We start from the raw sequence: 72,089 nt of genomic DNA, 5'->3' as shown, positions 1-72,089 counted from the left end.
ATCGTCTGCGGTATTCACCGTTGCCAATGTTTTGAGGACCATAAATCTTGCGCAAAATTTTCCTCTCGAAAACTCCTAGTGTCGTCGAGAGAGGACTCTACTGTTCAATTGCCTACTCAGTCCAAAGTAGCACCTGTTGGCAAGAGTGATTCTGCGCTGGATTTCGCAATTTTGAGAAGTGTCCCTGGACATCGGTTACCAGATTACCACCTTGGTCTCTACATGAGGATGCTCCGGTCTTGAAACCTTCGTTAAGTCGCTTAATTTTTTCATAAAAGCTCTCTCAAGCTCTTCGTACTCACGCATTTCGGCCTCTTTCTTTTTATGTCTGCAGATGCGTCTCGCTTCCCTCTTCAGCTCGCGGTATCTATCCCATCCAGCACGTGTTGTGGTCGTTTGCAACGTTGCGAGGTAGGCAGTTTGTTTTCTCTCCGCTGCGAGACGGCATTCCTCATCATACCAGCTGTTTTTTTTTTACTTTTCCGAAAACCAATGGTTTCGGTTGCAGCGGTACGCAGTGAGTTTGAGATGAGAGGGCGTTCTTTACTGCACAGAGGCGGGTGCGTATCTTTGCTGCAACCAGATATGGTCGGAGTCTATATTTGGTCCTCGGAGCGTACGCACGTCTAAAACACTAGAGACATGTCTTCCGTCTATCACAACTTGATCGATTTGGTTAAGCGTGTTTCGATCAGGAGACAGCCAAGTAGTTTGATGTATTTTCTTATGCTGGAGTCTGGTACAACAGACGACCATATTTCGGGCCCCAGCGAAGTCGATCAGCCTCAGGCCGTTTGGCGATGTTTCGTCATGGAGGCTGAATTTCCTGACTGTTGTGCCAAAGGCACCTTCTTTACCCACCCTGGCGTTAAAATCGCCAAGCACGATTTTGACATCGTGGCGGGGGCAGCGCTCATAGGTACGTTCTAGGAGCTCAAAGAAAGCATCTTTGGTCACATCGTCCATCTCTTCCGTTGGGGCGTGTGCGCAAATAAGCGATATGTTGAAGAACCTCGCTTTTATGCAGATTGTGGCTAGACGTTCATCCACCGGGGTGAATGCCAGGACTCGACGACGGAGTCTCTCTCCCACCACAAATCCAACACCAAATTTGCGCTCCTTTATATGGCCGCTGTAGTAGATGTCACAAGGACCCACCTTCTTCCGTCCTTTTCCCGTCCATCGCACTTCTTGGATGGCGGTGATATCAGCCTTTAGTCGTATGAGGACATTAACCAGCTGGGCAGAGGCACCTTCCCAATTAAAGGTCCGGACATTCCAGGCGCATGCCCTTAAATCATTATCCTTAAAACGTTTGCAGGAGTCGTCATCAAAAGAGGGTTGTCTCATCCGAGGCTTTCTTCGATTTCTCATTGGTACTTCGTTTTTATGTGGTGGTTCCCAAACCCTACGCACAACCGCAGAGGCGGGTTTGCCATCTCACTTTAGCTCGCCTTCAAACGGATGTTTGTTAGCTACCCAGAGGATACTTGGTCTAAAACCGGAAGTCGTGAGTTGCTTGAATCGTACTAACGAAGAGCAATTGGTTTTTTATATATACATATACCTAGATAAACAAAAAACCGAATCCAAATCCGATTTTGTGCAAACTTCACATAAACCATCTACTAAATAGTCCGAATAAAATCTAAAAGTTTGGTTTGGATCGGTGAGACAGTTCTTAAGTTATAAAATTACAACGAAAAATTACCTTTGGTTTTTATATATTAGATAAAAATAAGTACATGTAGTTTTGAATATTAATTGAATTAAAAACACCTCCGTATTTACATATGAACTGATTTTTTAATTATATTGTGATGTTATTTGTTTTAGTTTTTCTTTTTTACTAATTAAAATTGTTCCTGAAAGAATCGGCATCGGCTTCGGCCAAAAATTGGGTATCAGTCGGACACTAGGTATATGTAAATGTATATACACATAATCGGTATATAAAGTGCAAGTGTCGATAGTGCAGTGAATCGTATTATCACAGTGATCCCTAAATAAAAATAAAGATAAGTTTTTTTTTTCAATATACATTTATTTACTGAATCTGCTCTTTAAAGCCTAACAATAAGTTATAAAATCTTAAAACTAATTAAAACTAGACAAGCTCAACCAAGTGATTAAGTTGTTTTGGTGAAACGTTGCTCTTTAGTATGCAGGCATATCTCTTCTTTTTAGACGTGATTGATAACAGGATTGTACTAAAGCATTAGCCATTGGGTTTGGGTGATCACGGAGTTTAGATATATATTTCAATCTGCTGTCCTCTACTTCTTTCTTAACCATAGGGATACCAAGATCTTTATGGATATTATCATTGCGCATGTACCATGGTGAGCACGTGATTGTTCTAAGCATTTTCGATTGGAACCTTTGTATTATACCGATATTAGTTGCACAGGTCGTACCCCACATTTGAATGCCGTACATCCAAATCGGCTTTATGACCACATTGTATAAACGCACTTTGTTGTCTAGGCTAAGTTTAGAGTTTTTATTTATAATATATAATTTAAATTTGCAGCTCTTATCTTCATGCTAGTTATTTTACTAGATATATGTTTTCTCCACGTAAGCCTTCTATCTAGGTGAATACCAAGATAGGTAACTTCATTCGCTTGGGGCACCAAAATATTGTTCATTTTTACTGCCGGACACATTTTTGGTCTTAAAGAAAATGTAACGTGCTTACACTTTTGTTCATTCACATTTATACGCCAGTTGGCTTGCCATTCTTCGACAGATCTTAAGTGCTCCGCTAATATTCTTGATGCTATAATGTGGCATTTGTTACGGCTCACTAAAGCTGTGTCATCCGCGAAAGTTGATGTCAAAACATTATTAGCTGTTGGAAGATCAGCAGTATATATGATGTACAGAGTTGGCCCTAAAACACTTCCTTGTGGTACACCAGCCCTTATTTGTCGTTCATCAGATATGAAGTCTCCTACTTTAACCATAAATTGTCTATTATTTAAATAAGACTCCAATATTTTATACAATTTTAAAGGAAGAATGTTTTTAATCTTATATAAAAGCCCTTCATGCAACACTTTATCAAATGCCTGAGCAACATCTAGAAATATAGCTGAACAGTACTATCTGTGCTCAAATGCTTTTCTTATTTCGTTAGTTATTCTATTTACTTGCTCTATCGTGCTATGTTTTGCACGAAACCCGAATTGATGCGCTGGTATTACATTATTTTCGTGGAGGAAAGGAGACATCTGTGATAGTAACACCTTTTCAAATATTTTAGAAATACAGGGTAGAAGACTGATTGGTCTGTATGAAGATGGCTGTGTCAGGTCTTTCCCAGGTTTATCTATCAGGATAATCTGCGACTTTTTCCATGAAATCGGATAGTATCCAAAACTAAAAATCGCATTAAAGAGCAATGAGAGCACCTCTACAGCAATATTTGGTAACTCTATTAGCATTTTTGGGGTGATATTATCATGTCCTGGCGACTTTTTTTGATTTAGTTCTTTTATAATGCAATTAATTTCAAAAGGTGTAGTCTTAAAAGACTCGAGCGACTCATTTGCTGTGTTAGGTAAGTTTGACAACTTAAAGTTGTTCTTTGGGCAATTAGGTTGAAATACCTTTTCCAGGTGATTTGCAAAACAATTAGCCTTTTCCTCGTCACTTCGAGCCCAATTTCCACCCAAGTCTCGTATAGGCATGTTGGAGTGGACTGGAGGCTTCATGGACTTTTGGGCTTTCCACAGAGAATTTTGCTTTCTTGATATACATTTCATTGTGGAATTCTTCCTCGCGTTTAAGCGCTTTCTTTAATTTTCGTACGACAGATTTCAATTGAAATTGAGTGGAAGGGGAGCGATTTATCTGCCATTCTCGTCTAGCACGCCTTTTTTCATTTACAAGCTTTTCTATTTCTCTATTAGTGGTTTTTCGGAGACCAAGTGGCTTATAGTTTCTGTTTGGTGTTGCTAAGACAGCTGCGTTAGTTATTATATCATTGAGTTCTCTCATGCTTTCGTCAATATCCCTTCCTATATTTATTTTGTACTCACTATTAATGTGGCTACTCACGTATTTCTTATATTTCAACCAGTTCGTTTTGTGAGATGTTAGACCCACCTTTGGCTCAACGAATATGGGTTCTTCACACAACTTTATTAGTACAGGTGAATAAAGATAAGTGATATGCAAAGTTTTTAATACATATCCCTACAAGACGGAGCTAACTCATACAACACTACTCTGCAAGACAGGTATCGGCGAATTCTACGGTGAAATGCCAGGGAGCGGTACCCGCGGTTACAATGAAAGTTTCTATGCCATTCTTATGGACGAATTGACAAAAGTGCACGAAACTCTTGTGTACGTGTGATCGTTCATCCCTTTCTTGCACATTACATTCATCATTTAGCAATCACGGATGAAAGACCCAAAACTGAGAACCAAAACAACATGTGCACTTCCAGTACTGTTCTTGGTACTATCACGGATGAAAGACCCAAAACTGTTCTATCAAAATCCCAAATGAGAATTTAATAACAAAATCATTAATTATATTTCATATTTATTTAAAATATCATGCCATTTAGGTGTTTATTATTATATTTACTTTATAAATGTATTATCGTACTTCACTATATACATATGTAAACGTATTGAATATTTGAACAATTTTTACTATCTAACAAAGGCTGGAGGAAGAGTGGCAAATGTCAAATACCCCGAGCGGCCTGGAAGTGTAAGCTGCGCACATTATGTGAGGACTATTTTGGTTTCTTTAGGAGATTTGGAAGATCTGTTCTTTCATTAATTTCATTAGTACTAGATTCGTCCATTTTCTGGGTGGAGAAAAATTACCTTCAGAATCAAATGACATCAAATTCACCAGAGCAACAAGAGTGTGAAAAATTTTTCGTTAATACAACTCAAGTATTACCATCGGGACAGAATCCTCTTTAAATCTGGCCGTAAGTTACTTGGTCACTCATATGAAACCGCATTTTGGTTGGTAATTTCGGTTTCAGGCCCTGTAGAGAAGGACATTAAAATATCCAGAACTTAGTAGAATGTATCTGGACTTTATGAATGAATATAGAGCACTGGGACACATAAGCCCAATAAACAATAAGGTCCCGAGTGAGCCACACTACTTAATTCCGCATCAAATTCAAATATTTCGACTCAACACTGTAAAATATGGCACTACGCCTGCTCCATTTCTCATAACACGTTGTTTGCAAATCTTCAGTGTCTCCAATACAATTAAACATCCACTCGCTTTATTGGCCATTAAAAGATACTTTTATGTTGATAATTTATTAACAGGATCCGAAAATTTCGAATCTCTAGATCTTTTGAGAAGTGAGGTAATAAAAATATTATACTCGACCGGATTCACGTTAACGAAATGGTTTTCGAACCGCCATTAATTTTTTCCATATTAATTGCACTGAATTGGAGGATGGGATCATGTGTAGAAGTTCACTCAAGTGAGGAAAGTTTTTGATTGTCATTCACCTGGGAGTGGCCAGAAACGATTCTTCTCCACATGGTTTAAGCAGCTCACGACATCCGGTTTTAGACCAAGTATCCTCTGGGTAGCCAACAGACATCCGTTTGAAGGCGAGCTAAAGTGAGAAGGCGAAGCCGCAGAGGAGAGAAAACAGACTGCCTACCTCGCAACGTTGCAAACGACCACAACACGTGCGGGATGGGATAGATATCGAGAGCTGAAGAGGGAAGCGAGACGCATCTGCAGACAGAAAAAGAAAGAGGCCGAAATGCGTGAGTACGAAGAGCTTGAGAAGCTGGCAGACAGAGGGAATGCTCGAAAATTTTATGAAAAAATGAAGCGACTTAACGAAGGTTTCAAGATCGGAGCATCCTCATGTAGAGACCAAGGTGGTAATCTGGTAACCGATGTCCAGGGCATACTGGGATTATGGAGGGAACACTTCTCCGACCTGCTGAATGGCAGTGAGAGTACAACAACAGGAGATGGCGAACCCGATCCCCCAATCGATGACGATGGAACAGATGTTCCATTACCCGACCATGAAGAAATTCGAATAGCAATACTTAGACGTAATTTTTTTGGAGAAGTAGGCGTGGCCCCGCCCCCAAATAGGGTTTTTGTATATATCTCGCAAACCAATTAAGCTACATATATAAACCAAACTTTCTGCAGTCCACGCCCACCTCCCATACAAAGTTTAGGTTGAAAATTACTAAAAGTGGGTTAACTCACTAACGAAAAACGTCAGAAACACTAAATTCCTCCACTCAAATTTTTTTACAAAATGGAAAATGGGCGTGGCGTCGCCCACTTATGGGTCAAAAACCATATCTCAGGAACTACTCGACCGATTTCAATGAAATTTGTTTTGAAATAATTTCCTTACATCCCAATGTTATGGTGTGAAAATAGACCAAATCGCTTCACAACAATATACCTATACTTCCTATATACCAGAACTTTGAAGACGATCTGAATCGTTTACATTACAATATATAAAGTAAGCACTAGTGAAGATATCGGTGCAGAACTTTGCACAAATACTATGTTTATAGTGTGGCAGCCCATTCTACAAATCGCCGAAGTCGGACCATAGGTTTTTAAGGCCCCATATATCGAACATGAGGACCTCGGTGCTTCTGACCTAATATTAGGGTTTCCAACTTTCAATGGACTTTATACAATATATATGACGAATATGTGGGTCAAATTGTGTATTATATAAAATAAATAAAGTTAAATAAATAAATTGCGAGAGTATAAAATGTTCGGTTACACCCGAACTTAGCCCTTCCTTACTTGTTTATTATTTTGATTATCGCTAGGGTTCATTTTGCATTCTACCGCACATAAATCGCCAATTTTTGTTGATGTTGATATCGTCATATCAGCATCACTCGCGTACGGAGCCTTTATATCTAAATGAGGAGTGAGAATATGACATTTGTCATGTTCATTGCGATAAATAGCAACGAAAGCAAAATTTGGTACGGATGCAGGAGGCTCGTTGTCGTTCATAAATGTTTCTGATAACATCAAGATGTTTGACTGTTTAAACACTCTATCTGAGAAATCATCAACATGAGCACGAAGACTTTGACAATTGATTGATATTATTGATAAACATTTTCTTGTGCTAAGAAACTCGAATAATTCTTTTTCTAAGGTGACAATTGGATTTCGACGAAATTTTATCATTTCATCGCGCAAAGCGCGACATGGCCTGTCATTGCTTCCAAAGCCATGATAAAATTTTTTCTGTTTGTTCACTGGGACAATGTAAATTTGGTGGTTGACAAACGTACGTGCACGCATATACAAATATAAGTTTGTGTGTTTGTTCAATGACATATAAACATGTGCATACGTATATTTTGTTGTACATTTCTTGTAAAATCTTCGTTGCCACGGACAACGAACGACCGCAAATAGTAATTTTTTTGTCACAGACTTGTAATCAGTGTCGCGTTTTCGCAGGCAAAGAGGTCCATGTCCCCAACTCATATTATTATGGATTGTTTTATGTCTTGATTCTTACTAAAATCAATTGTAGTACATTAATATTTGGCATCATATATTAGTAGAATATTTAAATACATTTAATTATTTATATTTGCTAATAGTAAGTCAGTACTATCCAATACATATTTTGCGCATTTATAATTACGGAGGGATCACTTGAAACGACTCTGTAAAATTCGATGTGTCGAAAAATTGATGGCCGCCTGCGCGACGCTACATTGCGTTGTTGGTAGAAAATCGGCTTGTCGTAAATATGTATGGATATGTATGACCATGCAAACATAACGACATACATTTTTGGCGCTTGTTGTTTTTGTAGAACATTGCTTTTGATTTTTGGTGGTTGACAAACTTACGTGAACGCATATACAAATGTAAGTTTGTGTGTTCCATGACATATAAACATGTACATATGTATGTTTATGCATAATGTTGCTGTTGCGCAACAATTATCGCAACTGTTCCGAACTCGTATAAGAAGTATAACTTCATTATATTTTTACATATGTACATACAAGTATATATATATTTTTATATATATATTTCCGTTTGATCCCTTGCATAAGATTCTTGTTTGCGGACCTCTTCCTTACAAAGTACCGTTTTTAGTGCCGTATCCGCTAAAATCTCCGGTGCTACGTCACCACCATCGCTGCCGCTACATCAGCATCCACATCTACATCGCCACTAACATACCAACATCAACACTACTTTGCTTCGACAACACTACTACTATCCATATTTATATATAAAAATTACATATCTTTATATACATACATATATAAACACAATGAGCAAGCCAAAGCCAACTCTCGCAAGCCTGTCTCCAGTTGACGGACTTAAAATCGTTAAGACGTCAAAAATTGGTTGCGAAACGTAGTATTTTGCGCATAAAAACGGGCCTACTTGAAAAAACCATTTCGCAAGATCCCGTTGAATCAGAATGTCGGCTCGACATCTTAAATTCACATAGCGAAAAATTTATTAAATGCCAATCCAAGATCGAAGAGATTGATGAAGACATGGCACGAGGGGAGTTAGGGGACATAATCGTTGAAATGAAGTCCATAATTAAAATAATTTTAGCCAGAAATAGAACTTCAATTGCCGAAACAGCTTTCGTAGCTTCTCACAGCTCACAAAAATGGATCTGCCGAAATTCAATTGAGAATATTCTGAGTTTAAAAATGTTATGAATGTCTAGAAGAATTACCTTCAGAATCAAATGGCATCAAATTCACCAGAGCAACAAGAGTGTGAAAAATTTTTCGTTAATACAACTCAAGTATTACCTTCGGGACAGAATCCTCTTTAAATCTGGCCGTAAGTTACTTGGTCACTCATATGAAACCGCATTTTGGCGGTTTCAGGCCCTGTAGAGAAGGACATTAAAATATCCAGAACTTAGTAGAATGTATCTGGACTTTATGAATGAATATAGAGCACTGGGACACATAAGCCCAATAAACAATAAGATCCCGAGTGAGCCACACTACTTAATTCCGCATCAAATTCAAATATTGCGACTCAACACTGTAAAATATGGTACTACGCCTTCTACGTTGGTCGCCTTGTCTTGGTGAAGGGGCTTAAGTAAAAGTAATGCGTGCATCCCAAATGGGAACGCGCACTACTTCTACGAACTAAGAGGGAATCCTAATAATTCTCACAATGGGGATACAGATGAATAAACCTACGGTTTTACGTCTGTATCCTATTGTGGAAGTGTGAGGACACCACCCTAAGCCAAGGTGTTGAGGCACCCGTGCCGATGGCTGAATGGTCAGCGGGCGATAACGAATAGCTGATCGCGAACGGTCCCCTCCGATGCCCGGGCGAGGTCGGAGGTATCTAAATGCCTTCTCTGCGCATACCGGCTCTGCGTACGAGTGACCAACCCCTTCCGGCTTACTCGTGGGACCAACTATGAACCAGACAACAACTACAACAACAACAACTAACCGGAAATGCTACTACATATCGGAGTCCTATAATGGAATCCGATGACGACGAGTTACTCGCCTCCAGTCAGGAGACGAGTAAGAGTACTACCGGGAGTACCAGCCACAGTACACCGGTAATGACAGCAGTGTGTACCAATCAGGGTACTCGTAAGCCAGATGTGGAAGCTTCCACCTCCAGCGCCGCCAAGAACACCAACCAAAGTGTACTGGCAGCTAAAGGAGAAACAACAAAAAAGAAAAGGAAGAAATCGCAAAATCAACTGCGGAAAAACCGGTACCAGAGGGCAGTCTTTGTGCTAAGCAAGATAGCCAAGGATCAGGTAGCCGGTAAATTCGTTGATGAAGTTGAGATTAAGAGGCTACAGGAAACAGTGGAGGAGTATGAAAGCTTCCTGAAAAGGAAGCAATCAGAACCACTGGAACAGAATACGAAGGTGAGCAGTTCCCAGAAAAGGAATCGCTCCCTCAATGAACCGCAAGGAACCCAGCCCAAGAAACCTAGGCAGGGTGAAAGCGAGAAAAAATAGTACAAATGCTGCAAGACACTTCAGCGATGTAGCCAGGGACTGCCTACAGGTAGCCATTATCGACGGAAATTCATCCTCACCAAACACTATACAGGACAGATGGGTGGAGATCGACGTCAGATTGTCGGGTTTAGTGTTAAGCTATGTGCTCGACAATCCTGCGGGTCCTCATCCGGAGTTTGACTCTTCCGAAACCCTGAGGGGTTACAGGGTGATCAAATGTATGAACCAGTCTTCTCTGGATTTCCTGACGAGTAGTGTAACCAAGATTAGCAACGCCTTTGAGAGCCTCCAATTGAGGCTTATACCCGCCAGTGAAATTCCAAAGAGGCCTCGTGCACGCATTTGGTTACCCCCTTTGGAGGAGCCAGGCGAAAAACTCCTGAGGTGTATCAAGCTGCAGAACAAATCTATACCAGGTGTAGACGAGTGGCAGCAGATAAAGGAGGAAAAGCCAAATAAAACCAGCAGGCCAATATTAGTGGCCATATGCGAGGAGTCCTTAGAGGCTCTGGGAAAAGCTGACAATAAAATCAGTTTCGGAATTCGCAAGGCCAGGATGAAAATATTCCAAGGCGACAAAACGGCTGACGAAGACGACACAGAAGAGGTCGACGACGCCAGCCTGTTGCTAAGGAATGTGGACATCGGAGAGAGCAAAAATGACAAACAGTCTTAGATGCGTGCAGATAAACCTGCAGCACTCAAAGAGTGCTACAGCGAATCTGACTACCCTCATAAGCGAGAGGGGCATCGACATCAGCCTTATACAAGAGCCCTGGGTCAAGGAGGACACGATCAAAGGGCTAAACAGCAGCAATTTTAATCTTTTCTATATGCGAAATGAAGGTAAACCAAGGGCATGAATTCTTATCAATAAAAATATAAATACATTCCTTTGTCCAAATTACAGCACAGCAGATACCACAGTTGTAAAGGTGGAGCAAAAAGAAAAACACTTCTTCATGATCTCAACCTACATGGCACATGATGGGGACGTACCACCCGCAGCCTTCAGAAAAGTGATCGAAAACAACAACAAAGAAGATATCCTAATAGGGTGTGATGCCAACGCCAGGCACACCCTATGGGGAAGCTCCAGTACAAATACCAGAGGTGAGTCGCTTTTACAATATATTTTAAACAGCAATTTAAGTATATGTAATAAGGGCAGCAGCCCGACATTTATTTTCCCAAGCTCGGACAGGTTTTCGGGTTGGGAGGAAGTGCTGGATCTCACGCTATCAACAGACTTAGATAGTCTAGTTGTAGATGACTGGACGGTATACGAAGAACCTACCATGTCGGATCACTCATGGATACTCTTCAGCTTCCGTGAGAAACGCAGTACTCCTCAACAATACCGAAATCCTAGAAGAACGAATTGGGAAAAATTTACTAAAATAGCAATAAAGAGCATGGAAAGAACAAGTAATAACATTATTAGCAATTCGCAAGAACTAGATACCGAGGTAGAGAAGATAGAAAAAATTTTATCAACCTCGTTCAATAAATCCACACCGATGACAGTTCTGAAAAAGAAGAAGTCTCCTCCTTGGTGGAACAGTGATCTTAAAAACCTGAGAACACAACTAAGGAAAGCCTTCAACGAAAGTTTCAGAACTAAAGTCTGGCAACCATTCAAAGATTGTATGAAAAAATACAAAAAAGCAGTCAAAAAAGCTAAAACAGACTCACTCATGGAGATCCTTTTGCACCTCGATAGATAGTTGCAAAGAATCTGCCAGGCTGAGTAAAATACTATCAAAAGAACACACTAGCACTGCCTACATAAAGACGGGGGGGATGTTTGGACCTCCTCTGCGGAAGAAGCACTGGAGGTACTCATAAACACACACTTCCCTGGGAGTCAACAAACAGCAGTAGCGGAGGTTCAACCAATAACGCAAACGAACGAACATGATTATTCCAGTCACATAGTAGACAAAAGGAAAATTATATTCGCAATAAACAGTTTCTCGCCATTTAAAGCGGCAGGACGAGATGGTATAATACCTGTAATGCTACAAAAGCTGGAAGAACCAATAGTTTAAAGGCTCAACAATATCTACAAGGCAAGCATTCAACTATCTTATATCCCAAGAAGTTGGAAAAGAATCAAAGTGGTCTTTCTTCCAAAACCAGGAAGAAGAACGCATGATAATGCTAAAGACTTTAGACCTATAAGCCTAACATCCTTCATGTTGAAGGTACTAGAAAGGCTAATAGATATACATATTAGATCAATCATGGCAGATAAATTATCGAAGTCCCAACATGCATACATGAAGGGTCGATCAACCGAAACTGCCCTTCATGATGTAATAAATGTAATTGAAAAATCGTTACATCACAAACAGTACACAATGGCTGCATTTCTTGATATAGAAGGAGCCTTTAATAATATAGAAATAAACACAATCATTAATTCACTGACACATGGCGGCATAAACGATATGGTGTGCAGATGGATACAGTCGATGCTTATTAATAGAAGGATAATAGCTTCAAACGGCGCTGCAACACGAAAGAGTTATGTAAGCAGGGGGACACCTCAAGGAGGAGGTGAGCTCCCCACTCTTATGGGTGGTAGCGCTGAACGAAGTACTACTCCAACTCAATGAAGGAGGAGTAAAAACAGTAGCATACGCGGACGACATAGTGCTGATTGGATCAGGCATGTTCCCCTCAACAGTCAGCGAAATCATGGAAAGAGCCTTGAGAAAGTTAAACCTATGGGCCATAAATAACGGACTAGGTGTTAACCCCAATAAAACAGAACTGATGCTATTTACAAACAGAACAAAAATACCTCAATTTCATCTACCGGAGCTCAATGGTACACCTCTCTCTCTATCACCCACAGCAAAATACTTAGGGATTGAGATAGACACCAAATTGAACTGGAAAATGAACATAGATAAAAGAACAAAGAAAGCAGATATGGCCTACTACACCTGCAAGAGAATCGTCAGCAGGAACTGGGGCCTTAGGCCAAATATAATCATGTGGATATACACTGCCGTCATCAGACCAATACTTACATATGGAGCTTTGGTCTGGTGGCCTGCATTAAAGAAACAATATAATATCAGGAAATTAAATGGACTACAAAGAGCAGCCTGCGTAGGAGTTACAGGTGCTTTAAGGTCCTGCCCGACCGAGGCACTTAATGTGCTTCTATACCAACTACCCATAGACATCCATATCCATAAAATAGCTAATATTAAGGAGCTAGGTGGATGGAAACAGAAAAACTATGGACATAGTGACATTCTGAACAGAGTTAAAGCAAATGCCAATAAATCAGATTTCATTATCCCGGAGTTAGACTTCAATAGGGGATTCCAGGTGAGGATACCCTCTAGACGAGAGTGGAGAAGAGGTATAATAAGGGAGGAAAATACTATATCAGTCTATACCGACGGGTCCAAAATGGACTGCGGAGTAGGCACAGGTGTATACTCCGATGATCTTAAAATTTCTCGCTCCTTCCGTCTACCGAACTTGGCTAGCATCTTCCAAGCGGAAGTACTGGGCATAGAGAAGGCCTGTGAAGTTCTATTGGCTAACTACCAGAGGATACAAAAAGCAATAATCTATACAGATAGTCAGGCGGCGCTCCTAGCTTTGTCGAGGCCATTGACTAATTCCAGCGTAGTCCAAAACTGCAAGAAGGCATTGAGCACTCTGAAAGACAAAGTACAATTAGACTTGGTCTGGGTTCCCGGCCATAGGAACATCTTCGGTAATGAAAAGGCAGACGAGTTGGCAAAAGCAGGAGCCGTTGTAGACGAATCCGAAGCTATGCCAATACCATGCCCGCTAGGAACAATCAAAAGAGAGCTCAACATACAATTTGAACAGTTAGCAGAGAACAGATGGAAGAATACAACAAAATACAAAATAATTAAACAGATATGGCCAAAATACGATAAGACTAAATCTGGGGTATTATTAAATATGTCCAGGAAAAGTATTTTCAGACTTACAGCTACTCTAACGGGTCATTGGCCATTTGGAGAACATGCAATGAAAATGGGCATACCCTATAATAACATTTGTCGAGGCTGTGAACTAGAGGGGAATAAGGAAACAATATTCCACTTTCTCTGTGAATGTCCAGCCCTATCGCAGACCAGACACAGGACACTCAGGCAACAAGCCTTGAATCGATATCCACTAAAAGCATATCGGACATAAGTAGCTTCATCGAAAACACAAAGTGGTTTGAACGGAAAGATGAAACGGGAGAACAGTAAATGATAAGGCCTACGAATAGTGCAACAAAATGGCACATCTAGTGCACATCTTGGGGCCATATAATTATATGGCAGCACTCCTACCTACCTACCTACCTACGCCTGCTCCATTTCTCATAACACGTTGTTTGCAAATCTTCAGTGTCTCCAATACAATTAAACATCCACTCGCTTTATTGGCCCTAAATTTATCGACAGTAATTGCACTGAATTGGAGGATGGGATCATGTGTAGAAGTTCACTCAAGTGAGGAAAGTTTTTGATTGTCATTCACCTGGGAGTGGCCAGAAACGATTCTTATCCACATGGTTCAAGCAGCTCACGACTTCCGGTTTTAGACCAAGTATCCTCTGGGTAGCCAACAGACATCCGTTTGAAGGCGAAGCCCGCTTATGCGGTTGTGCGTAGGGTTTGGGACCCACCACATAAAAACACCCCACAATGAAAAATCTACGAAAGCCTCGGATGAGACACCCCCCTTTTGATGACGACCCCTGCAAACGTTTTAAGGATAATGATATAAGGGCATGCACCTGGAATGTCCGGACCCTTAATTGGGAAGGTGCCCAGCTGGTTGATGTCCTCATACGACTCAAGGCTGACATCACCGCCATCCAACAAGTGTGATGGACGGGACAAGGACGGAAGAAGGTGGGTCCTTGTGACATCTACTACAGCGGCCATATAAAGGAGCGCAAATTTGGTGTTGGATTTGTGGTGGGAGAGAGACTCCGTCGCCGAGTCCTGGCATTCACTCCGGAGGATGAAGGTCTAGCCACAATCCGCATCAAAGCGAGGTTCTTCAACATATCGCTGATTTGCGCCCACGCCCCAAGCGCACCTATGAGCGCTGCCCCCGCCACGATGTAAAAGTCGTGCTTGGTGATTTTAACGCCAGGGTGGGTAAAGAAGGTGTCTTTGGCACAACAGTCGGAAAATTCAGCCTCCATGACGAAACATCGCCAAACGGCCTGAGGCTGATCGACTTCGCTGGGGCCCGAAATATGGTCGTCTGTAGTACCAGATTCCAGCATAAGAAAATACATCAAGCTACTTGGCTGTCTCCTGATCGAAACACGCGGAACCAAATCGATCACGTTGTGATAGACGGAAGACATGTCTCCTGTGTTTTAGACGTGCGTACGCTCCGAGGACCAAATATAGACTCGGACCATTATCTGGTCGCAGCGAAGATACGCACCCGCCTCTGTGCAGCAAAGAACGCCCGTCTGCAAACACAAGGAAGGTTCGACGTCGAAAAGCTGCAATCGCAACAGACAGCCACGAAATACTCTACTCGACTTGCACTCCTGCTCTCTGAGAGCACTCATCAGCATCTCGGTATAAGGGAACTGTGGAACGGCATCTCAAACTCACTGCGTACCGTTGCAGCCGAAACAATTGGTTTTCGGCAACGACAAAAAACAAGCTGGTACGATGAGGAGTGCCGTCTCGAAGCGGAGAGAAAACAGACTGTCTACCTCGCAACGTTGCAAACGACCACAACACGTGCGGGATGGGATAGATACCGAGAGCTGAAGAGGGAAGCGAGACGCATCTGCAGACAAAAAAAGAAAGAGGCCGAAATGCGTGAGTACGAAGAGCTTGAGAAGCTGGCAGACAGAGGGAATGCTCGAAAATTTTATAAAAAAATGAAGCGACTTTACGAATGTTTCAAGACCGGAGTATCCTCATGTAGACTCCAAGGTGGTAATCTGATAACCGATGTCAAGGGCATACTGGAATTATGGAGGGAATGGCAGTGAGAGTACAACACCAGGAGATGGCGAAACCGATCCCCCAATCGATGACGATGGAACAGATGTTTCATTACCCGACCATGAAGAAATTCGAATAGCAATTATCCGCTTGAAGAACAACAAAGCAGCGGGGGCCGAACTATTCAAATACGGCAGCGAAGAACTGATAAGGTGCATGCATCAGCTTCTTTGCAGAATATGGTCGGAAGAAAGCATGCCTGACGATTGGAATCTCAGTGTGCTCTGCCCAATCCATAAAAAGGGAGATCCTACAATCTGCGCCAATTACCGTGGGATCAGCCTCCTAAATATCGCATACAAGGTTCTATCGAGCGTACTGTGTGAAAGACTAAAGCCCACCGTCAACAAATTGATTGGACCTTATCAGTGTGGCTTTAGACCTGGAAAATCTACAACTGACCAGATATTCACCATGCGCCAAATCTTGGAGAAGACCCGTGAAAAGAGGATCGACACACACCACCTTTTTGTCGATTTTAAAGCTGCTTTCGACAGCACGAAAAGGAGCTGCCTTTATGCCGCGATGTCTGAATTTCGTATCCCCGCAAAACTAATACGGCTGTGTAAGTTGACGTTGAGCAACACCAAAAGCTCCGTCATGATTGGGAAGGACCTCTCAGAGCCGTTCGATACCAAACGAGGTTTCAGACAAGGTGACTCACTATCGTGCGACTTCTTTAACCTGATGCTGGAAAAACTTATAAGAGCTGCAGAGCTAAACCGGGAAGGTACAATCTTCTACACGAGTGTACAGCTCCTGGCGTACGCCGATGATATTGATATCATCGGTAGCAACAACCGCGCCGTTTGTTCTGCTTTTTCCCGCATGGATAAGGAGGCGAAGCGAATGGGTCTGGAGATGAATGAGGACAAGACGAAATATCTCCTGTCATCAAGCAAACAGTCGGCGCATTCGCGTCTTGGCTCCCACGTCACTGTTGACAGTCATAACTTCGAGGTCGTAGATAATTTCGTATACCTGGGAACCAGTATCAACAACACGAACAATGTCAGCCTCGAAATCCAGCCATGTTGTCCGAATGGACGAAAACACTCCAGCCCTGAAAGTGTTCGATGCAGTACCCGCCGGAGGAAGCCGAGGAAGGGGAAGGCCTCCACTCCGTTGGAGGGACCAGGTGGAGAGCGACCTGGTTACACTTGGGATCTCCAACTGGCGCCGAACTGCGAAGGAGAGAGAGAGGTGGCGCACTATCGTCGATTCGGCTATAACCGGCTAAACGGTTGCAACGCCAATCACATACACAAACATACAATTGCACTGAAAACACTGCGAGCCACTAAACGAAACATATTATAGGTTTCTGCTCGCCTTTTTGATCCTCTTTTATTACTAGTTACTCCACTAGTTACCAAAGCAAAAATCTTATTGCAAGAGATTTGGAAAAACTACATTGGGCTGAGTCGAATCCATTGCGCCTTGACACCTACTGCAGCTCTCATCAATTAGCATTCCTCGTTATGTAAACGTATAGTCGAGTGCCATCTGCCAAATACATGGTTTGGCCGTCGCCTCAATAAGAGATGATGCATATATGTATGTATATGCATATATCTATATACGAAGCCAATCTGCTAGTGGTATTAAATGTATGTTGCTTACTGCAAAGTCTCTTTCGCGTCTGGAGCTCTCGGCAGCACATCTTCTTCCAAAATGATGGTCAAGAGTAGTGCCTATGTTGAGTCGACGTTTGGAAAATATTACACTATGGACAGACTCTCAAAACGTTTTACGTTAGATTAAAACGCATCCATCTTCATTACAAACCTTCGTCGCAAATAGAGTACCCGGAATCCTGCGGATCAAGTGTCTCGGGGTTGTAACTTGACGAATTGAATAATTTGATCTGGTTTGGCGGTCCACAGTTCTTCCTAGAAGACCCTGCATTATGGCCAATCAATACCCACTTCCAGCTCTCACCAGAAGACGAAGCATATTGGATCTTATTGAAAAATTATCTTCTCATAAAAAATTGCTTTGTGTGGTCGCATATATATTATGATGGATTAGACGTCCATCCAAATCCTCCATGGGCCAGGATCTGCCTTCAGATGAGTTAAACTTGAGCACAGGTGGTCCAACATTCATAGTTTTCGGATGTTATCCCGTTTATGCATGAATACTCGGATATATCGCTTTCGTTTAAATTAATCCGAGTAGGAGGTTGCCTATTAAATGCGCTTTTCTCATACGATTCCAAATTTCCGCTAGAACCGTAAGAAACTGTATACTTCGAGCACTTCGACCTGTTTTTTGATATATGGCGTAGAATTTTGTGGGCCGATATACAGAACTTTAAAAATACGCGGTCTACCACCCATCAACACTTATATTGCAATTTTCGTGTGTTTCACTTCAAAAGCAGTACATTTAGAATTAGTTTCGGACTTATCTTCTAATTTGTTAATTTTCGTCCTAAAAAGGTTCATTCAGCGACAACGCCACCAACTTCGTCGGTCGCAAGCTGCGTGAACTGAAGGAGGCGTTTCTAGTAATGGGTTCAGAATTGAAGGGATTCGCCTCAGGCGAAGAGGTGAAGTCTGCCAAACATCACATCGTTCGCGTAATCGGCAAAGCGCTACTCAATGCAGAGGATCTAGCAACACTGGCCATCCTCAATTCTCGCCCCTAGTACCTCTGAGTCAGGACCCCAACGAAGGCGAGGCGTTAACGCATCGCATCTTCTAATAGGATGCTCCCTGCGAGCATTACCCCCACAGAAGGTGCCAAAGGACCCAGTTCGTTGTTGCGAGAGATGGCAACTTGTTTGCTGTCTCTAGCAACAGTTCTGGCGACAGTGGTCCAAAGTATATCTGACGGGCCTTCAGGGGCGCAACAAGTGGCTGGAAGGGAGGCAAGGAACGTTTTAATAGCTGCACTGTGAATGGCGTTTATAGTGTGTCTGAAACTGCCAGAGTCCGCAGTCTTGTCGGCGTATAATGCTAGTTCTTCGACGTATTGTGTGACATTTTGATGTACCTGGGGGGCGGTTCCGCTTCCAGCAAGTGACTTCATGGGTGATTTCGGCGAAAGCACCTTAGTAAAAAATGGTTGGTAAGCAGTTCAATATGCAAATGCGTTTCGGGTAACATCAAGAGGCATCCTGTGACATCAAGAAGCGTGCCGCTGCATCCAGGCGACCATACCGGTGTTACGTAATTTACGACCGGCCGGTCTCACTTTAGTGCGGCTGTGCACTTTAGTGATGCGGAATGTAGGAGTGGGGATTATTCACAGTCGGTATTTATATTAAGATTTTGTCTGTACTCCTTCGTCCAGTTGGTAAAAACGGTCGCCGTGTATTTAGCGGGTGCGAGTGCCAGACTCCTCGCAGAGAAAAATCGAGAAAGTCCGACATCATTATCGTGCAGGCATCTGCGTAGGAGGTAACTGAAATTCCCTCTGGTGGTTGAGGGAGTTTGGAGTTATAGAAATTAAACAGTAACGTGGAGAGGACACCGCCCTGTGGAACCCCCTGTTTAATTTTATTGAAGTTAGATGTTTTACCTCAAAATAATACGGATCAGTGCCGACCGCTCAGGTAGATCATGATCCATCTCTTCAACCCCTGAGAAAGTATTGTTCGTTCAATGTCTTCTAGTAGCGTTGTTAAGTTGACCGTGTCAAAGACTTTTGACTAGGTTCAGGTGGTACGTGAGTGTCGGGAGAGACAAGGCCTCAAGTGTTTTCACTACTGGAGAAAAGTTACTTATCGCGCGATAAGACTCCCATTGTTGGCGGGTAGTGGAATCACTCTTCCGATTTTCAACATTTCGGGTACTTTAAGAGTGGTTAACGACAACTTGAGTACCTTGGTGAGATATTTTACTCCCGTTGGACCTAGGAGTTTTAACATCAAAGAATTGATTACATCTGGGCCAATGGCTTTGCAGGACTTAGCCTTCCTCATGACATCCCGAACCCCGCTGGTGAAATCAAGTGGCGCGCAGTTGTTTGGCATTTTGCGTAGCCGTCTAGTAGCACGCCTTTTATCCTTTTCAACCGGATGGTGCAGTATGAATTGTCTACTAAAATAGATCGCGCACCTCTCCGGGCACGAGGAGGCTTGGTTACCGAATAGAATTTCAACCCGGTCGTCATGCCGCTTTGTCCGCTTATGATTTTGATTACCAAGGAGTCGCGTTCATTTGCTAAAACTGCCGCTTCAGCCGGGAAATTGGGGCGCATGTTTGCGATTCTTAAGGCTGGTATGAAGGAAACAGTAGCAGTGGCTATCACCTTGCGGAATTGACGTTCGCCAACGATTATGTCAGTAGGAATAGGTAGGGCGGTGAAGGAGTTCTCAGTGAATTCTCTGAAGGAGTCCCAGATAGCTTTATTAAAGTTAACATAAGTGAGGTTGACCTCAGAAATAAAATCGGGAGGTTTTTCAATCGAGATAATTAAGGACAGATGATCTGATCGCCAGATTATGTGACCACGATGTCAAAATTGTGTTTAACGATTTCTAAGCTAAGGTGAGTAAGGAAGGTGTCTTTGGCATAATAGGGGAACAATTCAGATTCCATGACGAAACATCGCGAAACGGCATGAGGCTAATCGACTTCGCTGGGGCCCGAAATACGGTTGGCTAACCAAATCACGTAACCAAATTGATGATATTGTAATAAACGGAAGACAGTGTTCTAGACGACGACGAGCTTGAAAAGCCGACAGGGGTAATGCTCGAAATTTTTATGAAAAGATACTGCGACATACAGAAGGTTTCAAAACCGAAGGATTTTCATGAAGTAATATACAATGCTGTGAAAGTGCGAAACCATTATATTTTTTGAGAATGCCTCTCTGAGCTGTTCGGTACCAAACTAGGTTTCAGTCAGGGAGAATCTGTATCTTATGATTTATTTAACCTGATACTGGATAAAATAGTAAGAGCCGCAGAACCCACACGCTGGCTATTCCTTTTATAAAAGTGTGCAGTTGCTGGCGTGTGCAACACCTGCACTGTTAGGTCTAGTGGTGACAGAGGACAAAACGGAATTATTTCCTGTCATCAAAGAAACAGTCAGCGCACTCCCGCCTTGGTTGCGATTTTGTAGATAATTTCGTATTGCTTGGAACCAGCATCAACAACACCAACAATGTCAGCCACTATATCCAACGCAGGATCACTCTTGCCAACAGGTGCTACTTTGGACTGAGTAGGCAATTGAACAGTAAAGTCCCCTCTCGACGAAACAAAATCAAACTCTACAAGTCGCCAATCATTCCCGTCCTGCTTTATGGTGCTGAAGCTTGGACGATGTACACATCAGATGAGACGACACAAGGAGTTTTCGAGAGGAAAATTTGCGCAAGATTCATGGTCCTCAGAACATTGGCAATGGCTAATACCGCAGACGATAGAACGATGAGCTGTACTTCAGCGAATAAAAAGACAGCGGTTACGCTGGCTAGGTCATCTTGTTTGAATGGATGAAAGTGCTCGAGCTCTCAAAGAGTTCGCTGCAGTACCCGTTAACGATTATCTATCCCTGGTAACGATTATCTCTCCCTGCCGGAACGGAAAGCATAAATCTAGTTGTCGTCGAGGACATCTAACAGTAGGCCCAGGAAACAAGCAGTTTCGTCGCGGTCGGACCAAAAGGAAAGGCGTGTTAGATGAATAGGGTTCGTTGGGCATGCAAAAAGGTGGTTAGTATCATGCTGGGACTCGTTGCATGCAGGACATGTATTTTGAAGTTGCGCAAGCGTCACTCTGGTTTCACGCGGCAATGGGTCTGGGAGCTCTTCGTCTGCTAAAGGTGGTGGTTTGGTTCCAAGGACGCCATTCACTGGAAGGGAGTATCGGAAGGTGTTAATAGCTCCACTGTGAACGGCGCTTAAAGCGTATCTGAAACTGTCTGCGTCCGCAGTCTGGACGGTGTATTATTCAAGTTCGTCGACGTATTGTAAGAGTGACCTCTTGATGCAACTCGACCCATGAATTATGAGTGTTTTTGATTTTTGTTTAATAAAATATTGAATTTGAATACTTTTGTAAATTTTTACATGTTTTGTATTTAAAACTAAATTATCAATATAATTGCAGCATTCGTTCATTTACTTCAGAGCAAAAAATATTAATTTCATATCAGTATTATCAAAATTGTTGCTTACACGAAATAAGCTGTGAGCCACTGTATATCCAAGATTATATATGTAGTCCCTTAATTTCGCTATGATATCTCGCATGTTAGCCGATATATGTATATTTGGTGGTTATGGTGTTATTAAATGAAACACTATTTAACCACCTACTTATTTAAATAAACTTTATTCACACACGTGTAAATCCTATTTACAAATATAATTAGGGTATTCACAAGGTGTCATATTGTCATATTTTTTTATGACTGTCATACCAACACTGTTGTTGTTTCACATGCAAAATTAAAATATGACTGATACAACACTGCGTGGTATATTTCTTGAGTTCGCTATTCTATACCCCTACCCACTTGCTGCCGGTTTTTTGCGGCGTATGCCTAGTACTGCAATAACCGGTTACTTTTTGGAACCTGTTTTTTTGGGACACACTCGTGGCAGTGTGGGCGGTCGGTGGGTGGGTCAAAACTTCGACGAGTGGGTAGTCGGTTTTCTGTAAGAACCGGTTTTTTTGGGTCGGTCAGTGGTTAGTTTTGCTCGTGCCTTTCTGCCCGAACACTTCTCAACCGATTTATACTGCACATTGTATATATCGGGAAAATATGGACATATATCTGGTTTTGGCCTCAGCAAAAATCGCTGTTTTTTTTTTTGCTAAGGCCAAAATCAGATGATCGCATATATATATTGATGATTTTTTATCGCGGATAGCATTTCTGTTTTCTTAATTTTTCACTATCAGCTGATTAAGTGTAGAAATATGACATACAACAGTAAAGGGTGCTCACAAGTGTCATATTTTTTAAGAATATTAAAATATGACATAAGACATACAACAAAGCTTGTGAATTGCCTAAATATATTATTTGTTAATATATATAGTACGAATATATATAAAGTTAAACGCAGTAGAACACGTGTGATTCGTCGGATGATCAAAAGGAATAGGGCGAAAAAGAGAAATGAATATGAGATGATTAATATTGTAACGGGACTAAATATTTTATTTGCAGAATACAAATACAGAATACAATACAGTGTTACCAAAAAGGAGTTAATTACAATATTAAGAATAGTTATTTAATTAATCTACTACAATTAGGAGTGATGCTAGTCACTACATATACCATAAAATCCACCTGTACCTTGAAAATTCTAATACTAAGTATGTATGAGTTAGGGGCAGTCTTGACCTATTTTAACAATTTTTAAAAATGTTGCATAAACCTTCAAATATATATGAGATTTTTACTGATATTTTCGTTAAAAATTAGCCACAGGCAATGATGGACTACTTTTCGGTAAAAGTTACAGTCTGACTTCGAAAATTGATCGCTAATTTCTAACTCAAAAGTGGGTTATGACAGTCCTTTTTTCCAGTTTTTATAACAATCTAAGCGCATCCTTTCTGTACCATATCAAAGTTACTTCATATTTTTTAAGAATATTAAAATATGACATAAGACATACAACAAAGCTTGTGAATTGCCTAAATATATTATTTGTTAATATATATAGTATGAATATATTTAAAGTTAAACGCAGTAGAACACGTGTGGATTCGTCGGATGATCAAAAGGAATAGGGCGAAAAAGAGAAATGAATATGACAGATACAGAATACAATACAGTGCAGAGAGCTGCAACGGGTATATCATCTTCGTGCACACTCGAATGTCCACTCTGATTTTGTTTGATCAAAGTTTTCGGTATGAATACACGTATTGATCGTTTGGAGACATGTTCAAAACGAACGAGCCTTTCGCGACACTCGAAACACAAGCATATATGCTTGTTTTAACAGAGTGCCGAGTTGACACTCGTTTGTGAACGAGCTGGCACTCTAACCCGATCGTATTGAATGTGATCGAGTCACACACGAGTGTGCACAAAATTTCAGAATATGTATGTATGTAATTGGCAGTCATGCTATTATTGCGTAGTGATTGTCAACGATTATTGGTTTTGTTTGTTTTGTTTACTTTTTATAATTCATAATGACAACGATAGAAAATTCGGGTTGTGAGAACATTTCCAATTGCACAAACACCTTATCTGGTCTCCACCTGAAATTTGTGATTTAAAAAAAATTAAAATATTTAAGTGCAATGAAATGTTTTTTATTTATGATTTATGAATTAATAAATAAAATAAGTTTTGAGTGAATTCTATTCTTAAATTGAATTATTCTTTTATAATATGTACTATGTACGTCTAATATTCAAATTATTCAACCAAAAAAGCTAAGACAGAACGCGACATCCCGACGCCAACAAACATACATACATATGTGTGTACGTATGTTTATCTATTATTTTTTGGTCTTCGAGTGCCACTCGAGTGTTTCGATCACAATCAACACGTGCACGACACACCCGAAAATATAATATACATAAAATCCGAGTTTGCTGCTTGCACTCGAAAATAGGACCGTCGTGATTGTTCGTTTGCGTTATTTTCGCTTCGGGTTCCAAACTCGATCGAACACGTGTTTGAAGAGTGTTTCGACACACTCGTACCGAATTTAAGCTAGTGTGATTGAACACACTCGAACATACCCGAAGCTGCTCTCTGATACAGTGTTACCAAAAAGGAGTTAATTACAATATTAAGAATAGTTATTTAATTAATCTACTACAATTAGGAGTGATGCTAGTCGCTACATATACCATATTAAATCCACCTGTACCTTGAAAATTCTAATACTAAATATGTATGAGTTAGGGGCAGTCTTGACCTATTTTAACAATTTTTAAAAATGTTGCATAAACCTTCAAATATATATGAGATTTTTACCGATATTTTCGTTAAAAATTAGCCACAGGCAATGTTGGACTACTTTTCGGTAAAAGTTACAGTCCGACTTCGAAAATTGATCGCTAATTTCTAACTCAAAAGTGGGTTATGACAGTCCTTTTTTCCAGTTTTTATAACAATCTAAGCGCATCCTTTCTGTACCATATCAAAGTTACTGCTTCTGACTCATTTCGCTAGAAAACTCTGCGTAAGGACAGGAAATGGATAGAATGGATAGCACCTGAATTCTTGCAACCCATTCGCTGATGCAAGCAAATTTTGGACTATGACCGGTTTGGAATCCAATTCGATGATCGTGCCTCTTCCGACTCTTAGGTGGACAAGACGAAAAAAAGTGATACCTTGGCGCCAGTTTCCAGAAGTTACAGCAGTTATCATAAAATTGCGTTTTCTTTATTTGGTAATCTTATGCCCGGTTTCACAGTCAGTGCTTAGGTTGTGCTGAAGATAAAATAGAAATATTGCGTTTTACAGTTCATACTTAAGTACTGAAAATGGGAGACTTAAGCAGTGCTTAAGTAACAGCTGATTTTTGTTTTGAATATTGACTTATTTGTCAAAAAATAAAATAAAAATTATTTGTTGAAAAAATTTTTGAAATTTCTTGCATTCAATGACGCTTATATGCTTTCCTGCGAGTTGCAATAGGAGCCCCCACTCGGTTGCGGTGAAATTAGGTGTCCCTTTATTGTTTCCAACCACTTCCTAGATTCTAAATTTATTTGTCGCAAAGTTATTTTTCATCAAAAATAATTTCAATTTGTCAGATGGTATTTACAAATACAAATGTTTTTCATTGTGCTGCCATATATCATAATAGAATTTTATAGAAAATAAGCACCGACTGTGAAACGCAAATGACTACTCAGTCAACAACAATGGTTAGCTAAGATATTCATTGATTAGACCCATTATTGCTTTAAAATATTGTAACGAAAATGGTACAAGAACAAACTAGAATTAACAATCGAAATTGATAGCTTGCCAGATTTATCCCGTCATCGATATTCGCAGTTGCCAGAATGTTCGAGTGTGCCCAGCAAGTCATGGGTACTGAAACTCCAAACATTCAAAGAAATTTTAATAACACCACTACATACACACATATGCAACAAAGGGCGAAATGTGCATAAACATTTACCTCAACTCTTCTTTCGTACAGCACCCTGAATGATAGAAAGAAACAACCAAAGTTCTCGTGTTTAAACAAGTTTTGTTTTGAGCTATATCATGGCTGCTTGTGAAGTATTATTTTGCGTGTTTTATTTAAATCAGTGATCTGTAGCCTAATTAAAGTTTAAATTATTGAAGCACTCATTTTTAAATAAGTAAAACGTAAAATAAAAGCTTGCTAAAGCCAAAATATGGAATTGAAGAGGGTGATACAGTAATACTTCATTGCATTGTCAATTCGAAGCACGCAATAGAAGCTACGACAACAATGATCAACATCAAGGGCGAAACCATTGAATACGTAAATAATTGTTGAATATAATAATATTATCTTGCCTTAAATTCTAAAATTTTCCATACAAATATTAGAAACCTCATACTGCTCGTTAAAGGTACGCAACGTAATTGGTGCCACTTATAGTAGCAGCGTAGAACTTTCGAAGCGATGGAATATGTGCTACAAGCAAATTCAGAACTATGGATGCAAACGCTGCTACATGGAACATAAATCATTGACACACCAGATATTAGGTTTAATGTCACTTTTTTACGTGCAATTAAACCTTTTGGTCAACAAAAGCACGAGAATTGGAACGACATGGTTTAGGTGATTTTGAAACCGTTTGCTAGAGGGCAAAGCATATGCAGTATTTTTGCACTTACCGGCACCTCAGTTGGCCATACCAGCAACTGAAACATAGAAATTAAAAGGTAAATTTAAGTGAATGTTTGTGATTCATTTTCACCTTGTATTGAGGAATCATAACGTTGTTGTATCGCTTTACAAGGACATGGATTCACCAAAATTAGTTCAATGGAAATACTACAGCAAGAGCATAGATGTTAAGACTAGAACGTTGCCAGTGCTAGATTTAGAATTCCTGAAACATAAGGTAATTATTACCAACTTTTATGCTGTAAAAATTCTAATTTTACTTTATATTTTATAGAAACCCTCCTCCCAGAAAATGGATGAATCTAGTACTAATGAAATTAATGAAAGAACAGATCTTCCAAATCTCCTAAAGAAACAAAGAAACCAAAATAGTCCTCACATAATGTGCGCAGCTTACACTTCCATGCCGCTCGGGGTATTTGACATTTGCCACTCTTCCTCCAGCCTTTGTTAGATAGTAAAAATTGTTCAAATATTCAATACGTTTACATATGTATATAGTGAAGTACGATAATACATTTATAAAGTAAATATAATAATAAACACCTAAATGGCATGATATTTTAAATAAATATGAAATTCTCATTTGAGATTTTGGTAGAACTAACCGAAAATAGCGGGTAGTTAGTTAGTTTCTGGGCTTTTGTGGGTCGCAGTACTGAAAGTGCACGTCGAGTTTTCGTTCGCAGTTTTGGGTCTTTCATCCGTGATTATACCAAGATCATTCCGAGAATTGTGCAAGAGGAATATATAAATTGTTAAATGATGAATGTAATGTGCAAGAAAGGGATGAACGATCACACGTGCACAATAGTTTGGGGTACTTTTGTCAATTCGCCTTAAGAATGGCATAGAAACTTTCATTGAAACTGCTAGTACTGCTCCCTGGCATTTCACCGAAGAATTCGCCGGTACCTGTCTTGCAGGGTGGATGATGATATAAGGGCTGCCAAATTGGTAACAAGATAGTTCTGAAAAAAGAGTTGTCGAATAAGGACAATTCTAAGGAGAGAGTTGTCGAGTAAAGTGTAAACAAGTTATAAGTTAGTACAGTAAGAAGTAATAAAGTGTGAAATTTAATGAATTATAAATAAAGATTTGTGTATTGCCATTAAAGTGTGACTTTTATTTGACAATCCAGTGATCGAACTCAGCGCAGAGTTTCAGCGTCAACGACAGATTTTGGAAATATGTTACAATTTGTGTCAGAAGTGGGATTGAGAAATAAAACTACATAGAAGATAATGGCTAAGTTAAACGAATTAAGGATACCACAAATCAAAAAGGAGTTGGAACAACAGGGTTAGCAACGAATGGTTTGAAATCCGAATTGCAAGCCCGGTTAAGAGAGGCAATGGAAGAAAAAAACGTGGACAAATATGTTTTCAAATCAACGTGGGCGGAATGGATAATGGAAATAGAAGAAATGAAAAGAACACAAGATGCCTCAGAAGCTTTAGACACGAACACGTTTCTGTTCCTAATGTCACAGATGATAGAAGCGTTTGGGGACTATTTTTGGAGAGATTTTGTCAACACAGTTGGAATCGAATGGGTGTCCTCACAGTTGAAGGAGGACGAGTCTATTGAGGTGACCTTAAATAGAGCAGAGGTGTTAACACAACTGGATGTGCATGAAGAGTGTATGCCATCGCAGGTTTCAGCACAAGTGGCTACACAATTGAGAGCAGGAGGCACTTATATTGACGCAGGTGACCCCAGAGAAGGCAGAAGTGTCATGGACAAAAGATTGTAATCCGAAGGAACAACAAGAATCTCAACAAAAAGCTCCAGTTGTGAAATGCATGGAGTAGTAGAACGGAACAAACGTCCAAAGGAAGAAGAAATGGCTGCAGAGCCTCTAGTCGCAAAAACCCAGTGGAACAGTTTTAAGTTGGTGGCTGGTTGCTTATATCGAGTGTGGAAAAGCAAAACAAGGACAAAGCTGCCGATCTCTCATGATTGTTCGGAATAAAAGATTACCTAAAGTTCGCAACGAGTTGCACAAAGGTCCAAATCAAGGATACTTGAGAATCAGGAAAGCCTTGGAAAAATTTAAGAATCAAGGTTGGTTGTGGTCAATAAATAAGAAAGTGCATTGCAACAAAAGTGCCAAGTTCCAAGAGTCATGGTCAGATGAAGCAGTAAATCAGGAAACAGGAGTGTTTTGTTGGTCAGGACAGAGGTATGCCCAATTCATGGTAAAGAGACTGACGAGATGGTGGACGTGGACATCAAAAGTTGGGAGATGTGCCAGAAGCTATATGTCCGGAAATTATTTGAAGCTACATCACATCCACGATTCGATATCATGGTGGAACGCTTAAACCGAAATTTGGAGGGGCATTTTTGGAAAGCTGGTGGACAGGTATCTTCACAGGTACACAGGATGTCCATATATCCATGTTCCTGGCTTATCGGCCTGCTGTCCAGGAAAAAACGGCGTAGAGGACTGCGAGGATAATTTCTGGTTACTTATTGATTTAAAGTTTAGGATTTATGCCAATGGAGAAAGAAATGGTAAGGAGGACAACAGTGTCCTAGAAGACGAGATTAAAGGAAGAAATGCTGCTAAACGTTTGGTTCTGGAAGTATGTCTAATCGGGACGATCAGACTTAAGTGGAGGGCAGTGTAACGAAAATTCAGCGTAAACGACAGATTTTGGAATTTGGTGTGTAGTCTAATTTCAAATATGTATGTATATTAAGTAAAAATACGGGTAAAATGTGTCAAACATATTGAAATAGAATTTTTTAATTCTACTTATGTATTAACGCTACCGCAGCAAATTTTAACAGTTGACAAGCGCGGACAATATACATCTAAAACTACGGGGAAAATTTAGTATACTATCCCATGTTTTCAGGGTGAAATGGGTATGGTTGGAAAGAGGATGATCTCTAGATTACGATTAAGATATATGCATAGTAACCATATTGACAAATATCAAGTGTTGCCATATCCAAACAAATGAAAAAAAACATACAACTTTCGCGCATTGGCGGCCTTGGCCACGCTTCAAAATAAAAAAATAACCCTGGTCGATCCAACATCGGTGTGGTCCTTAGTACTTTCGCGCATTACTTCTTTCTGCATTGACGGCCTTCGGTCGCGTTTCGAAAAAATAACCATAGTCGATCCAATATCGTGGTTAAGTAAGAGAAAGGAATGAAATTATTATAACTCAAGTATTTAAGGTATAATCCCCTTTTTATTCAGACCTTGATAAAATGGTTATTGTACATTTAAACAAAATTGTGTAAAAATTAAAATGCTTCTTATTTTAAGAAAACATAACGATAATGAATTGCTATAAAATAAATATGTAAGAGAATCCCCCTTTTATCTTTGTAAGAAACTCCTCCAACACTAATTCTCCTCATAATTGTATACATGCAATACAATCGATTGGTCACTTCTCTGCTCGCTATCTTTGGGAGCTGCTCGCCTGTCAAAAATTTTACATGTGAAAGCAACAACAAAGTTATCTAGTTGAATTCGTATAGAAGAGTATGCGGATACCTCATTAAAAATTGTATCGCCGCTTGCCCAGTGTTGGCAAATTTTGTTTTATGTAGACTATTCACAATGGTAAAGACGACTCCAAGCACAAATTATAGACAAAAATGCCAATACAAATATATATATTTTTTTGTTTTTTACTTTGAAACACATTTTAATTGATTAAATAAAACGTGAGGCATAGCTCGAAACAAAGGGATAAAAATATATTTTTGTGCAGATTTAAATATTTCTCCACCTAAGAAAATGGTGCAAACTATTGCGCATGATTAAAAGGACATTTTAGCGCAGGCTTGTACCATAAGTGCTACCTGTTGTTTGAATTACAAGTACCGTTTTCCTTTTCCAATGCAGAAAGGAGTTCTACGCGAAAGGAGAAAAAAGTTCTACGACAAAAAACTATGATATGCTATTAAATAAAACGCAGTGTTGCAAAATCCTTCACATATAGTTTCTAAGATGTGGCAACGGTCGTTTCCACATAATTGTAAACACTGAAACCTTTCCAAGTATTAGTGAGCTATTTGATTTTTAAAATAAGAAAATTTTTCTTAATAAACCTTAAATATATGTAAAATTTGAATTAAATTTAATGTTAACAGTGTAATTATCAATATGAGAATTGAAAAATGTGAGAAAATTGCGGTAAAATGTGTGAAATGCCATGTGATATTTATGGAAAAAATTGGACATTTAGATACAAATATTTCAAAACTGACTAGTCCAATATCCAGTCCAGATAGTCCAATCAACTATATTTATATATATTCCTTCTCTGGAGAGCCTTCTCTTTCATCCGATATCCCATTTATGCCGGAACTTGTTGTCAAACTTCGACCGAAAAAGTAATCCGATGTCGACTCTAGTTTACCGTCCCACGATATGTTGAGTAAGTAGTCTATACCTCAGAATATACAGTAGAAAACCTTTGTTTGTTTACATTAATTATCATCTTTTAACACACCACCGAGGCGTACTTGGATTGTGTGCTACGCTTTTTTTGCTATAATTGTGGTAATTAGGGTGTTGTGCTAGCATTTAATCTTCACAAAAGTTTTAAAGTCCGATGAACAGTACTTAAATAAATATTAAATCAAATAATTTTTTTCATTATAATTGGAATTATTTTAAAATATTTCGGATATTTATTAAATTTTATGATGGTATTAAGTGTTATTTATTGATAAGTTAGTTATATTTTATGTACAAGTGTATTACGCGATTCAACTAATTTTTAAATATTGTATTAAAATAAATACATCCCTGGGTTGGTGACACTGTATTTGGCGCTTTCAAATTTTAAATGATTTAATATTACTATTAAACAATTTGAATAATTTTCACTAAATAACCTTAAAAGAGTATGTTTGTCTGGTTCAAGATAGTTCTTGACAAACTTTTCAAGCATTGGCAAAGTCTTCCATAGATAGTCAGCAATCAGCAAGTATGGAAATTGATATAATTGAAAACGATTTTCTTCAGAGAAATTCATTTTCATATTTATATGGTTATATGTATAATGAATATTTTAAAATGCACAATTGTTTGCTGTTTTTAACATTATTCGAGAAAGGGTAGATCTCTGAAGACGCCTATACTTTTACAAAATAAAAAGTGTAGGATTCGTCAAACTTAGTAAAAGCTCTTGAGCTTTTCATAAATTTCATAAAAAAACTTATATTAGTATTAAATGCCGATTTTGATTCTTGTTACCTTGGACCCGATGGTTTGAAATGCCTATTCAATAGGCTCATGACATATTTTGTTTTAAAAATGTTTAATAAGGATGCAACCACGTATAATTTCAAGCTTATAAAACTTTTGTGTACTTCCAAGCTTTGCAATTCAAAGTATTTTAAATATCATTGTTTGTAATAATTTAAGTAAAAACTAGCAAAAATCAATTTTTTGCTAATTTTGTGCCATTTAAGTTTAAATAAATGTGGCCAAAAATAACGTACCACAGAAAAGTACTTGTATGAGAGCTGTATTTTATTCTCACCACTTATGAAATATCTCATCTACATTTAATAATTTTTTTGCAATAATATGGCACACATTGATGTCAAAATCTTCTATAATTGAAATATAGTATAAATAAATAATTTCGCTTTATATAAGACAGCTATATACATAATACATAATATTTGCTATTTTATGACTATGGTTTTACTAAAATGAAGTACTCAATATATACAGCTCTGCGTTTTTCCAAGATGGCGGCTATCTTACCACCGAGAATTCCCCACGAATAAGGTTTTCTACTGTATGTACTGTGGTTTCTAAAACCGTATTGTAGTGCGGAACACTAGGGATGGAAAGAGCGCGAGCGGAATCGATTTTTGACTTTGGAATTGACTTCTAGTTTTTCGATTCTGGAAGTCAATTAATCAACCCCGATAGTCGACTTTTGTGACTTAAGTTGACTTTTTATAAATTAAGCAACTCGTACACGAAATTCATTAGATATATCAATATTTTTTTAGTTTTTAACATATTATAAAAAGTATTTTAGGATTTCATTGCATACATTTTGGTATTGGATAATAAAATTGCTTTTTTTTTAATTAAAAAACAAAAAATTTAAAAATAAATAACTACGAAAACCACATTTCTTCGCCGATTGATCTTAAAAATATTAGCTCATTAATGTGCTGAGGTGATAAGCGACTCCTCAACTGATTTGCGATAAGTCCTGCATGTGAAAATAATCGCTCACAGGGTACAGACGTTGCAACTATTGGCAAGTAGTTTTTAGCTACTTTCCATAGATACGGATATTCATATTTCATACTTTCCCACACAGTGAACGGATTAGGATTTTGTTTCCGATTGACAGCCGGGCGTGTCAAATATTGTCGTAATTGTATTGGTAATCCTCCAGCCTCATCAGAATCTGCAAGATTGGAACTACAACTCACAGTGTTATCAAAATAAGACCATAAATCATCATTGTCATCGTTCGTTTTCTGAGATTCCGGACCTTGAATAGCTAATATCTCATCTTGAGGGTTAATATTTGCCACCATTGCTGCCAATGCTAATTTTCGTTCTGTCTTGACAAGATCAGCTACACAAAAAATTATATTAAGTTTAAACTAAACCATAGAAATAATCAAATAATGTTTGCATAATCAACCTACCGACATTAGTTACCGCTCGTGCAGAATCCCGAATTCTTTGAAAACCAAACTTTTTATAACGAGGATCAACCAATGTTGCACAAGCGTACAGTTTTACGGATTCAATATTGCCGTATTTTGTTTCGATGTCTTGAACCATTCTCTTTTTCAAATGTCGCCCAATTAAAGTTTCTGGCGTTAACTCTTCAATCTTCTGTAAAATATAAAATCAATTCATTCAATAAAAATTCAAAACAAGATAATATTGCAATAGCTTTGCTAGTTTAATAATGGGAACTTACTTTTCTAAGACTTGAAATCAAAGGAATGCACTTGCTCAATGTTACACATTTCTCAAAACAAACTTCTTGAGTTATTTGCAAGAGAGGTTTTAAGATGTCACGAACTTCTACTAACGCATCGATTTCCTCACCTGTGATCATGTTAGGTGGCTTAGCTTTCGAAGATTTGTCCATCTTCACTTGTAAAAGCACTTTACTGACATGATCAGCAAGCACAATGAAACGGTCAACCATTTCAAAACAGGATTCCATCTCGTTCGCACTTCCTGAATTAATTTCAGACGAGAATTTTCAGGCTTGTCCTTCTGTAATTTCAGCAGCTCTGTAGTCGCTCTTTCACTTTGTCGAAAGAATGTGACAATTTGTTTAACTTTTGACAATAGCTCACGCAATGACGATTGCTCAGTATGATCTGTAATTAAGTCTTCAAGATTGTCAATAGCATCATTTTCATCAGCGGGTAAGTCGGAAACTTGATTTCGAGATTCAGATGCAGGTGGAGTAATATTAACTTCGATAAGGCGCTGACCAATATTATTTATTACATGTCCAAAACATGAAATGTGTTTCCCATCGCCGAACTCACTTTTAATAGCTCCTTTGATGTTTGCGCCCCCGTCTGAAACGAATGCTGCTATTTTACTATCATCAAGACCCCAGTCATTGCATATATTTCTTAATTTCAAGCTCAAATTTTCTATTGTTTTCCTCTCTTCCATGAGATAAGCGCCCAGCTCAACAGTCTTCATCTCAGTTTCTGTGAAGAAAGGTTAATATGTCAATAAAGTTAGATATTTGAAGTTAAAACTGAATGTAATGATTTTTGAAAATAAAATCAGTAACTGACCTTTCAGATAGTGAACTGTTAAGCCAAGATAGCTTTTCATTGTGTGTTGGTGAGTCCAGATATCAGTAGTAAGACACACAGATTCAGTCTGTCGCAGTTCAAGTTTTATTTTATTCGACAAATCTTGATATTTACGACTCATAGCATTAGTTATAGTTGGCTCACAGGGTATGTGATACAACGGTTGCAGTGTTTTAATAAATTTTCTGAATCCTGGTCTTTCTGTGGTACACAGAGGCATATTATCAACAGCGATCATTCGTAAAAGAGCTGTGGTAGCTTGATCATATCTACGTCCACCAGCTAGGAAACAATGAAAATGCATGATAGAAGAAATTAATAAGATTAACGTTGTTTCCTAATTTAATTCACTACTACCTGAAAAAGAATTAGCATTGTTTATACAACGATCCATAGGACCTTGGACCTGAGATTGTACTGTGGTATTCTCTTGAAGAGATGATTTTGTTTGAGGTACCAAAGCAACCGATTCAACAGATGATTCGACAGCGACTAAAACCTAAGAACAAACATGATTAAGTTAGTATCAATATAAAAAATTAAATTGTCTGTGGAGAGGAATAATTTATGTACAAACTTTAAAAAGTTCTTCAAAAGCACTTACTTTTTTAGGCTGAACTTCGAAATCATTGTGACTGTCATTCAATCTTTTCTGAGTTTGTTTTTCATTACTTGACGGAGGAGCAATCTTGTGAGCACATTGTAAGTGCTTCATCATTGTCGATGTGCTTTTATTAAACAAAAACTGTTTATGACATAAATCACACTTAACTTTACTGCCATTGTTAACTTTTGTGCAATAGGCCCATATCAAACTGGGAGCCATGACGAAGAATTGTTCAATACTATGTACCGTATATTAAAAAGTTAATTACATCAATTACCGGCGGCAATGTAAACATTATATTGTTATAGACCAATCAGAAAATCAGAAAGAGGCTATTTATAAAGAAACGCTTCGATGAGTACTTTGTATTGTGCTTTTAAATGTAATCTTATAGTGATTATCTTAATTCATCAACTGTCAAAGTCATCGAGTAAAAGTCGATTTTAATCGATTCAAGACAAGCTTGAATCGATCCTAAAAAGTCTATTATTTCTAATAAAAGATCGATTTTCGACTAAAGTCAGAGTCGACTTTTCCATCCCTACGGAACACAATTTGATTACAAACAAAATTCGAACACCGGTACCAATATGTACTAAATGTCTGTCTCAGGTATTACCAGAAAAATACTACATTGCTCACATGATAAAGTGCTGGTATTTGGTGACACACATTTGGTATTCGTACGCAGTATAATATTCAGCCCTATTCCCGTTGTCGTTTTAATAGTATATATTTTATATAGTATACTTTTATATAGTATACTTTAAGGCGCTCTTTTTCCATATAAAAATTTCTCTTTATGAAACGAGACACATTTTTAAAGCAGTCCTTAATGGATTTTATGCTATTCTCTATTGACTCTAAACAACGTTATCAATGTAATTATTGTACTTACGTACAACAATGTTAGTCTTCCATCTTTATTTGATTTTTTAAAAGAAGTAGTGGTGACATCTGCGTCCTCCAAACTTTCTTCTGAAATATGTTATACTTCCAGTGCCTCATGCTCCTTGCTTCTGGCTAATCCGACTACTCTACCTAGTGATCCAGCCAAAGGAGACATGGGTATCTGTTTATTAACTCCTCGTCTTGTTGGAGTTTTAGTTTTTGGATTTAATTTTTTTTTTTGAGAAAAAAATATCCCTCCCAAAAAATCGAAATTTAAAGGATTTATCCCTTTTCTGAAGTCCTTGGCATATGCAGGATATTTTTCCGTTTCAGAAATTAAAATTTCAAACTTTTTCCGATTTGAAATTTTCATCTTCACTTCAAATATTTCTTCAAACAACCGCGTCGTTTCTATGTCGCTCACAATTATAGCAACGACTGTTTCTATGTCGTTTCAAATTGGGGAATCTCAATTTATTTTCGATAAATGCCGTTAACGCCAACAAGTATGCCAAATAGGCGTTCTTAAGTCGTTTTAAAACGATAACGACAACGGGAATAGGGGCGATTGTTACTACATGTGTGTCTCGGGTATAATGAATTTTAATAGTTCTAGTAGTTTTCATCATAACCTTTGTAATGGAGGTAGGCGTCGTTATAAATGGGTAAAAGTAACGAACCTAGAGAGTTTGTTTGATATAGCTCACTTTTAAAAGAAATTACTTTCAAATATACCTCTTCCTAGTTCGATTCTTTGTACCAAATTTTACATTCATAGTTTTTACTATGACGTAGTTACAGCTCTTTATATGTTTTTGGTTTTCGCCATTTTGTGGGCGTGGCAGTGATCCGAATTCCCCCATCTATGAAAGCAACTTCTTAAGGTGCCAAAGGAGCTCGAGTACCAATATTTATCAAATTATCTTAATTTTTACACAAGTAATCGCTTGCACAGACGGACGGAGATTTGAACTCTACACGTCACTCTGGTCATTTAGATATATATAACACTATATCTCGTTTAGTTTTAGGACCTACAACTGTTGTTAACAAAACTATTATACTCTGTGCACCATCTTGCGAGTATAACAAGATAAGTGACTGGTACATTCAAGCCGAGTTGGGAAAAACAGGAATCTACAGCTGATATATGTATGTAAATAAACAACACCATTTATATTTCAGCGCCATTTATAAAATGAGTTTAATATAGTTTATAAAATATTACTCCGAACTAACAAAATGGTCCGCATCAAAACTTGAATAGATATGACCTTCAGATATCAAGAATTCAATAATAGAGCTGAAAATACACAATTTAATATCAATATGTACTTTTGTGAAAAAAACTTACCTCAATTCATTTCCACTTATATGATTAAATTTTTGTTGCAACTCTTTGCGGCTGATTCCTTCAGTGGTTATATTATTTTTAACAGCTTGTAATACAGCCAACTGTTTTCCTTCCAAACCAAGAGAATTATTGTCACCACTGCTGGAACTAAAACCTATGGAACCAGCATTTCCAGTGGACACGTTACCCCCTTTAGTAGCAAACTCTTCAGATTTATATCTAGCATTAAGAACTTCCAGTATATGAGTACAAACTTCGTTTGAATTCATTATGGCGCTCATTTTAAAAACCATTAACATTTTCTGTGACCCTTGGGTCCGAACACTACCGTATAGCTTAACATAATGATTAAGCATAATGTCTGGAGCTTTGCTTGAATCTCCTTCTTCCAACCAATAATGTGCTTCTATCTGACCTGTGTGATCCTCTAAGGAATATGTGATTTTTGTAGAAGACACATCAATAGACCGAACAATGCACACACACGAAATCATTCCAAACGTTATTCCATACATTTGAAAATTGCCTTCACGCGAATATAAGATTTGTTTAATAAAAACCGGAGCTATGCCCTAGAATACAAAATACAAATTATAAGTTGTATTCAAAAATTTGAAAATATATGCTACTTCAGCCGTAGAATTTCCTCCATCTGGCGTTTGTGCTGCACTAACTGAAATGATAAAAAACTACTTGTAAAATTTACCCTTTATTTAATTAATGTAAATAACCTGATCCATCCATTATTCTACTAACTCTACTGAATGTATTTGAGTTGAACAGTTTTAACACTTATTATGAGCAGAGTAATATTGCATTATCGGACATCTCCATAGTCAAAACATGTTGCCTTGACAAATTTTTCACCCCATAATTTATGTTTGGCAATAATTATCTGCAATTTTTCGGACAACCCTATGAGTGGTTACCAAAGCCGTCTGCAGTGAGTTTTTGTTTGATTGGAAAGCTATCCGTTTTCGCGAAAATTAACTTAATTAATTATTATAAATAATTAGCATTGAGACAATTTTACGCCTTTCGCACAGCATGCTACTCGAATAATCCATAATCCTTGATATAGCTTAATTAGTTTGCGAGATATGTACAAAAAACATAGTAGTGGGCGGGGCCACGCCCAATTCCCCAAAAAAATTACATCCAAATATGCCCTTTCCTAGAACAATCCTTTGTACCAAATTTTCGGTTATCGCCATTTTGTGGGAGTGGCAATGGTCCGATTACGCACATTTTCGAACTTAACCTTCTTATGGTGCCAAGAAATACGTCTGCCAATTTCATTTTCATTAAGATATCTCAATTTTTACTCAAGTTACAGCTTGCACGGACGGACGGACAGACGGACGGACAGAGTCCGGATTTGAACTTTTTTCGTCACCTTATCATTTTGATATATATAACCCTATATCTAACTCGTTTAGTTTTGGTCTTGCAACCAACCGTTATGTAGACAAAACTATAATACTCTCGTAGCAACTTTGTCGCGAGAGTATAAAAATAACCTGGGTGTAAATCTTCGTCTATAGAGGCTGTGCGTCAGTGTCCTTTGCTTTACAAAAATAATGCGTCCTTATCGGATCGTAGAGTTTTAGGACTTAGGCAGCAAATCGCTAACAAATGAAAATGCAAGGTACGTCCAAATTGTTCCAGATTCGGTTAAACACAATTATTCGATAACTGAACTTTTATAGAGGCCATTTTTTCAAATAACAATTCCTCCATGCTCGTTATAGCACGCAAATATTTACACATTTGTTTACAAATATTGCTAAAAACCAAAACAAACACAATTAGTTTTGTATTGTGATGGCTGCTTTCTCAGGTCACAGATATTTGAGAAAATTGTAATTTTTTTTTAATTAGATATTTGAGCTTTTGAATTTTCTCCAGCATAAGGTAATCATCACAAAATCCAAAAAACTCACAATAGTGAGTGTGGTGATTTTTGTGAGGGCATGAGAATAGGGCTGTTAGTTTCTTCGCGTTCCCGTTTAAGTTATATCCTATCCCATATTATGCAAATTTTACATTGCCCTAAGAGTCGAAAAACAAAACAAAATTAAAAAACATGCTTGGTAAAAATACACTAAATGTAAACGCATTGTACTATAAGAAAAACCTATTCGATTAATGCGATATTAAATCCTTTTTCAATAAGTAAATTTTACCACTTCTTACAATGCCACTGAATTTTGTAATGCAAACTTTTGGATCGAAAACAAAAGTAAACGATAGGCTTCAACACACTAACGAATGAACATTATATGAGGCATAGTTTCTGTTAGATATGTATAAATATTAACATTTCCTCGTATTAATATTTGTATTTAAATAATTATTATAACCGTAATACAGAAATTGGCTCAATAAATCGATTCCTAACATAACTATCACACGACTAGGTAAAGGGTTAAATTTAACATATCAAATCTTCAAATATTCATCCATAGACATTCAGGACTTTTGGCACTTGCGTTTTGTTTTTCAATTTTTAACAAATGAAATGAAAATGTTTTGACTGATAAATATTTCGTTTGCCTATAAGTTTTGTTTGCATTTTTATGAAATTATCGAATACTATGATGTTTTGAATAAAAAATTTGTGTTTTATATCGAATGTCAGTTGCGTTTTTCATACCACAGTTTACTCACGTTCTCAACACGGGAATGTAATTAAAATTATCTTATATCCCGTCCCCGGTCCTAAGCTATCTACAAACCAAATTTAAGCTAAATTGGTCCGGCCGTTCTTCAATTATAGTGTAACTATCACGACTATCTTTTATATACATCCTGTATATTGATGTCCAATTCTTTGACGTCACCGATGATTACATGTTACAATCTCGACTTTATTGTTCAATATTTCAGAGTTTAAATAAAGAAATTTTGCAATACAGTGATCCCCCCCGTTTAAGTGCCTTTCCTGCTTAAGTGACCATATTTTGCGACATCGTTGTTTTTTCTCTCAATTTACATACAAAATTCCCCGCTTAAATGACTGCAATGTTTAGGCCACAAAAACAAAATTGTTTGCAAATTTCCTCTTTTAAGTGCCTTTTAATATTATTGATGTGCTGAACACATAGAAGACGACAAGCGACATCTGTAAAATATTAAAATACAAGCGTTCTTATGGGCACAGATTTTTTTACAGCAGCACAAATACGCGACAACAGGCTTGTGGCTTGTAGTTGTCGTTGTCGCTAAATTAAAAATGTTTCTAATTTTGGCGACGACAATGGGCAGCTGTAGAGTTGCCACTAATATGCGAAATGTAAAATTATTAAAAGTTATAACAAATATGACGTTAATTTTTTTTACATAAATAATTTCACTTTAACCTAAATATGTAAATTTTATTGTAGTGAAAGATTTTAGAACGGCAACAATGAAATTGCTGTTTGATATGTATGCTTCAAAGCGACATTTGTGATCAGCCGTCGCTGTGTCGTGTCGTCGTCTTTGTGTTCAGCACTTGACATTGAATGCGCTGAGTATTGTTAAAAAGAAAACATATATGTACATAGTTTTGTAATGTTTTTATTCCATATTTATTGTACGATAAACTTAGTGACTTTTATTTAATAATCCAGTGAAGTGGTATATCATTATCACTACATACATTCTACAAATTTTGTTTGACTTCCCTTAGCTACAATGGCTCCATCATTTTTCTGCATTAAAACGCATTCAATAAAAGCTAGTTTTTTCCCCGCTCTTATTGTATTTGCAGAAACTACAATTGTGTCACCTTCTTTAGCTGCTTTTAAGTAAGTAACATGCAAATCAACTGTAACGCCGGGATTACAGGGTTTGGACATAAGTGCGTACGTGGTCACCATATCAACTACAGTAGCTGTAAACCCGCCATGTAAAAATCCACCGCGATTGACATGTTCAGGTTCCACTTTGAATTCCGCAGTACATTTGCCATCAGCCCCATCGATTATTTGAACCTGGTGATGAAACAGATTACAGTTTAGACCTTACGTGTAATTCTTTCTGATGCAGTTTGATAAAACTTATTAGACGCCACGCATTTATAATAAACATGTAAATACATACATTTCCAATAAGAATTCTTCAAATCATTACTTGCAATAACATAGTAGTTCTGCCAAATTGAATTCATTTTTGTAAAACATTTCTTGAGCAATTACTCTTTCCGGATTCTTTTTTTTTTTCTTTTTCGAACTAGATGTCTAAATAACTAATTAAAAATCCCAAAGTTTTCATATTATTGAATTAATATAACACATAATTCGACCCACACATTCGGCATAAAGTCCATTAGGAAAAAAAAATAAAATGGGGTCTTGGTAATTCATATTATTAAAAGAAAAATGTTCTCTCTTAATTTCTTCAAAATATCTGAGAGACTTACTTATATTTTCGGTAAAATATTTATTAGAAGTACTGAGGTCCTCATGTTCGATACATAGGGCCTTGAAAATGTCGACGGTTTTTAGAAGGGCGTTGCCACAATATAAATGCAGTATTTTCGCCAAGTTCTGTTCCGATATCTTCCAGTGTGGTTACTTTATATATTGTAACGTAAACAACTCAGATTGGCATCAAAGTTCTGGTATATGGAAACTAGGAAACAGGAAAATTAACTGAATTTCATTGAAATTGGTCAAGTAGTTCAATCTTAGTATACCAATTTGAGTGCAGCTCAAATGTACCATCTTTACTATGTAATTTAAGATTTTTCCTGTTTTTTCTTAGTGAATTACAGCATTTTTAGTAGTTTCAACATACCCATACATATATAAGGAAGTGGCTAAAATAAACGACTATAGAAAGTTTGGTTGATATGGCTTTAGTAGTTTACGAGATATGTACAAAAAGCCTAATAGGAGCGGGCCCACTTTCGCAAGAAAAAAATATGACCCTTCCTAGTGCGATTCTTTGTACCAAATTTTACTTTTATAACTTTACTTATGTCCTAGTTATGACCCTTTATATGTTTTCGGTTTTCGCAATTTTGTGGCATTTTCTATACCAATCTCCTCAAGGAATATGTGTACAATATTTCATTAAGATATCTCAATTTACTCAAGTTATAGCTTGCACGGACAGATGGACAGACATCCGGATTTTAACTCCACTCATCATCATTTAACTCTGATCACTCTGATCATTTAAATATATATAAAATCCTTATCTAACTCTTTTATTTCTGGGTGACACAAACAACCGTTATGTGAACAAAACAATAATACTCTCTTTAGCAACTTTGTTGCGAGAGTATAACGAGTGAATTTGATTTTGGATTTCCAAAAAACGAGAAATTTATTCACCAACGTTCTCGTTTTCTTTCCTAAATTTAATAAATAGAGATATGAAAGTAATATTTGGTATAAAGGATTGTACTAAGTAGGGGCATGTTTGAATGTATTTTTTTGGGAAAGTGGGCGAGGACTACTAAAACTATATTAACCAAACTCTCTAGAGTCGTTTCTTTTAGCTACTTCCTTATAAAGTCTGAAAATGGAGGAAATCGGATTATAACCACGCCTACCTCCCATATAAAGGTTATGTTGAAAACTACTGGAAAATGCTTTAATTCAGTAAGGAAAAACCCCAGAAATCTTAAATTTCATGGTAAAGATGGAACATGAGGGCATGGGTTAAAACCTTACATCAGAAAAGACTCGGTTCCACTTGAATTTAGCCCTTCCTTACTAGTTTTTCTTCAAATGGAGTACGAATTGCCATTTTCTCGATTATTTCAATTTAAGGTGGGATGTATAATGTTAGAAAAGATTTAAAGTAAATTTCATCATTAATTTATAAAAAGATGTATTAAATAATCAGCCTTATTGTAAACACCAGAAATACTGATTGGAACACCACAAAGTGCGCGGAAAGAGTGGCTATCAGACAGATCTTGGGCACTGATTGCACATAGGAAACGTATGAAAGCAGATCTTAACGCCGCAAGAACGCGTAATATAAAAGTACTGCTACAAAGGCAGTATTCAGCACTAGCCCGCGAGATAAAAAAGAGTGCGCGGCGTGACAAGCGAAAGTGGGTCGATGACATCGCGAAGAAGGCTCAAATTGCAGCCGTGACGAATCGCAGCAGAGACCTCTACATATACACAAGACAACTCGCTCTATGTCACTCCAAACCAACTGCTAGGCCCCTAAGAGATAGCAATGGCAATATCACCACATCAAAGGAAACCTAGCTTGAGATCTGGTCGAATTTCTAGACTAAAACCTTAGCCTCTACTCTTGATAATGCACACCGTATATACAAATGCAAAGCACACATAGAATGTCCAAATGTAGCCGAGATCACCATGGCTATAAAATGTATGAAAAACAACAAGGCAATTATTGGAATTGACAATATACCCCCAGAACTTATGAAAGCAGATCCAGTGACGAGTGCCTCTCTGATCCTGCCCCTTATTAAAAATTTCTGGAAATCGAAAGAGCTCACGCATGAGCTAAAAGAACGTATCATCATTAATCTTCCGAAAAAGGGTGACCTCACATTGTGCAATAACTGGAGGGGAATAACGCTATTAAGTTGTCTCAATAAAGTTATAGCTGAAATTATAAGACTTAGACTAGCTTCGGAACTAGACGAAGGATTCAGAAAGGAACAGGCCGGCTTTCGTCCCAGAAGGGCGTGTGTTGATCACGTAAACACGTTGCGAATAATCGTTGAACAGTCGGCGGAATGGCGCTCCTCACTGTATGTAGCTTTCATAGGTTTCGAGAAAGCGTTCGACACGCTATGTCATCGTGCAATTTGGAGCGCTCTGGAATGTAAAGGAGTCCCGGACACCCTTATTACACTTATAAAGGGCTTGTACTCTGGGGTCAGTTGCCGCGTGTTGCACGATAGCCAACTTGGTAGCTGCATTCCTGTCGAAAGAGGCGTGCGACAAGGGTGTGTTTTGTCGCCTTTACTTTTTAACACATTTCTGGATGTTGTGCTGAGGAGCGCAACGCGTGAAGAGAGAGGACTTAGATTATGCGGATGATATAGCCGAATCATCCACAAACGCAGGTCTTAAAATTAATCTCAAAAACGTTTGAACACGAACAATAAGAGTCCACTGCATATACGTAGAAGATGTTGAATCATTCCTATATCTTGGCTGCGCGATAACCGCTTCTGGAGGTTCCTCTGAGGATATAAGTAATCGCATAGAAAAAGCAAAACAAGCATTTGGAATGCTCAAAAATATTTGGAAGTCTCAACAGTTATCCATTCGAACAAAAGTGCGTTTGTTTGACCCCAACATAAAATCTGTTTTGCTGTATGGCTGTGAGACTTGGAATGTCATCACCAGGGACTACAAACCTTCGTCAACCGTTGCCTTCGAAGAATACTATGCATTTACTGGCCGGATATAATCTCCAATGAAACGCTATGGAGACGCACGCAACAAACCCCACTGCGTCTCGAAATTCTCAAACGTAAGTGGGCGTGGATCGGGCACACTTTGCGCAAACCTGTAAACGATATAGCAAGAAATGCTATTGATTGGAACCCGCCTGGACAGAGGCGAGTTGGCAGACCTGCTCATACGTGGAGAAGACAGTTGGAGGCTGACTTCAGACCTACAGGAAAAAGTTGGGGCGAAATAAAGCGTATGGCATGTGACAGAAATGGTTGGAACTGTTTTACTGTGGCCCTATGCGCCTTGCAGGAGTAACAGGACTATATATATATATATATTGTAAACACCATGTAAATAAAGCATTCCCATGAATTTTTATTTCCACACGAAAGATAATTTCGTATTATAAATTTCTTGTGAATGAAATCATATACTCAAATTTCGGCATTCTGTCGCAAATGTCTTTGTATTTGTTTCGTACCTGGTGCTCCAACTAATTATCGAACTGCATTCAATTCGCAACAGCTTTTTCCAAAGGAGACAATGGTATCTGTTTATTAAGTCCTCCTCTTGTTGCTCTAGTTTCGGACTTGTTGTGTACCTTTTTTTCTTTGTTATCTTAAGTATAGCCTTAGATATAAAACTGCAATTTTATTAATGCCAACCATCTTCCACCACCACCACGCTCCCAAATATAGCAACGACAAAGAACGACTGTTTCTATGTCGTTTCTAATTGGGGAATCTCAATTTATTTTTGATAAATGTCAATAACGACAACAGGAATGCCAAATATGCGTTATTTCGTTTTAAAACGATAACGACAACGGGAATAGGGCCGATTATAAAGTGAAGGAATCAGTTGGAATTCAAAATTGAGTTATATGGGAAGTAAGCGTGGTTGTAAACCGATTTCGCCCATATTCAGTCCGTTTCATCAGGGTGTCAAGAAAGTATTATGTACCGCATTTGATTGAAATCGGTCGAGTAGTCTTTGAGATATGGTTTTTGGCCCATAAGTGGTCGACGCCACGCCCATTTTTCATTTTTTAATCTGACATTAGCTCTCCTCTGCCATTTCTTCTGTAAAATTTAGTGTTTCTGAGGTTTTAAGTTAGTGAATTAACGCACTTTTAATAATTTTCAACCTAACCTTTGCATGGGATGTGGGTATAATAGGGAAGTGACGTGACTGCAGAAAGTTTGGTTTATATTTGGTGGATTGCGAGATATATACAAAAAACCAATTTGGAGGCGGGGCCACGCCTACTTTGAAGTACCAAATTTTACTTCCATAACTTTATTTATGGTTTAGTTATGACACTTTATACGTTTTCGGTTTTCGACATTTTGTGGGCGTGGCAATGGTCCGATTTTCAATACCAATACCAACCTCCTCATTGTGCCAACGAAAATGTATACCAATTCGAATCCAGTCGTCATCCTGATAATTTATATATATATAACCCCATATCTAACTTTTTTATTTCTGAGTGATTCAAACAACCGTTGTGAACAAAACTATAATACTCTGTGCAACATGCAACAGCTATGCAAATGCGGAAAACTTGTAGCGAAAAAGAAGTAGTTGCAGAAAGAATTTGGAAACAAAATTCAATTTAATGGAGCTACATTGTAATTCAAGTCATAATTTGTATATATTTCTATGATTCTTATTTTATAAAAGTTTGGTTTTTATCAAATTAAAATAAATAAACGATTTTTATGTTCATTCATCTTTAAGTTCATAAATGCAAATGAAACAGGAACAAAATTTTAAAATGGGATAAGGCAAAAATAGATTTAAATGCGCCATACATTTTCTCAAATTTAATTATTCGTACTCCTATAATATAATCTTTGAATAAATAAATTGCGTTGTTAAATAATATATTATTCGATTAAGTTTGTAGTTGGAAATAATTTCAAGTTATTATCAAGCTATAAAAATACGGTAAGGCACTAAACTCTTCACAAAAACTAAATAAATTAAATAAACAATTTTATTTATTTATATTATTTTATACTAAAATGAATATCAATTCATAAACTTCAAGTTATTTATTTCAAATCAAACACTTCTGAGAAGCTCTAAGTGTGAACAGATTTGATCCTTGATTTATATTTTTTAATTTTAATAAATTGTATGTCCTGAGAGTTATGAGAAATAAAACACTGAGTAAAAGAAAATATCGCGTTTTGAAAAGGATAATACTCACTATAAATACTATGTAATTAACTTGTTAATATCATTTTATGTTATGAAATGAACAAAGCTATATTTTTGTGGATGAAAATATTCCCTTTTGAAACAGACGCTCATATTTAAAGCTATTTTACTTTATCTTGTTCAAATCATAATTCAAGTAACAAAAATGAGTATATTAACACTAAGAAGAAAACTGGATACTTAGTTAAAAAAATAAAAATGTTAATATCCCCTTTTGAAAAGTCACTCCTCATATATAACCCTATATTTAGCTCGTTTAGTTTATGACTTACAAAACAACCGTTATGTGAACAAAACTATTATACTCTCTTAGCAAACCCCACCCAAATTGTTTTCAGTTGGTAGGGCACAGAATACAAATGTTGAAAATCTCTGTATTGTAATAAAACTTACCCAACTCTACAATTTACTTTACTTAGTGGTACCTCTCACCTTTGATAGCTTAAGAAATTCGATACAAATACAAATTTCATTTGAAGTTGAAGTAAGAAGCTTTTACCCAAAATAGCAGGAAACTGAATGTTTATAAAGTCCGAAAGAGAACAGTAATTTTCATATTCCATATTATTAAATATATGCATTCCTAAGATAGATGCATTCTCGGTGTTGCAATCGATTACACATTTGTTAGTCATTGCCCTGTAGTTCGGTAACATCGGAGAAGAGCTAACGATATAACTAATTCCGAATCATTAGCACCGGTCCTAGCCCGATTACATGCAAGGGTATTTGATTAACGATTTTTACATTGCAATGTCCTACGAGGGTAATCGAGCGGTGCGACTCTGCATTACCAGTCATTGGTGAAAGGACTAGTTCCAAAATCGTTAGTGAATCGCTAGAACAGAATCACTAGCGTTTTCGTTAATTCAAAATGGCTAGTGATTTGACTAATTCGAACATGCTAGAGGTTTCATTAATTCAAAATCGCTAGCGATTCTACTGGTCCATTACCGCATGTGGTTCTATGCCTGAGAAAAACTTTTGAAAACAACACTTTTACAAAAAATAAAACAAATATTTACGAAATACAAAGAAATATATTTATTTAATTCATGTACAAATATTTATTTTCTACTATTCTTATATTCTATCTCCTCCCTTTTTTCGTCCTTAAAAATTATCTTACATTATATTATTCTTATTTACTAATTATTTAATTTCTTTATTAATATTAATTTTTTATTATTAATTATTTTAATTAATTTTTATTTATTATTTAATATACGTATACATATGTGTGCAAAATAAAAAATATTATTAGTTTTTAGTATAATAATGTTAAATTGATGTACTTAATATGTTTTCAATTATAGTAAGTATATACCTGATCTATGGGTAGAAAATCCCGCGATGGTTCTATGGTTGTAGAGATGGGTGATCTGCGGTGATTTTATTGTTGTTTGTGATGATCCGGTGTTGGCGCCTCCGTCCGTGGTTTTTTTGCCTTCTTCTTTTGTTGTGTTCTTAATCTTATTGTATTATTTTTTTTACTTATTAAATTAATTTTCACTTTTTTGCACATTAATTTTTCACTATATGTAAAAATATTCTATAATTTTCCGTACACAAATTACGCATCTTCCTCTTAGTCGGAAAAATGTGAAATGACGCGTCAAATTTTAGGAAAAAAAATTTTGTGACAAAAGAGACTAGAGAGAGAGAGAGCGCGAAATGAAAAAACAACTCAGAGTAGTGTTTTTAGGGGTGGGTTTTGCCAATTCATTTTTCGAATAATACCTCGTTGCATTACAAATCATTAGCGAAAAGACTAATTACTAGTAATGCATGAAATCGCTAGTAGGTTTAGCGTTCTAGTAATCGCTTGACACCAGCCGAACTACTGGGTGCTGATTGTTCTATGTCGCCGATACCTTCTAATTTTCCAATATCTCTCTCGAAAAGTAAATCGATTGGTATTTTGGGTAATTTACTTTTTCGAATAATTTACTTTTCCTAATATATACATAAATTATCTGTTTTTATAATATTAAATGCATTTTTAAACTTAAAAAAATCATTCATTTATTTGCTTCAATAAAACATATGGATTTACATGAAAAACATATTTACATTTACATACATACATATGTATTTACTATGAAGAGAAAAAATCTTGAATATTCTTTTGTTTTTTTCTTTTGCAATATATTTTCTGACCATTTTTGTACGACACTTCAAAAAGTCTGACACCTGATTTGCATCGTTTTCATTTTTAAACCAGTGGATCAAGTAGAAGAGTTTATTTACTAAAAAGACGCGATAAACAAGAGAGTAAGTGTATTTGCAACATCGTAAAAAACGCTGCTTGCTTCGTTTCGAATTTTTTATCACACTCTCTGAAAAGTAAATTAAAAAAATTGTGCATGTGTAATCTTAAAGGTGATTAACTTTTCCGCGATTATTTACTTTCTGAGAATTTACTTTTCGAGAGTATACTGTATTTACATTGTTGTGTATATTCCCCTGCACGAAATAGTATAAAGGTTAATACACTTAAGTTTTTTGTTGGCACTATACCAGTGGTCGGCAAACTTATACAATCAAACAATTTAATTTGTGAGTGTGTGTGCGTGTTGAGAGCGACTCAACTGACCGAGTGATACATTCTACTCGTCCCGAACATTTTCAGCTCGTGATACATTCGGACCAGTATTGGTTTCTCGTAATCTTTTTGAAAATGTACGTGTGTTTCACACATACTATATACGGTATACGCATACGCATGTATATAGAAATATTGAAAATAAGTAAAGGAAGTAATGTAAATTAAATTTAAATTATTTACATAGAATACAATTTGAAAGCTTATGTCTTAATTAAATATGCTCTAATAATAAAAAAAATGAATGTAATATGCAAATTTTTAGTTTTACTGTAATAATTAGCTGCTTTTCAAAAACAAGGGAAACAAAAAATATATATACAAATTAACTTCCCTTACGTGGGAAGTATTAAAAAAATATATTATTTACCGCTACGCGCGGTTTTAAATAAAAGACGAAGTGTTGGTTTGAGTCCGCTCACCAACTGGAAGGAACTGACTTTATTCTTAAAATTGCTTATATTTATGTACTTACAATTCTATATGTAAAAGCTAATTATTTGAGATGCTTTGGCATTGCATTAAGTGATGAAATGCCAGAGCATTGGATTTCCAATTATTATCAAAACAAATAACGGAATCTTGAATTTTGCTTACTTATCAATATTGTTATTTTTATTATGCCTTCTTGTGAGGGCTACAAATATTGTTTGGATAAGAATGGATTATTCCATTCTGAACGGAAAAAGTGTTTCGAATTCTTAGATAAACAAAAACATTAATAAAGATTTGAATTTATGTGGTTGCATAGTTACAAAGTGTAAAGATTCAATTATGTTTATAGTTATGGTAAAGTTGCTGTGTGGAGGCTGTCGTTAACTCCCCCCTTCCTAAGATGAATCGTCCCCGATTCACTATTATTTTTAGTTATTTTATGTATTTGATCTAAAAGAGCATTATATGTGACTTCTTGCAATTGCAAATTTTCTATTGGTTTGGGAATTTCGTTAGATTTTTTGAATTTTAAAATTATGTAAGTTATGGAAAGTATTCCCAAGATTAAAATTATGTACCAAAAAATTGAATGAACTGTGATATCCTTATTCCTTTATGCTAAAATATTTATATTATCTAATTTTAACAGTTTATTACTGGTTTCAATATATTCTAAAATTTCAAAATTATTAATATGATTATTTTTAAGATAATTCCAAATTTTCGTTTCAATATTTTCTTTTTGGGCTATTTTAAATTTTGAAATGTCCATTAAGTCTGTAATAGTCATTATACCATGTTGGTAATAAGTTATGTTTTTTAATTCATCAAAATGTAAAATTGTTGGATTTAAAATTCCTATTTTTCCAAATGTTATTGTATTTATTATATTTTGTAGTTCATCTATAATGTATTGATTTCTTTTTCTTTTAATTTTTTTGGCTGTATTATCTCCTTTTATATTATTTATGTTATCAGTTAATTCTGTTATTACTTTAAAAATTTCTGAATTTGTAGTAAATTGTTTATTGTTATTTATTATTAAATCATTTAATCTATCATTTATTTTTATGAAATCGTCATGGTCTAGAGTTCCCGCTATCCATTTCCAAAGTGTCCCTAATTCATTTATTCCTCGTTTTTGTCTAACATGGTTTTGTTTTAACTGTCCTAATAAAGTTTCGATTAATAATATTTCTGATTCTGTTTCTTGAGTGGTAAATTCTATATTATCTTGATTATCTATCTCATATTTGATACTGTCATAAAAACTTGATTTTTCTTTTGCTATTATATTTTCAAATATTGTCAAATTAGTAATGTGAAATATATCTCCATATTCTTGATAAATAGAAACGTCTCCATTTTCAATAAGTACGTAGTCCTGTCGGGTATAATCTATGACATCGGCTGTCGTCAAGCCAATTAATAATGCGAAAATTGAAAGGATCATTTTGAAAACCTATAAGTAATTATGATTTTATGTTATCTTTATGTATAATTCTATTTCTATTATTTATTATTATCTTATTTCCTAAGTTTTCTTTAACTTGTTGTTTCTTATACCTAGGTTGTAATTTATTTCTCTCTCCTATTATTTTCTCAAAAAAAATAATTTGTCCGGGATGATATTGCTTGTCTGTTCTATGTTTATTATGAAACATTAGCATCCTGTGCTTGTTTTAAAATGTTTGGCAAATTTTCATGGTTTACTTTATTATAAAGTACTTCATTTGGTTTAAAATTCGTTACTGAATGTATTGTTGTATTGTACTGTTGCGCTGCTCTAAGTACTGCTTCTAAATTACTGACAATATTATATTCTTCTTTTATACATCTAGCTATTTCAATTATCGTTGAATGGACTCTTTCAACTTGTCCATTAGTTGTGCTGTGACGTGGATTACAAAAGTAAATTTCAATATTTAACCTTTGCATTAAGGATTTAAATGTTGGTGTGGTAAAGCTCGGTTCATTGTCTAAAGTAATTCGTTTTACATCTGTAAAGGTTTGAAGCAATTCTAAAAACCTTTTATTCGATATTTGACTTATCTTCTATATGTTTTAACGTTAAAAATTTGGAATAAGCATCTACACATGTGATAAATTTTAGTTTCTGTGCGTAAAAAATGTCTAAATGCAGCTGTTCTCCTTCTTTCTCCGGAATTGGGGCTTTGCCTATTGGTATTTTCTTAGGATGGCGATCGTATTTATTTTTATTGCATATCATGCAATTTCGTACGTACTCTTTCATTCTTTTTCTCATTTCGGGCCAATAATATAATTTCTCTATTTGTTTAATATTTTCATTATAGTTTCGATGAGCTCTATTATGGGTTTGTTCTATCAATCCTGACTGATCTTCTCTATTAATAATATCCATTGGAAAAAGTTTTGTAAATACAAACTTGTTTTGAAAAGTTTGTTTGTTTGTTTGTTTGCTTCTTGGATTTCATGTAAGTCTTCAACAGTGCAGTGAATCGCCGTCACTAACTTTGGTTGAATATATTCTTTTAAAATAGTCATTAAATTTTCTACTGTATCATATTCTATTAAATGCCTTTTATTCCCAAAGGTTTCGATTAACTCATGAATCGTGAACCTGTTTTTACACAATATAATTTGCTGTTTAAATTGATTTAATGGTTTTTGTGTTTCCTGTATTTGATTGTTTTCACTACTTTGTGCTGAGTGTTGTGAATCTTCTGATTCGTTTGCAAAAGGTTTAATTGAAGACGGGAAAGTGCGTCCGCTACTACATTGGTTTTACCGGGTTGGTACACAAATTTAGGAGCAAATTCTTCTATAATTGCATGCCATCTTTTCATTTTTGGATTAGGGTTACGAGGTGATAAAGCAAATGTTAATGGTTGATGATAAGTATGTATTTCCAAATTAGTTACACCGTAGAGATAATTTCTTAAATTTTTTAGTGCCTAAACTATGGCATAAAGCTCCTTCTCATTAGTCGCGTAATTTCTTTCAGTTTTATTAAGAGTTTTTGAAATGAAGATAATTGGTTTACCTCCTTGTGATAGTACAGCACCCATTGCAAAGTTAGATGCGTCGGTAGTTAATACAAATATTTTTGAGTAATCAGGTTGTGTTAATTCCATTTCTGAAGCCAAATTTAGTAAAAAGCCAAATTTTGTCTGAAGCCAAATTCAAAAATTTTGATTTTTCTAATGAAATTTTCATATTAGCATTTTTTAAAATTTCTGTAATTGTTTCCAAATCCTTTAAGTGTTGTGTTATGTTTTCCGAAAAAATAATTATATCATCCATATAAACGTGACAAATTTTTCCAATATGTTCTCTCAATATGTCATCCATTGCCCTCTGAAAAATTCTAGGAGCATTTTTTAAACCAAAAGGCATCCTCAAAAATTCATATTTCCCATTATTAACGGAAAAAGCTGTTTTCTCAATATCATTCTTTGACATTAAAATTTGATGAAATCCTGATTCTAAATCAATGCTTGAAAAATATTTTGCTTTGCCTAAATTAGACAGTATTACGTTAGTATCCGGAATAGGATAACGATCGGAAATTGTATGTTCATTTATTTTTTTATAATCAATTACCATTCTAAGTTTTGGTGTTCCATTGTCATTTGTACCCTTTTTTGGTACCACCCAAATAGGTGAATTATACGGACTTTTACTCGGTCTTATGATATTTTCATTAATCATTTTATTTATTTCTTCATTAATAAACGAGTTTACAGATAAGGGATATGGATATTGTCTGCTCCATATCGGATCCTCATTTTTCATTCTTATTTCTGCTTTCACATTTGTCATGAAAGGAAAGTTTGTATTAATATTTGAATGCATTTGAGCAATTTTTTCTTTTATATGTGTTTTAAGTTCCCATAATTTTTCATCCTGATTTTCACTGTTTGAACTTTCGGAATTCTTTACCGAATAGTAATTATCATTATCATCATTCATTTCTGAGCCACTTTCACCCAGTATCGAATAGTTATCGTTTATGTTGCCGGTAAATTCATCAGCTGGCGTTGTAGAACTTTTTTGTTCCACAATATATTTTTTATTTAATTTGCCGGTATTATCATCGGCTGGCGTTGTAGAACTTTTTCGTTCCACAATATTTTTTGTATAATTGTTATTATTCTGCTGGTATAACTCTTCAGCTGGCGTTTTAGGACTTTTTTGTCCCAAAATAAATTTTTTTTAGTATAATATTGCCGGTAGTTGCTTCGGCTAGTTTTGCGGAATCTTTATGTTCCTTAATTTTTTTATTTATACCAATATTTTTATTGGCAGGTTGAGCGGAAACTTTTTGTTCCTTGGGTTTTAAGTTTTTCCCAGTTTCATTTTCAAAAAAAATGTCCATCCTTTTTGTCTCGTTTTTATTATTATTTTTTTCCATATAATTTATTTTCCCATTGGGCACATCGATAAGTGCCTCAATTTTTTTAAGGAAATTGTATCCCAAAAGGAGATCAGATTCTAAACCTTCTATTTCGTAGAAAATTCCTTCCACCCCAAATATGGTTATTATATGGTAATATTTTATTATAGAGTAGCCGTTAACGGTTTTTATCCGTTTATAAATGGCTAGTTCGTTTTTATTATTATATACCCCAGGCTTAATGTAGCAAGAGGTTGCTCCTGTATCGACTAGAGCTTTTAAATTTTTTTTTTATTTTTGCGTCATATAATTTTAGATAGGGGAGTTCATCCCCTCTTTGCCTAAAAAATGACTCTCATTCATGTTATTGATTTTCTGTGTTTTTTCTTGGGGCCGAAAGCTATAATTCCTTTCTCTTGGCCGTTTTATTCCTTGGGTATTGGCCCTATTTGTATTGGCTTGAGTGTTTGTACTGGCCAATTGTCTTCCAAAATTTTGATATCTAAAGCCATTGTTTTGTTGAGGCTTTTGGTAAGTTTCCTGCCGGTATATTTTGGACATGGATGGATCTATGTCCATTGGCTCTGGTTTTGGCATGTTGTTCCTCTGAGGAAATCGTAAATTGTTATTTGGATAATATTGTTTTACTTTTATCCTTTCATTTGCAAAATTTTGTGCAAATCGGGCTCTCTGATTATTGGACTCTAATTCCTGAGCTTTGGCCAATGCGTCTGGCAGATCTTCCGGACAGAGGGAAAATATTATATCTCTTAATGGAGCGTTAAGTCCGGTTATAAAAATTTTAAGAGCTTGGTCTCTATTCTTTTTGTTTAATTCTTTTGTTATTGATGCGGCTCCACCATAAGTCATTATGGTTTTATTAATCATTAAAGTTAGTTTTTTGTTAACTAAATTGTAATATTCAATTACTGTCATTGAGCCCTGACGTAGAACACTCATTTCTTGTTCTATGATATGTATTGGACGTTTGTCCGAATACGCAAAATCGAGACGCGCAATTATCGCGTCAAAATTTAACACAGTACCATGATTGGTTAATGTATCATTAGCTTCCAGCGTAATTTTGTTACGCAAAATGGTGAGGGCTGCGAAGTACTTTCGGCTTCCTCTAACGTATAGGCTCATCGCATTATGTGCTGCTTCTCGCCAGCTAACATAAGCATTTATCCTTCCTGAAAATTCTGGTAAGGATTTTATAACATCCAGTGATTCATGACACTGAATATTGTCGTTTATTACTTCTGTCTGAAAATCTGTTACCCTGTGTGTTTCTATCTCGACTTGCGCTTTTAGCCTGTCAATTTCCTGCCTTAACGAAATATTACTTTCTGCAATTAGGCGCGTAATTAAATCTACTGTTAATCCTGCCTCAGTCGCCATTTTTATTTTTATTTTATTTTAGTTTTATTGATTAAAAATTTAAATATTTATTTTTGTTTTTATTTTTGATCCTTTCTAGGAAAGGTGAATCGCGGTTTCAAAATATTTTATTATTTGGCTGATCAAGCCTTGCTTTATATTCTTGATTTTTTATTTATAATTCTCTGGAGGGTCCCCCCGAAGGTGGTGAATCGCAGAGATTTTTATTTATTATAAGCGTCCCCCCGAAGGTGGTGAATCGCAGCTTTATTTTATTTTATTATTGATTGTACAAACCATAAATTATTTTTTATTTTTTCTGGGACACTTTTTCTCTTTGTGGTCCCCACCGCAATATTGACAGTAATACAATCTAATGTACTTAGGTTTAGTTTGGGTATTCCCCATAAATATATATATATATATGTATATAATTTATAATGTTAATATTATTTAATTTTCTTAGTAATAATTATTAAATGTCTAATCTTACTGCTTTCTCCAGTGTTATCCTCTGTTGTCCTCTTATTGTCCTCTTGTTATCCTCTTCTTATCCTATGAACTTCCTGGCACTTCCCACGCTGCTGTAGTCACAAATGTAAATTTGTATGTTGTTGTTGTTCATCACTATTATCATATTATATATTGTTCATTGTTTGCAGTTGTTGTAAATATGTATTTTTTCGTAAGTTTTTACAATTTAATTTGTATTGTTTTTTTTTTTTTTTTTTTGTTTTTGATAGTAACTTTGATAGTTTCAATTTTTTTTTATTATTTTTATTTACGCGACACGGCACGTTTCGTTAAACTTTTAGTTTACACTTTTAACTTTCTTTTTTTTTTTTAAATTTACGTGACTCTGCACGTTTCATTAAATTTTGTTAAAACTTTTCACTTCTCCTTTTTTTATTTTACGCGACACTGCACGTTTAAATTTTATTTAAAACTTATTATTATGCAATTTCTTTTTTTTGCATATTTGTTACCTCTCACATGAGGTTTTTATATGTGGGTTTAGACCACGATTACGAATCCTTTTCCGAGGATTTTTCGATTTTTTTCGTGGCCCCACGTTGGGCGCCAATTAACTTCCCTTACGTGGGAAGTATAAAAAAAATATATTATTTACCGCTACGCACGGTTTTAAATAAAAGACGAAGTGTTGGTTTGAGTCCGCTCACCAACTGGAAGGAACTGACTTTATTCTTAAAATTGCATATATTTATGTACTTACAATTCTATATGTAAAAGCTAATTATTTGAGATGCTTTGGCATTGCATTAAGTGATGAAATGCCAGAGCATTGGATTTCCAATTATTATCAAAACAAATAACGGAATCTTGAATTTTGCTTACTTATCAATATTCTTATTTTTATTATGCCTTCTTGTGAGGGCTACAAATATTGTTTGGATAAGAATGGATTATTCCATTCTGAACGGAAAAAGTGTTTCGAATTCTTAGATAAACAAAAACATTAATAAAGATTTGAATCTATGTGATTGCATAGTTACAAAGTGTAAAGATTCAATTATGTTTATAGTTATGGTAAAGTTGCTGTGTGGAGGCTGTCGTTAACTTACATGTATTTTGCATAATTCCTTGCGTATTCTTTTAGAATTTATCACATAATAGAAATAATAGAATTCATAGACAAAAATCCCAAATTAAGTTATATGACTTCAATTTAGTGTTGAACTGGATTGTGTATTTTTGATGACTTCATCCACATCAATATCAAAATTTGTGCATTTAGTAATTAATAAGTTTTATATTTGATTATCATTTAACCGATTACGCTGCTTAACTTGAATATTTTTCAAAGTAGAAAACGAGGATTCGCAAATTGGTAAGTGAACACACAATAATAGAACACAGTTTTTGTATTTCTGAAATTGAATTTATGTATTTTGATTTGTTAATATTTTTTCATTTTTTATTGTGAATTTAAAGATATTAACATCGTATGTAAGGTGATTGTGGTTTAAATCGATAACATTTTTGATGCCATCAAAACCTTGAATACGACTATTAAATTTTTTTAAAATATTCCCTATTATTTCATAAAATTTTGTAAAAGGTCCTACTAACTTTAATTCTTGGGCTATACAATTAGTATATCTAAAACTTGACAAATCATTTCTTCAAATCAAAGACTGCAGTTGTGTTTTGAACTTTTCGACTGAGGAGATCAAATCCCAAACGTATTTATTTCTTCCTTGCAACACTAAATTTAATTTATTGAAGAAACAAGATATATCTACAAGAAAGCCCAATTCCAACAAAAATAAAGGGTGTTTAAATTTTGAAAGCAAATCGACTTCTTTTTCTAGCTCCAAAAATTCCATTACTTCATTTTGAAGCAGAAAAAGGCGTTCAAAGCTTCTGCAACGGCTATGCCAACGTACTTCTTTGTACAACAACAAATCTTCATGCTCAGCATTACTATCGTCTAAAAACTGGGTAAATTTTCTATGAGACAAATAATTGTGCCCCCTCTTACTTTATTAATAACACTAACTGCCAACTGCATTGCGCTAATATCATTAATTTCGTTTGCTAATAGAGCTTGTTCATGGACTTGATATACACCTCTGATGCAAATAATTAATAGGGACAAATCATTTTGATCTTTACTTTCATCAAGACTTATTAAATAAAAGTTACATTCAGAAAATGTTTGCTTTGATTTGGCTTTAATATAGGAACTTATATCTTCAGTTCGACGGCAAATCGTTCGGGCTGATAATGGTACCTGTTCAATAAGTTCGGCAAGCATCAAACCAGACTTTCCAAAGCATGGAAGTACTGACTTGGTCACTACCTTGATGAATTCTCCATCGGTAAAACATTTATTATTATACTCTCGCAACAAAGTTACTACGAGAGTATAATACTCAATGCCGAAATTCATGATACGAAATTTTCTTTCGTGTGGAAATAAAAATTCATGATACAAAAAACCGAAATGTGTGAGTTTTTTCATTCGGAATATTCTTTCACATGAAGTTTCTTCTTTCGACTTCTTTAACTTGATGCTGGAGAAAATTATAAGATCTGCAGAGCTAAATAGAGAAGGTACAATCTTCTACAAGAGTATACAGCTACTGGCGTACGCCGATGATATCGATATCATTGGAAACAACACCCGCGCCGTAGTTCTGCTTTTTCCAGACTGGATAAGGAAGCGAAGCGTATGGGTCTGGTGGTGAACGAGGACAAGACGAAATATCTCCTGTCATCAAACAAACAGTCAGCGCATTCGCGTCTTGGCTCCCACGTCACTGTTGACAGTCATAACTTTGAAGTTGTAGATAATTTCGTCTACCTGGGAACCAGCATTAACAGCAATAACAATGTCAGCCTGGAAATCCAACGCAGAATCACTCTTGCCAACAGGTGCTACTATGGACATAGTAGGCAATTGAAAAGTAAAGTCCTCTCGACGAACAAAAACCAAACTCTACAAGTCCCTCATCATTCCCGTCCTTCTTTACGGTGCAGAAGCGTGGACGATGTCAACATCCGATGAGACGGCACTAGGAGTTTTCGAGAGAAAGGTTTTGCGGAAGATTTATGGTCCCTTAAACATTGGCAACGGCAAATACCGCTGACGATGGAACGATGAGCTGTATGTGTTATTCGACGACATAGACATAGTCCACCGAATAAAAAAACAGCGGCTACGCTAGCTAGGTCATGTTGTTCGAATGGATGAAAGTGCTCCAGCTCTGAAAGTATTCGATGCAGTACCCGCTGGTGGAAGCCGAGGAAGAGGGAGACCTCCACTGCGATGGAAGGACCAGGTGGAGAGGGACATGGCTTCGCTTGGTATAACCAATTGGCGCCAAACTGCCAGAAAGAGGGATACGTGGCGCGCTGTTTTGGACTCGGCTATAACTGCGTAAGCGGTGGTGGAAGAAGAAGAAGTTTACAATAGGGCTGAATGTCTGCAACACTTTGACCCTGCTTTAAAAAAGTTGTGTTTTTTAAGGAAAATAGGGAATAATTTACAGTTTACCTTATAATCGTCTTCAGAATCACAACTTCCGATGCTTATATCCATCGAAACCTTCCCGGAAAACCACTTAAGAATTTTTGGTTTTGGATTTGTGGAGTCAAACATGTACAAACTTTGTGTGTGAGGGACTGTGCGTATACTAAAATTCAAATCGGTTAAAAACAAATCATGTGTATACAATCACTAGTGTAATTCAACGAATGATACAGTTAGTTTTTGGAAACATTTATTTTTGCTTAATTTTTCGGTCTACGGTAGCCTTTGGGCGACTATTATAGATACATAATAGGGATGTCATATTATTTGTTATAGTTTTAATAGTTAAGAGAATAATATATAGTTTACTATGATGTCAGCCGTCTGGGCATAGAATTAATTAAATAATGGATAAATCTTTGATTAATTGTTTTCCATTCCGACCATGGAATTTGTTATGCATTTTACGTTATCAAATTGCCGCCCCTATCCGAAAGCCTTGGCAGATAACATAGACCACGGGTTTAGGTCGAGACTGATTGCAGGCCGATCGAGAATATTTATATTTCAAGACTGCCAGAAATCAACAGTTTTCTTGCAACATTAGGTTGCTAATTGTCTTGCTGGAAAATTAATTTCTGTCCAATAAATTCCACTTAATTTGCACTTTTCTTCTTTTCGTGAGACAATTAGATGAAATTAATTAGCTAATTCAATTATTTATTCAATAATAATTAAAAGCTCACATGTAGTCTTATCTGTCATAGCTGAACAGTAGATCAATGTCCTCTGGCTTTATTAATATTTCGCTCCAAAATAAAGGTTCTTTTTAATAAATATTCAACACTTACCCCGATTAAAAAAATTAAATGAATGAGAAATACTACAAAAATATTTCAAATACAAGATTTGTGGACTCTTAGAATAATTTTGCTGACATTAAATTATTCGGCTCAGTTTACCATAAAAACAGTTTCTTTGAAATAATATAAACTATCTATGTATTGAAAAACAACAATAATTTAACAAATTAATTTACCATTTTAAAGAAATCTATAAAAATTACATTTTACTTAATTTATAATATGTGAGAGACAAGGGTGTTTGAATAACCCTTGTTTAAAGGCTTACTATTTCAACGAGTATATCCGCTATTTCGCGAGAATTTTCAAAAAAGTGAGATCCAAGAAATTTTAGGTTATATTTACATATTACTTGTATTCACTCCCCTTGTGTACCCCATCACACGCCATGAAAATAGATGAAATTTGATAATAACCACGCCCACCTCCCATACAAAAGTTATGTTGAAAAATACTAAAAATGGGTTAACTCACTAACGAAAACCGTCAGAAACACTAAATTTCGCATAAGAAATGGCAGATGGAAACTGCACTCAGATTTTTTTTTTACAAAATGGAAAATGGGCGTGGCGTCGCCCACTTATGGGTCAAAAACCATATAGACTGTATTAAGAAGTGGCTAAAAGAAACGACTGCAGAAAGTTTGGTTTATATAGCTTCATTGGTTTGCGAGATATGTACAAAAACCTATTTGAGGGCGGGCCACGCCCACTTCTCAAAAAATTACATCCAAATATGCCCCTTCATAGTGCGATTCATTGTACCAAATTTTACAGACATCCGGATTTGAACTCCACTCTTCACCTTGATCAGTTTGGTATGTATAACCCTATATAACCCTCACGTTTTGGAAAGTGGGACCGTTGCACAAAATTGACGGGATTATGCGTAAAGAATATTATTTAAGTATTTTGCAAACCCAGCTTCCCAATTTTCTTTACCAGTGTGCGTATCCAGAGCATGAAATCACTTTACAGCCAAATGGGGATCCCAAGCAACCTGTGAAAATTGTAAAAGAATGGCTGGGAAACCAAATTTTAAGGTGATGGAGTGGCCAGCGCAAAGTCCCGACTTCAATCCAATTGAAAATCTATGGTCAATTGTGAAGCGACAGCTCGGACAGTATCAATCAGCCCCTCCAACCTAAACGATCTTTGGGGTCGTGTTGAACAATAGTGGAATAATATTCCGAAAGGAATTGTTGAAAATCTATTCGTGAGCATGCCAGAACATATAAAAAATGTCATAGAAAGTAAGGGTCTATGGACTAAATATTAATAATGCATTTCTTTTATTTTTTTCACGGATGGTGCAAAACTGAGTACATGCCGCTTTTTTGGGTTTTTGTATTATAACTATGCCATTGCCTCCGTTACTATTTTGCTTTTTACGCCTAATTGTTACAAATTAACTAGATATTCAAGAAAAAAAAAGTTTTTGTCATTTACTTCATTCGTTTATTTTTTATGCGCGCTCAAACATGAAAATGTTCATCATGGAATCACTTTTGCTCCCCACTGTATATATAAATGATCAGGATGACGAGTGGATTTGAAATCCGGATGTCTGTCCGTCTGTCCGTGCAAGCGATAACTTGAGTAAACATTAAGATATCTTAATGAAACTTGGAACATATGTTCCTTGGCACCCTGAGGAGGTTGCTTTCGAAAATGGGCAAAATCGGTCCACTGCCACGCCCACAAAATGGTGGAAACCGAAAACCTATACAGTGTCATAACTAAGCCATAAATAAAGTTATGAAAATGAAATTTGGAACATAGGATCCCATTAGGGAGGGGCACATTTGGATGTAATTTTTTTGGAAAAGTGGGCGTGACCCCGCCCCCAAATAGGTTTCTTGTATATAACTCGCAAACCAATAAAGCTATATAAGCCAAACTGCAGTCGTTTCTTTTAGCCATTTCTTTATACAGTCCAAAAATGAAAGAAATCGGATAATAACCACGCCCACCTCCCATACAAAGGTTAGGTTGAAAATTACTAAAAGTGGGTTAATTCCCTAACCAGTAACGTCAGAAACACCAAATTTTACATAAGAAATGGCAGAAGGAAGCTGCACTGAGATTTTTTTACAAAATGGAAAATGGACGTGGCGTCGCCCACTTATGGGTCAAAAACCATATCTCAAGAACTATTCGACTGATTTCAATGAAATATATATATATATATCGGTATATAACACTTTCTAGACACCCTGATGACACGGGTGGAATATGGGCGAAATCGGTTCACAACTACGTCTACTTCCCATATAACTCAATTTTGAATTCCATCTGATTCGTTCACTTTATAATGTATTCATAAGGAACCAATGAAGCTAGCGGAATAAAACTCTACACAAATACTGTATTTGAGCTGTGACATCACTTGTGGAAAAATTGTCAAAATCGGACCATGACTTTTCAAGGCCCCTGATATCGAACATGAAGAACTCAGTGCCTAAAGGTAATTTTTCACCGAAAATATAGGTAAATCCCTCAGATATTTTAATGTAATTCATTCCCTCTGAATTTTTTTCTTATAACAGTTTCTCTCTGTACCTGAAATGGTAAAAATCGGGTCATAACTTCCTCCAGATCGCATATACCTAATTATAAGAAATATTAAATTAAGTGAGCGTATAGTCTTCGATATATTGTATCTTGGTGGTGAAAACGAGTGAAATCGGTTTAGGAATTACCTCAGTCCCCATATACTATTTATGATTATTATCGTTATTCTATTGAACTTTATACCAAATATATTGGTCGACTTGTGTTATCTTTATAAAATTACATTAATAAATTGCGAGAGTATAAAATGTTCGGTTACACCCAAACTTAGCCCTTCCTTACTTGTTATATAAGGAGTTGGCGTGATTGTGATCGGATTTTGCTCATGTTTTATACGTGTCATTAGAATTAAAAAAACCTGAGTGCAGATTCCTATTCCATTTCTTCTGTAAAATTGAGGGTTGACGCCGTTTTTTGTTTGTGAATTAACGCACTTTTAGTAGTTTTCGACATAACCTTTACTTACTGGGGCGCCAAGATTTGAGTTCATTTTAAGGTTAATTAGCCCAAAATAAACACTTTTTATTGAAACCAATTGATGGCACAATTCCGATTAGTATGGCGATCTGAGGGCACCGTTGGAAAGAGAACGTCCTCCCGATTAAAAAATATATAGGGTTATAGGTACCGCAGACGCCTAGTTTTCGAGATATACCGCTTTAAAGATAAAAAAAAATCAAAATTTTCAACAAGCAATTTCACACACTTTAACACATTTTACACTCTTTTTTCACTTCAAATATTAGAAATTACATTACTAACATTCAATAAAATTCAAATTTTACATTTATTTAAAGTTTTTTAAACAAAAATTACTTGTTTTAAAAATCACCTTTCATTCTAAGATTTATGTGTTTACAATTATGCGGAAAACGAGCGCTGCCACATTGTAGATACCATATATAAATTCATCCACAAATTCCTCTTTTTGCGAAAATTCCTCTGTTTTTGCCAAAATTCCTCTTCTTTTATTTAACAAAATAAATGTTTAACATTCATTTATTCTACCATTCTTGCCGAAAACCTATAAATAGATTGAGATTCCCCAATTTGAAACGAGTATAGAAACGACATGGAAACAGTCGTTCTTTGTCGTTGCCATAATTGAGAGCGACATAGAAACGATGCGTTTTTTAAAGGAATATTTGAGGTAAAGATGAAAATTCGAAATCGGAAACAGTGTATATTGGAGGGATATTTCCAAAAAACTAAATCCATTCGCACCGCCATCTCGTGTCGGAGATGGTTGGCATAAAGTTAAAAAAATAGCATTTTTAGATCTCAGACTATATTTAAGATACGAAAGATCTTAAAATTCAAAACGAAGAAAAAATAGAACACAAAAAGTCCGAAACTAGACCAACAAGAGGAGGAGTTAATCAACAGATACTACTATCTCCTTTGGAAGAAGTTGTTGCGAAATTGATGCGGTTCGGTAATTAGCTGGACCACCAAGTAGAGAAGTCAGATTAGCCGCAAGCGGGGAGTATGAGACTCTGGAAGTATCACATATTTTAGAAGAAAGTTTTCAGGACGCAGATTTCTCCACTACTTCTTTTGGTATACACGCCAGCACTAAGCCTTTCCATCTTTCCAATATATCTCCAATTAAAAAAAATCAAATAAAGATGGAAGACTAAAACTGTTGGGCAGATAAACGTAAGTGCACCAAGCACAGTGAAACCGTTTTTTAGAGTCAATAAAGATAAGCATAAAATCCATTAAGGACTGCTTTAAAGATGTGTCTCGTTACATAAAGTATACTATATAAAATATGTATAACAAGTAAGGAAGGGCTAAGTTCGGGTGTAACCGAACATTTTATACTCTCTCAATTTATTTATTTAACTTTATTTATATTATATAATACACAATTTGACCCACATATTCGTCATATATATTGTATAAAGTCCATTGAAAGTTGGAAACCATAATATAAGGTTAGAAGCACCGAGATCCTCGTGTTCGATATATGGGGCCTTAAAAACCTATGGTCCGATTTCGGCGATTTTTAGAAAGGGGCTGCCACACTATTAACATAGTATTTGTGCAAAGTTCTGCACCGATATCTTCACTAGTGCTTACTTTATATCATTGTATAGAGAAGTAGAGAAACTATCAGCTGATAAAACGTAAACAATCCACAGCTGAGAGACGTTCATGGAGAACTGTCAAGTAGTCCTCGGGGGTAGGTTTCTTTGGGAGTCCAAGATGGCTGACTTTTTACCGGAAAATGGTTGCATTGTAGAATTTTTGCGAAATTTAATGAAAAGTTGTAAAAAAATACATATTACTTGAAAGCATTCAATATTTTATCGATATAAAAAGGGTTCCTCTTTACACTGAATATTACAGAATTTTTTTTTTACTTCCAAATTTAAGAATAATGAAAGCATTTATTTGGGCTTCATTTTATCTAATGTGGTGGCATAATTATTCACCACAGAAATATGGTAGCAAGAATTGAGCAACCATGTAAGTTATTTGACAGTTTCTCTAGTTGTTGTTTTTGCTTTTCATAATTAAAGCTTTATTGGAATAGGGTAGCAAAAGAATAAAACGAACAATCGAATGTGGTGGCATAATTATTCACCACAGAAATATGGTAGCAAGAATTGAGCAACCATGTAAGTTATTTGACAGTTTCTCTAGTTGTTGTTTTTGCTTTTCATAATTAAAGCTTTATTGGAATAGGGTAGCAAAAGAATAAAACGAACAAGTTATAAAAAGGCAGTACATCCGTATTAATTATGGAAAAGGGCACAATGAACAGAATTTAATTTAATATAGGTAATATATAATGTATTGAACTCATTTGTAAATATAGTGTAAATTTTTTTGATTTATATGATTTAGCGTTAGCTGTTTAAAAGGGACAAATATTTCAATATTTGAATGCAGTAACTAGGAAAATAATTTTTGCACAATTTGAAAAAAAAACCTTAACTTCGTATATAGGTCTAATGTATTGTCTAATACCTGAGACAGACATGTAGTATACATTGTAGTATGCTTCAGAAACCATATGTGTATCACCGGTCTTCCGAATTTTGTTTGAAAGCAAATGGTGTTCCGTACTACAATAGAGTTCTAGAAACCATTGAAATTTTGTGGTGTTGTGAAATGTACTACAATGGATCGCACTGAACACACCGAAAGCTTTAAGCTCTTCTGTCATAATCATAAGTTGTCAGACATTTTGACATACAGAAAATCAATTAAATTCAAAATAAACTGAAATCAAAACACAAAAATTTTAATAAAGTTTGTAAAAAATATGTTGAGAAGTAAAACTATAATGGAAAAAATCCAGCCTTATTGTAAATTGCATGTGAATAAGGCATTCCCATAAATTTTTATTTCCACACGAAAGAAAATTTCTTGTGAATGAAATGTTATACTCGTTTATAAAGCCAATTATAATAATCGATAAGACTGACATGTATAGTCCTACAATTTCCTGAATTGTCATTAATCTCAAGGACGCTACGCTTCGAAGCAGTGGGTCCGCTACTTCTTTTTTAGTAGCCACTTTGCACTTTAAACAACACAAAGTTCATACCGAATATTCGGCGCTATTCCCGTTGTCTTTGTCGTTTCTAAGTTGTTGCAGAGAACGTATAATATAGAGAAGGTTCATGGTGTGCCGATTGTCAAAGTGGTCCTCTTTTCGCAGAGGTACTCGCCGCTATAAGCCAGTTTCACCACAAATTTAACATCGGCGCACTCGAAAATAGCGGAAATGAGCATTTTCTGTGTTAAATGAGAAGAATTATGTTAAAATCAATGTTATTAACTGTACGCTTACAGTTTCGCCTATATACAATGCGCAAACGACTCAATATATAATTTCGTTTATATTTGATATCAAAATACATACGTACATATGCAAAAATGCATGAATTATTATATAAAATGCTTTGACGTATCTAATTAATTAATTATTTTATATACATATGCTAAAATATAATGTAATTATATACTTTTTTATATACTACTTTGGTTATTAAAATTTTCTATAATATACCAAAAGAATAAACTTTTGATCATAATTTGTAATTGTAAACAAAATCGAAAGAACCATACGCATAATGTTTGTAAATTTGTTTACATGCATATGTGCGTAAATATGTACCTCATGGTTTGTTGTAAAATCTTCGTTGCCACGGACAACGAATGGCCGTAGCTTATGATTTTTTGTTCTCAAGTCAAAGACTTGTAATCAATGCCGCACGTTCGCAGGGAAGAGGTCCAGGTCCCCAACTCATATTATCGTTTATATTTCTATGTCTTGATTCTTACAGAAATCAATCGTAGTACATTGAAATATGGCATAATACATTGGTAGAATATTTAATTACATTTAATTATTTATATTTGCTAATAGTAAGTCAATACTGTACAATACATAATTAGCGCATTTTTAATTAGGGAGGGATCACTTGAAACGGCTCTCTAGAGCTCGATGTGTCGAAGGTTTGATGGCCGCCTGCGCAAAGTCAAGACGACGCAACATTCCGTTGTTGGTAGAAAATCGGCTTGTCGTAAATATGTATGAGCATGCAAACATATCGACATAATTTTTTGCGAGCCTCAGAATTTGTGCTGAAAATATTTTAAATCTACTCAAGTGCTATGTTTTGTACCTAGGTTTTTGCGGTGTTGCAACTTTGCCTTCTGGAGGGAACATTAGAAAAATCTTGAATTTATGATTTTTGTCATCGTCGTGAAAAGGCGTTTGTGGACATGGCATGAGGATGTATATGGTGTTGCTTTTATGAATGAAGCAACTTTGCCAAGTGAATGTGCGCTTGCGTTCATGAATGAAAATGTTTTTGTTGTAATTACTACAAAATTTGGCTTCGCCGATTGGATGCCATATTGACTTGTGATGCTGCTCATTCGTACTGCGACGCTTGTTGTTTTTGTAGAGCAATGCTTTCGATTTTTTTTTAGTTAACAAACTTTCAAGTGTACGCATAATTATACATACTATGTACATTTGTATGTAAGTTTGTATATGCATTATTTGTTTGGCATTGTTATGCACATATGGTCTACATATAGAAAATATGCACCCGTCCTTGACTGATTAGTGATAATACCATTATTTGGATGTCTAAAGGCACACGGACATAAGAATGTGCAGAATCATGTATTATATAGCCAACATTGAACTGATGAAAGATTTAATATCAATTAATACAAAAGGAATATGATATTTTTATATTTGAAATATAAATAATATTAAAAATAGTTTCTATGCAAGTAACTTCAAATAACTTCGTATGCAAATCTATATGTACAATGTTATAAATTGTACAATTCATTAATACATAATCGCAAAATAAATATCACATCAGCAGATACAATTGCATATAAAATAAATATATATGTACATATAAGCCAACAGGCTAACATGCGGCTATACAATCAATGTAAACGACAGAGCATATTTTTCATTTAATGCTCAGCAATGTTAACGTAACGCTGTTAAAATTTCGCCTTCCGCGTTGGCTGTGGTGAAACTGGCTCATAGTGTTTTGTTAGATCTTGACAATTCACACTCTGGTCCGCAATTGGACCATCTCTATAGTATACGTTCTCTGGTTGTTGTCGTTCTTATCGTCGCTTCGTTCCTCTATTCAGAGAACGTATAATATAGAGAAGGTCCAATTGCGGACCAGCGTGTGAATTGTCAAAATCTAACAAAACACGATGAGCGTGTTTCACCTCAGCCATCTCGGAAGGAGAAATTTTAACAGTGCCGCGTTTACAAAGCCGAACATTAAATGAAAAATATGCTCGGAAAGTTAGCCCGTTTGCTTATATATTGATATATTTATATGCAATTACATGTGCTAATATGATATTTATTTATGACTGCATGCGAAATTTATTCAATTCAAATAAATTATACAATTTCAGAGGCATATTTGTCGTCAATATGGTTTAATGTAATGGTTAAATATGTAATGTTTTAAAATAATTATATTAAATGCATTTCTTACAATAGTAAAATTAACTAATGTTCCCTCCAGAAGGAAAATTTGCAACATAGCCCTTGAGATTTTAAATATTTTTCAGCACAAATTCTGATCAAAGTCTCGCAAAAAATTATGTAGATATGTTTGCATGCTCATACATATTTAAGACAAGCCGATTGTCTACCAACAAAGCAATGTTGCGTCGCTTTGGTGTCGCGCAGGCGGCCATCAATCTTTCGACACATCGAACTTTACAGAGCCGTTTCAAGTGATCCCTCCCTAATTATAAATGCGTTAATTATGTATTGTATAGTATTGACCTACTTATGATTTTGTGATATTATAGAAAATATTATTAACCAAACTAAATAAATACAGTGATATTCCCCAAGACGGACAGTCCTTATAACCGGGCAGCTCCAATAACCGGACAAATTTTGTGTACACAGGTTTTTCAATCATTTTTTCATACAAATATCATTCTAATAAACGGACTGTATTTCAAGCCATTTCCATGAAAAAATTTCTCATAAACGGACAAAATTCAAAAACATCGCGAGCAAGCTTTGTTGTTCATTATAAAAATGAAATAGGGGATTCCCCTTTTAACATGTATGCACACATTCAAGCCGTGCGTGTTAAGTAAAAGGTGGTTTTCTATACAGTTTGTCAAGTAAGTTGCATGCGAGTGGTTGCGTTCAAAGTTCGTAATAATATGGCACCAAAAAAGAAGCTACTTTCTATTAAAGAGAAAATGCAAGTTATTAATGTTTTCGAAAAAGAAAAGTTATCAGTACGTGGAATTGCAAAAAGGTAAAGTATGGTGAGTCCAAAATTTAAGTTGTAGGTACACGTTTCCTTTGCTTTAAAAGGTTCAATATTGGCAAAACGCAAACTGCTGAAATTAATAAAAACAAAGAAAAAATTCGTTCTAAATGGGAGTCTGGATCTAATATTCACCAAAAGCGAAGTTTCCTTAAAGAAGGCGGCTCGGAAATAGACAGGATGTATTTTCATTGGTTCGCTAAGGCTAGAAGTCAAAAAATTCCGATTTCTGGTCCCATTTTGAAAGCAAAGGCAATGGAAATTGCAGGAAAACTGGGTGTACCTAATTTTAAAGCTTCGGATGGATCGCTAAATAAATGGCGATTAAGGAATAATGTTTCCTTCAAATGCATATCTGAAGAAGCTGCAGATGTGAATCAGGATGATGTCGAACAGTTTCAGACAAAGCTGCAAACTCTGTTGAATGGGTACAAGCCTGAAGGCATTTACAACGCCGATGAGAGTGGGCTATCAATGAGCTATCAAAGGAAAGACTCACAATTTTGTTCTGTGCTAATATGGCTGGAGATAAGGAGCCGCTTTTGGTTATAGGGAAAGCAGCCCGTCCTCGATCCTTTAAACATGTTCCAATTGCAAAACTTCCAGTGGATTGGAAGTCTAATAAAAAAGCATGGATGACTCGAGAAGTGATGAGCGAATGGCTGCAGCAGTTCAATCGAAGAATGAAAGCCCAGAATCGAAAAATTATCTTGTTTCTAGATAACGCGGCTTCTCATCCAAAGGAATTAGACTCGACCAACATAAAAATTTGTTTCTTTGCCACCAAATACAACGGCAGTTAGCGAACCCCTTGATCAAGGTATAATCCAAAATTTTAAAACTTTGTATGGAAGCTTAGTTTTAAAACACTTGATAACTAAAATTGGCGATACAAGTTCTGCCTCAGAGCTCTCAAAATCGATTAATGTACTGGAAGCTGTGTATTTTATCAAAGCATCTTGGGATAAAGTGGAAGCCACAACAATCCGAAACGGCTTCCGTAAAGCAGGATTTTTGGAAACCTTAGAGCATCCTTCAGATTTTGATACCGAAGATGACATTCCACTGGCAGTCTATGCTAGGCTTCAGGAAGGACTAGATTTGGCAAATGATTTTGAAGGTTTGTCCAAATAGATCAAAATGTTTTCACTAAGGACAACAATATAGAAATTCAATTTGACCAACCAGATGATACTATGGACTTAAGTGATTCAGAAGATGAACCTTCAGAAGAAATAAGTGACCCCATAACATCATATGATGAGACTTTAAAACTTGTTGCGCGCTTGAAACAATTTGCAAAAAATTACTATGTAGTTTTTCAGCAGGTTAAAAATATCGAGAGTCACTTTGAAAATGAAAATTTCAAATCAAAGGAATCATTGTTAAAACAAACAAGCATCACACAATTTTTTTTTATCAAACTAGTCGATATTGAAATGTAAAGACTTGTACAATGTATTTAATTGATATATTTATGTATGTATGTATATGTAATACAAGTATTTAAATATTCCTTACTTCGAAAAATTTCTTAAATAAACTACAATGAATTTTATATGTATAGTATATATTTTTTGACCTCATCCCCTATAAGCGGACATCTCTCATAACCGGACAAAAACACTGCGACCGTGAGTGTCCGGTTATGAGGAATTTCACTGTATATATAAACTAGCAGACCCGGCCACACGTTGTTGTGGCTAAGGTATACATTAAATTAAGTTGGTCCAGTCTTGGCTTCGGCGACGATATTGATTACTCGAGGTCGATGTTACACAACTCACACTACTTTTAATTGCCAAATGAGTGGTGATAGTACAGGCAATTTTAAATAGTTTGGGATAATTGACTACGTCATCCTGGTTTGTAGCTGTGTCAACTCTCCTGGACCGAAGTTCTAAA

The 72,089-nt window shown here is 36.2% G+C and overlaps 3 protein-coding genes and 1 long non-coding RNA gene across 5 annotated transcripts; 2 read left to right on the top strand and 2 right to left on the bottom strand.

Annotated features, from left to right (window-relative positions):
• The first annotated feature begins 31,300 nt into the window (after positions 1 to 31,300).
• LOC128921496 (uncharacterized) lies at positions 31,301 to 34,564 on the top strand. The gene is made up of 2 exons (XR_008470935.1): positions 31,301 to 31,394; positions 32,580 to 34,564. It is a non-coding gene; the product is annotated as an uncharacterized LOC128921496 (long non-coding RNA).
• Positions 34,565 to 37,319: 2,755 nt separating this feature from the next.
• LOC105220481 (replication protein A 32 kDa subunit) lies at positions 37,320 to 38,368 on the bottom strand. 2 transcript variants are annotated; one of them, XM_011196913.3, is made up of 4 exons: positions 38,256 to 38,368; positions 38,154 to 38,197; positions 37,525 to 38,096; positions 37,320 to 37,473 (listed from the first exon to the last, which is right to left on the bottom strand). In XM_011196913.3, the coding sequence occupies exons 1-4, from the start codon at positions 38,266 to 38,268 to the stop codon at positions 37,395 to 37,397; spliced, it is 708 nt and encodes a 235-aa protein (XP_011195215.1). In that variant the 5' UTR covers positions 38,269 to 38,368; the 3' UTR covers positions 37,320 to 37,394. The 2 variants fall into 2 exon arrangements, with proteins under 2 accessions (XP_011195215.1, XP_054085333.1); XM_054229358.1 differs by lacking the exon at positions 38,154 to 38,197 and having other exon boundaries at positions 38,231 to 38,323.
• A 2,697-nt stretch (positions 38,369 to 41,065) lies between these two features.
• LOC128921453 (putative esterase F42H10.6) lies at positions 41,066 to 69,821 on the bottom strand. Its single transcript, XM_054229191.1, has 3 exons — positions 69,736 to 69,821; positions 54,106 to 54,352; positions 41,066 to 41,501 (listed from the first exon to the last, which is right to left on the bottom strand). Exons 1-3 carry the CDS (start codon positions 69,819 to 69,821, stop codon positions 41,160 to 41,162), a joined length of 675 nt encoding a protein of 224 aa, XP_054085166.1. The 3' UTR covers positions 41,066 to 41,159.
• A 217-nt stretch (positions 69,822 to 70,038) lies between these two features.
• On the top strand, positions 70,039 to 71,860 carry LOC128921778 (tigger transposable element-derived protein 3-like). The gene is made up of 2 exons (XM_054230010.1): positions 70,039 to 70,172; positions 70,232 to 71,860. Exons 1-2 carry the CDS (start codon positions 70,042 to 70,044, stop codon positions 70,734 to 70,736), a joined length of 636 nt encoding a protein of 211 aa, XP_054085985.1. The 5' UTR covers positions 70,039 to 70,041; the 3' UTR covers positions 70,737 to 71,860.
• Positions 71,861 to 72,089: the final 229 nt, after the last annotated feature.

This window comes from Zeugodacus cucurbitae, chromosome 4 (genome assembly GCF_028554725.1).
Source record: "Zeugodacus cucurbitae isolate PBARC_wt_2022May chromosome 4, idZeuCucr1.2, whole genome shotgun sequence".
NCBI classification, from domain to species: Eukaryota; Metazoa; Arthropoda; class Insecta; order Diptera; family Tephritidae; genus Zeugodacus; species Zeugodacus cucurbitae.
The sequence above is the reverse complement of the archived record's forward strand: the minus strand, read 5'-3'. Positions and strand labels throughout refer to the sequence as shown.

Bases quoted from the DNA above. Each gene is read 5' to 3' on its own strand.
- LOC105220481 (XM_011196913.3), bottom strand. The intron at 38,097-38,153 runs GTAGCATATATT...TTTGTATTCTAG, and splicing joins GAGGAAATTCTACGGCTGAA to GGCATAGCTCCGGTTTTTAT. The intron at 37,474-37,524 runs GTAAGTTTTTTT...GTGTATTTTCAG, and splicing joins ATAAGTGGAAATGAATTGAG to CTCTATTATTGAATTCTTGA.
- LOC128921453 (XM_054229191.1), bottom strand. From the start codon at position 69,821: ATGATTGAAAAACCTGTGTACACAAAATTTGTCCGGTTATTGGAGCTG. The intron at 54,353-69,735 runs GTATTTATTTAG...GGGACAAAAAAG, and splicing joins CCGTCTTGGGGAATATCACT to TCCTAAAACGCCAGCTGAAG. The intron at 41,502-54,105 runs GTAAAGAATTCC...TTTCATCACCAG, and splicing joins ATAATGATAATTACTATTCG to GTTCAAATAATCGATGGGGC.
- LOC128921778 (XM_054230010.1), top strand. From the start codon at position 70,042: ATGCGAGTGGTTGCGTTCAAAGTTCGTAATAATATGGCACCAAAAAAG. The intron at 70,173-70,231 runs GTAAAGTATGGT...TTGCTTTAAAAG, and splicing joins GTACGTGGAATTGCAAAAAG to GTTCAATATTGGCAAAACGC.